Genomic DNA, 72,089 nt, shown 5'->3' on the forward strand with positions numbered 1-72,089 from the left:
CAAAATGTCCGTTCTGTATAATATCATTTATGTACTGTATATGCAGAATACCAGGTATCGACTTGCTATCGACATAAACAACACACCGTCGTTTCTTCCTAACCTCTTAGCTCTATTAATGGAATAAACCTTCCAAATTATATTTGTGTTGAATTGAATGCTCGTAATTCATAACATAAGATGATAAATTGCGTAGATTCTGAAAGAATTGCTCGATTTTTACGCCCGGAATGTTTCCAGTCTGCGTTTTACTAATTTAGTCCAGTCCGTGTTTTACTAATTTAGTCCAGTCCGCGCGTTTTACTAATTTAGTCCAGTCCGCGTTTTACTAATTTAGTCCAGTCCGTGTTTTACTAATTTAGTCCAGTCCGTGTTTTACTAATTTAGTCCAGTCCGTGTTTTACAAGTCCAGTCCAGTCCGCGTTTTACCATATGCCCACGTGTGTGCATAAAATGCGTTAGTATGTTACGTCACTATGGTTGTGTGTGGACATCGAGGTTTGTTCGTATGGTGTACTTCATGTAGTATGGTCATAGGCAGCCCAGACTTTGACTTGCGCGTGTGATACTCGCGCGCGTGTCGCGCTTACGTTGTTTACTTCGTCTATATATTATGACAAGGTAGGAAAGAGTTTATCAAAATATGACAGATATACCTTCGTAACTTCGACGGAGTTGAAAATTCGCCCCGGTTTTGTTTTTTTTTTTTTTTTATTTTTCGTCGTCGCAAGTCTGAAATGGCTGGAAACATTCTAGTAATTAAAGTGTGTATGTGACTGTATTTATCTACGTCCCAGTCTTATCTCTCAAGAGTTGTGGTGCACAGCTTTGGCTAATTCAGTCCAATGCGCGATTCGATTTCGCTCGCATGATACGGCAATTCCTCCAAGAGGAACAAATAAACCGTCCTTTTCATGCTGTTCGATTAAGTTTAGATTGAATTGGGGTAAGAATATATTCAATACATGTAGAGCCGGTGTCACAGGAAATTTGGCCCCCCCGGGCCAAATATCCTAGGAAATTTGGCCCCCCATTCGGAAATTTGGCCCCCCTCTAAAAAACATAGTTTACTTTACCATTTTAGAGCTAGAGAACCGTTAAGTGTATAAAAGTTTTAAGTGTATAAAAGTCTATCTAGCTGTACTCTTGTTTGAGTTACTACTTACAAACAACACTGACGGATTTTATATGGGTGCATGTAACCTTGTTTTTGTGTTTGCCGATTGTTTTTAAACGTTTTTATGCAAATTTGTATTAATTACTCCCTAAATGTTAGCCGCAGCACATTAACACTTTCGCCAACGCATGTTGTCATCGCTTGCTAAAGTGTGGTTGTTATTCTGACGAATTTCATATTAGGTTCAGAAACTTGTTGAATATTGAGTCAAAAGTTCGCGATTTTCAAAACTATATATATTTTATATATATATATATATATATATATATATATATATATATATATATATATATATTACATATATATTATATATATATATATTGAGAGTATAAAGTATGTTATCGAGGGGGACCAAATTTCCGAACTGTGAAATACGTGATTTGTCCTCCCCAGAAATTCTTAATTTGGCGACCTTATAAAGGCTATAAATTATAGACTTAGCGGTTATACATAGATAGGAAAGGTTGTTTTAGGAAATTACCACTTATTTATTTATTTCTCGATTAAAGCCCCAAGTAATGTTATGATAATCCTAGAAGTTAGCCACGTGCACATTAACAATATTCGTCTTAGCTCTTCGCCGAGATGAAAAGCTTTTACACAACAAATAAATGAAGCAAACTAAGTATGAATACAAACAAACATTTACGATCTTGCTTTTAGAAGCTTCTCGATTCTCGAACTCATGGTAATAAAGTATATGTTTTCGAGGGGGCCAAATTTCCGAAAGGGGGGCCATATTTCCTAGGAAATATGACCCCCAGAGGGGCCAAATTTCCTAGGAAATATGGCCCGGGGGGGCCAAATTTCCTGGGACACCGGTCCTATTTTAATAATATCGCTGCTATTTCGCCGTTTAACAAGATGATGTGGTCGTGCATCGGCGCGTTGACACGTCGCGTAGTTTGCACAGGATCGAAGATTTAATACAACTATATAAGCGCAAATTCCAAAGGCAAAGTGTAAGACGAAGCGAATGTATCATGCGGTTTATTTACATTTTTGAACAATTGAACTTCTATACTGCGATGTGCTTCTGAATTTTGCGATCGAACATTTAGGTTCGTAAGGCATCTAAATGCGAATATGTATGCGAAACAATTACGCGAACTGTATTGTTTATGTTCAGAAGCTCTATATTGAAGACTGGCACGTGCGCCGGAGTTAACGCCAGAACGGCGTCTTGTTATCTAAAAAATTACTTGAAGAAACGCCACAAAAACTACAACCTAATAATTAACGATGATTAAACTACATTATCCTGCAGTTTCCATGTTTTTAAACAACATCTAAAGCCTTCAAATTAGCGAAATAAAACAGGAATTCATACGGAATTTTGAGAAAACTATCCGAGGGTCACTCCGCCTAAGGAATCGTCATCTTTTTTGAGATATTAACTAAACGCTCATTGGTTCTCATTGGTGGTTCTGCAGGTAAGCCAATGAGCGTTTAGTTAATATCTCAAAAAAGATGACGTTTCTTTAGGCGGAGTGACCCTCGGATAGTTTTCTCAAAATTCCGTATGAATTCCTGTTTTATTTCGCTAATTTGAAGGCTTTAGATGTTGTTTAAAAACATGGAAACTGCAGGATAATGTAGTTTAATCATCGTTAATTATTAGGTTGTAGTTTTTGTGGCGTTTCTTCAAGTAATTTTTTAGATAATTATACATTTACGAAGGTATATCTGTCATATTTTGATAAACTCTTTCCTACCTTGTCATAATATATAGACGAAGTAAACAACGTAAGCGCGACACGCGCGCGAGTATCACACGCGCAAGTCAAAGTCTGGGCTGCCTATGGTAATGCCTATGGTATGGTTCGTTATTATTGTTCAAGTTACATTTTATTATATACCCGTATGCCGTAGTCATGAGTTAATACAAGTATGGTCGAGTTGTTTTGGACTTTGGTGAGGAATTACAATGCAATATCGTCATCTGTGGGTAGTAAAATATCCTGGGTCCTAAAAACTTACGTGGGTCGATGTTCGGCGATGTGTCGACCGTGGGGGTGGGGGTTTCGGTCGTTACTAGGGTGATCAATTTAAGCTAGTCAAGGTTTTTAATTATAAAGGTTCGTATGTATTTAGAAGTTTTATAATCAGTTTGTAAACCGTGCATATAATTGTGAGTGTAAGGTTGTAGGTATATAGATATCAATGGTTACTGTATATATACAACATATGAACTGTACATTATATTACATAAGGATTGTTGGACCTGACCATGTTTCCCGTGACCATGTTCATGTGGTATGATTTGAAGTGTATTTAATCCGTATGGTTGAACATTTAGGTTCTGTTTGGGCATCTGGTCACATTTATGGCTTGATTCTGCTAAGGACAAGTATTTTTGTAAAAAAAATTATTCTATACTTATGTCAGCAGGATGCCCAGGATGCCAGATTTGATATGTGACTGGTTAAGGTCATGTAGTTTTCACAGGAGAGTGCCACAGGGTTTGCTTGTCATGTGTTGGTTCTTGCATGTTCTCACTTATAACCCAGTGTGTCCCAGTAAGTTCTTTGGTTTGTTATATCCACTCTTGTGTTTTCAAGGTGGTATTCAGACACAATGTTAATTGGGAGTGGTTAAAAATTTTTTTGTATCTCTGTGTTCAGGGTGGTGTGGAGGTTTCTGGCTGATTTAGGTTAGGTTTGGGGTTGATGGGAGGCTTGGGGGATTTGGGTTATGGGATGTTATTATGTTTGGTTAGTGTTGTGTCTGGTATTAAGTTTTGCTGGGATAAGTGTGTCTCTCAGGTTAGTATTACGTTGGTAGGCTACAATTGGAGGTTCTTGCCATAGACTCCTCAGTGTGGGGTCATTCTCCAATATGTTCCAGTGTTTACGTAGGATATTTGCAATGTATTTTGTGTTTGTGTTGTATGGAATGGAGAAAATTGGGTGGCTTGTGTTTTTTTGGTTTTGTTTCCTATTGAGTAGGTCTGTTTGAGTGTATTGTAGGGCTTTGTTGAAGTTAGTGGTGATGGTGTCATGGTCATATCCGCGATGGATCAGTGCAATAAGGAGGTGGTTTAGTCGTTGTTGTAATTTGTTGTTGTCTGTAATAATGCGTCTGTATCGTAGTGCCTGACTGTAGATGACTGCATTCTTGCATGTGGTGGGGTGAAATGAGCTTTTGTGTTGTAGAAGGGTTTTGTCAGTTTGTTTAATGTACAGGTCTGATTCCAGTTTGTTGTTTTTGTTTTTGTAGATAGTTGTGTCAAGGAAGTTGACACATTCCTCAGAAAAGGAGAAGTCAAATTTAATGGTAGGATGGAAATTGTTGATGTATTTAAGGAATTTTTCCAGTTTGTCAGTGCTATGTGTACAGATTGCAAATATGTCATCTATAAATCTTATCCATTCAATAGGTATAAGATTTTCAGGAGCTTGTTGGAGGAGCTCCTGTTCAAGTGCTGCCATGAATATGTTTGCATAGGTAGGTGCCATTGGTGATCCCATAGCAGTGCCGTGAATTTGTAGGAAGTGTTCGTTGTTAAAAGCAAAGGCGTTCTTCTTAAGTACAAGGGATAGGATGTCATGAACTAGTTTCTCCATTTCAGGGGTAATTTTGTTGATTTCTTTCAACATGTCTACACAGGCTTGGATGCCTTGATCATTAGGTATGTTGGTATAGAGACTTCTTACGTCAATAGTAATAAGTATGAACTTGTCTGGTAGTGTGTTATTCTGAGCAAATATCCGGCATAGAAAGTCTGTAGTGTCCTGGACATATGATGGTATGTGTTGTAGGAGTGGTTTGAGTAGATGGTCAGCATATTGAGAAAGCTTGACTGTTGGTCCACCACAACCGGAGATGATAGGTCGACCTGGAATGTTAGTTTTGTGTATTTTGGGTAAAAGGTAAAGTTGTGGTGTCCTGGCTTGATTGTCAGTTGTGAGATATTTAAATGTTGTGTTGTCAATGGCCTTAGATTTGTGGAGTTTGTGTGCTAGGGTTTTGGTTTCAGTTAAAATTTCAGGGGTCGGGTCATGTGTTAGTTTCTAGTAGTGTTTCTCATTATAAAGTTGTCTATATCCAGTAAGATAATCTTCCATTGGCCATATCACAATGGCTCCTCCTTTGTCTGCTGGTTTGATTATTATATCATCATCCTTTTTCAGATCATGGATGGTTTTGAGGCTTTGTGAGGATATGTTGGTTTTTGTAGTTTGTTTTTGTGTTCCAAATTCAGTTTTGAGATCGTAGAGTACATTTGATATGTATTCTATCAGGTTGCTGTTGTCGGGGTTGGTGCTGTGAAGTTACTGGGTAGTTTAAATGGATGTTTTTTAGTGTCCTTTCTGTTTCTGAAGAAATATTTATTGTACATGCTTTTTTTATATTTCAGAAAAGAGTCATATATGGTCTTGTATGGTGTGTGTTTGGGTGTCGGGACAAAGGTAAGACCTTTCGACAGGGTTTTTTGTGCTTCATGTGAGATGGGTTTGTTAGTGATGTTGACAATAGTATTGTGTTGGGAGTTGTATTTGAGTTTTTTATGTAGTTTATTTTTGCTTTTGTGTCTGTTGTTATTTGTGTTCCATTGTGTTTTTAAATATTTTAGGATGTTTCGTTTGTTGTAATTGTTTGTATCTGTGCTGAGTTTTAGTTGGTTTTTTGTTATTTGTGGTGTGTGGGTTTGTTGCGTCTTAGAAAATCCAGGATTTGTTGTTGCGTGTTGTAGTTCAAGTGAGATGGAATGTTTATGTGAGGTGCTGGTTGTTGCTCATTGTTGTTTGGTTGATGGGTTTGGTGTCTGTTGTTATTAGGTTGTCGATAGTGGGTTGGTATTCGAAGTTGTGGTGTTCTTGTTACTGTTGTTGTGCTAGTTGTTCTGGGTTTGTGGTGGTGTGGGGTGTGGGTTTGCATGAGGGGTTTTGGTTTGTGTCTGTTGGTCGGTGTGTGTGTGGGTTTGTTGGTTGGTTGGCTGGTTGTTCTGTATGGTGTCCTATGGGGTGAGGAGAAATATAAAATAAACATTTCGTTCCCCGTTCCGTTCCCCGATTCCCCGTTCCTGGTTTTAGAAATAGCCAAATGTTAATAGCGTCATCATAACCGTGGTCCGGATATACTCTTCTCAAAAACCGTTTTTGTACCCTCTCAATCTCGTTGCTTAGGTACACGGGCAACGAGTTGTGAAAAACAGGTGACGCGTATTCCAAAATCGACCGTATACATGCACAATATATCATTATTATGTCTTCGATAGGGACATTTGCTCGTTTAAGTTGTGTTATCAGATATAATCTCTTGGTAGCTTTCGACACAATTTGCTCCACATGTGCTCTCCACTTTAGATCACTGCTGACTGTAAGTCCAAGGATCTTAGCATGGTTCACTATTTCGAGTTCTTTTCCATTCTTGGTCCAGTGACAGAATATAGTGGAATTATATTTACCAAAGATAGTCCGGGATGTTTTTCTCTCGTCTTATTTTTACCCATATCATTTCATTCTGTTATTATTTTTAAAATCAATAGATATAATTTGACATATTGTTTCAAAGTATAATTGTCATGATTTGGTTTATAAATTTCTTTTATCCGAACTATGAAAGTTTCCTTATCTCATCAGACCAAATAGCTAACTCTCAAAATTGTGCTATCTTCACAGTGGAAATTTTGCATTTTACTCCTGCAAAGTAATCTACTACAACATTTGTCACTGTATGTGCACATTCTATTTAAATATATATGTTTGAGTTAGTTGTAATTTAATACTAGAAATTATGAATGTATAGTCAGAACTCAGACTTAAGAAGTCAAATGGTTAACCTGTGTGACTAGCTCCCACAAATGCTATTAAATCATGCAGGTTAGTTATTTAATTCTCTCTTAAGATGTTAGAACTTTTACCTATTAAGATGCATTCATCTGAAGAGCTTTATTTTGTGTTTGTTTTCTAATTTTCATATGAATTGCATTTCATTCATCCAAATTCTCCTAAATTAAAAATAAACTAGGTACATTTCATCTATTGAATTTTTTACATGCACATACAATAACCTGAAATTAATTTATTAGTTAATCAATCGAAGCATGTTAGTCGATCCATATCAAGACTTAGCAAGCACTAAAATAAAGGTAATTACTCCGGCGTCAGCGACGGAGTTGAAAATTCGCCCCGGTTTTGTTGTGTTGTTTTTTTGTTTTTTTTTTTATTTTTCGTCGTCGCAAGTCTGAAATGGCGGGAAACATTCTAGTAATTAAAGTGTGTATGTGACTGTATTTATCTACGTCCCAGTCTTATCTCCTAAGAGTTGTGGTGCACAGCTTTGGCTAATTTTCCGATGCGCGATTCGATTTCGCTCGCATGATACGGCAATTCCTTCAAGAGGAACAAATAAACCGTTGTTTTCATGCTCTTCGATTAAGTTTAGATTGAATTGGACTAAGAATATATTTAATACATGTAGATTCTGGTCCTATTTTAATAATATCGCTGCTATTTCGCCATTTAACAAGATGATGTGGTCGTGTATGGGCGCGTTGACACGTCGTAGTTTGCACAGGATTGAAGATATAATATATAAGCGCGAATTCCAAAGGCTAAGTGTGAGACAAAGCGAATGTATCATGCGGTTTGTTTACATTTTCGAACAATTGAACTTCTATACTTTTTAAAGTACGATGTGCTGCTGAATTTCGCGATCGAACATTTAGCTTCGTAAGGCATCTAAATGCGAATATGAACTGTATTGTTTATAATTTTCTTGTATGATTGCATGGCGACTTTAGTAATTATAATAACTTGTAGGTACACCACGTAAGTATTAAATACTGCAAAGCTTTCGGTCCGTTAACCCGGACCTTCATCAGTGCAATTACTTGAATACACGTTTGCGCGTCACTTAAATATCATGTTAGTCGTGATTAGTTTGCTCGCGCTAATAATTAAACCGTTTCATTTAATTAAGTTCTAATCAATGCGCGCGCCCTAGACAAGTATTTGACTAAGAGACACCAAAAATGTCTTGTATTGTATTGTTTATGTTCAGAAGCTCTATATTAAAGACTGGCACGTGCGCCGGAGTTAACGCCAGAACAGGCGTCTTGTTGTTTTAGTCTTCTATTCATATTTAAGTATCCGGTTGTGGGCCAGGCTGGCAATCAGTTGGCTATGTATTTGTTGTAAAATATGTAAAAATATTATATGATAACATATATGTTCAATTTGATAGAGCATTTAATTTTTTTCATATAACTTTTTGAAGATGACTAGTTTTGAGCAAATTGACATACAATGAAGCTCAATAAACTATAATCAACTCTGAATTTGTTATAATTATACATATGTGTCACATATAAAACCCAAAGTATATAAAACCTCATTAGTATGAACATATCAATTTGATCAGTTCAATTGTGGTTTAACCAGGTTGCTCCGGATACAAACCAATTGTATTCATTATAGAGGCAGAATCGATGCGTCAATTTAATCTAATATTAAATCATTCAATCTAATATTATTAACTGCCCACCTTTTATAAACCTCAGATAATACTAATACTTCTATATTGAGAATTAGATGATATGAATAAGGAATGAATTGCAACTTTATTACAGTTTCTGTGCACTTCAGTATTTTATCAAATTCAACAAGAAAAGGGTCCAGGGCCAGCTTTTGCTGACTGGTTTTGCCTAAAGCAATGAGTGTAGGCTACTTAATTAATTTGTAATTGCCCATACATCCCATCTTTACTATTTTTCTGAACAAAGATCTAGAAGCATTCATTTAGAACTGTTATTACAGTATATAAGAACTAAAATTGCTGCGGATGAACCTCTGAACATGAACCTGAACATTAAACTCTTGACAATTCTACCAAAGGTTGTCTTTAATTGTCCTGAAAGTTACATACATGCTAATCCACATGTGACTGATTTCTTAGATAGCGGTTCTAAATAATTTCAAACAAAAATTCTACCTTTCTCAAAATCGCGATGATTCTCTTTGGTTCTCCATTCTCATGTTGTGTTTCTGTTCTTAGAAAGTTGAGTGAATTACGGGAAAAGACGCAAGAAGAAATCAACTACCTCGCTTCTCAGCTGCAGGTTCGTTTTTAAATACCATCAATTTATTCTTGCTTTCGTAGTTACGATTTTATTGGACTTTCGTTTTAGGGTATGCGAAATGAAAATAAGAATCTGTCGGAGCAGGTGACATTGCAGCTATGTCTATAACCTCTGCAAGTTGTTTTATAGCACTTGCGATTCATTAGAGGTTAATTTTAAACAGATCTTACAACAATTGGCATGTTTCGAACAGTGACTTAAAGATGCGTCCGGTACGTAACTACGTACTTGAATATGACATTTTAGTCTCACCCACTCGTCGTCTTCGACTTTTGAACTTCAGTACCTTTGCATAGTTCAGAAATTAGGTAATATCCCAAAAATTGGTTCAACGCTAGTTGATGCTGTCCTTGTGTCTCTCAGTTGGGAAACACCAGGCAATGCTGTTTTCATTATTATATGATTTACTATCTCATTGCAGATTGTAAGTTGGTTAATGCGCAGTTAGAAAGAGAGATTCACAGTTTCACAGAAGTTCAAAGGTATCGTCAAACATCACATGTAACACGTGCCCGGTTGTACGAAAGCTCGAAATCGTTTTGCATGCATTCATAAGGACTTGTCATCTGTCTTGAGTATGTTCCAGAATTATAAAGTCATCGCATTTTGAGATTTGAGTATCGCCTGTACTTGCAAAGCGTTTTCTCTTGCTTGTTTCTCGCTATATATCCAAGAGATGCTTTTTCCTACCTATTTTAGAAAAAATAGGTACGCAATGCGTACATGTGGGTAGCCTCGAAAACATTTGCAAATCATTGCCTGCGATAAAGCTATGGTTTGGCAAAAAAATTCAAGTTTGATTCAATGTCAAACTCCAGGCTGCTATAGTGGCGAGTCAATATAGACTAATGCTTATAATTTTACTTTCTAATGCCATATGTTAGCCAGTCGAATTCACGAAATCGATTTTTTTGCACAATATATTTAATTTTTTTATTGTATAATTTAAATACATTTTTAACGACAGAATAATAACATATTTAAAACATATTTACAAAAGATAGGAAATGCATGATTTTTAAAAAACAGAATAGGTGGACAGAACAAAAAAGAGAGTAAGGTTCCAGAGTGGTGGTACAAATCATCTGATAACATAAAGCTTAGTTTGGAAGGAGAGAAAGATTTTTTAACGTTTTCCAAGTACTTTTTTTTATGCTCCTTGATTATTTATTAGCTAGTATATCGGATGTTATTGTTCCTGTACGAATTCAATTTGACAGCCTTCAACAGCATTGTGCATCAGCTCATAGCTAGATGTTCCACAGATGACTCGCTAGATCAAATGACACCAGAAAAGCTTATCAATCAATTGATAGCAGACATTGATGAACTGGACATTGTTTATGACACTATCCAGAAGAAAATCATTGAACTATTCTAAAAGTTATGTTTATAGGAACTGCACAGTTACATAAAATAAAGTAAAACAAAAAAAATATAAAGTTCTGTTAAATTATGTTAAAGCTTTCTAGTGACAATTGACACTTGTTATTTGACAAAATGGTATATATTTCATATCATTTAATTAAAGAATCTTATATGACTTTGAACTTATATATTTATAAGTTAGGTCTTGATTTGAATATATTATCAGTAGTTTACATACACATATGTTTCTACAATATACACATTGTCTGTGAGTTTAAACTAACTTGAGTAAAATTTTTATATTAATTATATGTCTAAACATGGAATTTTGGGAATGGGACATTTGCAATGACTATATTGGTCTTCGATTACTGTTTTTTTATACAACCTGATCTATCAAGTCCCCTGCATTTTAGATATCTCAGCCATTTTCTTCCATCACCATCATTGTGAATTTAAGCATAATTCCTATGCTCAATTTTAGTGTTTACAGGAAGCATAATTTAGCATTTAATATCTTGATCTTTTTTAAGCAAATGGAATATAAATATTTCATATTCAAAAAATACAAATGTGTGCATATTAACATTTCCATGTATGTACAAGTCATTAAATATATACAAGGTATTAAATATGCAGGGTGTATCAATATCCGCTCTGTTTTACAATACAAAAGCCATTTTAAATATCCATAGGCCTAAAATCTATTATGGTTTAGCCCAAACGTTTTTAAATTTAACTATTTGAAATTAATCAACAAATGAAATGGGCGATATAAGCAAGTTTTAATACTTATGCTGTGTTACCTTTGGAAATCATATACAATTATATATGGATAATAAATAGCATGCCAAAAGTACTTACGAATCAATAAATATGTTCCCCCATGCCAAAAGTACTTTGAAATAAATAAATATGTTCCCGAATTCCAGAAATCGTGCAATTGCAACAATAGTGGTGTGCATCCATGTTAGTTCGTTTCGGTCATCCGACAATCACCGAAGATGTCAACAAACACTAATAGTTCATAATCGTGTTCTGTTCACTTATCCGACGATTTCCGAAGATGTGGACATTTAGACGGACGCGGACACTTTTCAGCTATAACATAGTGGTTAGCCGCGCATGCGCAGCGGCTACCCACAAAAATGAGCGTAAGACTGTACTTCTTAAAGGGCAATTTTCCCATCTTCAGCAAAGGGAGGCTGCCGGGCAAAACACCCTAAGTGAAGTACTAAAAGTGGTAAGTGGAACTAATCCGTATTAGTGTGTATGAGATATAATGAACCAATTGAGGTTCAACTTTGTACAACCGTTCTCTGAACGTCTTCTTTGTGCGTGTGTAGGCTAAAAAGACAACCAGTTTAGAAAGGGATGCTTTTAATGAAATGGTAAGAACTGTGGACTTCGTTATCTATATATGTCGCTAAATGTGTTTTGAATGTGGAATTTTGAACGCGCGTGTAGGTATAACGGCATTGCAAATCAGTTTTCTTTTGTTTAAGTTGTACGAAATTCCCGATTTGACGTCACGTGCGGTAACTTTAAAGGCTAATAGACCTTTGCAGTAACAAAATATATTGCATAGTTTTTTTAAAACACCTTTTGATATATTCAAAATGCGCAACCGTGTGAAATTGGCATACACTTTAAAAATTTTACAAATGTGTGAATAAAAAATTATTTTATTTACTTATGTAGTTTTTAATTTTAAAAGAAATAATAAAAAATGTTTGAAATTTTCTGTGCGCATAAAAGAGAACTCTCTGCAGAACAGTTTTTAGATCCCCCCGAAAAGTGAAGAAACAATTGCAACCTGCAGTTTTATTGTCTTCCTAGTGAGAGATCAAAATAACCAGCATATTTAGTACAAACTATGTCTTTATTCCTTTCCTGACTCTATTGTGTAAGGTTGAGAGGCTTTTATTTGTTCCGGCCATGACGTGAGAATGAATTGCACAAAACTGAAAAATTAGGGGCTGTTTACATTCAACGAAGCATGAGATGATTTTGAGATATTGAAATGAGCCCCTTAGTTCATTATTGCCCGTATAAAAAATCTTTATACTTTCTGAATATGGTTTAAAAAAGTCGTGGAGGTGTTCTTTACCAAAGAGCTACTTTCCAATTGGGAAATACTTTTGAAAAAATCACTATAAATTTTATAATTTATTCAGACAGTGGACATTTTGTGTTTTTAATAACGAACGAGAAAATCTGGAGTTCTTATAATCCAAAATGGGAAAAGAAAAGAATGTTTCATCAAAACCGAGGTTATTTGTGAAACAATTTTGGCCTGTTTGTTTATATAAGATATGGTTTACCGTTTTAATAAAGTAAAGACTAAATACACGTGTAACGGGAGTAAAACAAATTTTCTTTTCTCCTGTAAAAATTTGAAAATACGCAAATATAGCTTTCTTCCTGAAATTTTTTGCCGAAGAAAATCTGCAATATTAGCCACGTTTTGACTTCCTCGCAACAAGCCACTTGCTTTTTTTTCGGAAGGGTTTTATTTTCTCACGAAATTTTCTTATCTACTAGGCAACAATTGGAGAAGCAATGCAATTTGGTTTTGAGTGAAAATGAAGTGTTAATGGAACGTCAGGAGTTGCAAAATCAAAAGTTAGAGGAGCTCACAGAATTCTACTGTCAATGATAGCCGGAGGTGTGGAAATATTTTGTCGTTTTTTTCTCACCTTTAGAATAATTTACTAGATATGTATTTCTTTGTTAATTAATTACTCAACATATTTTTAATTTTCCAATACACCCACGTTAATTGTTTACTGCGACAATTTTACTATGATTTGCCAACATTTGGTTTACTGTTGAGTCATTCCATGGTTACGTATACACGCGGTAATTAGCCACTCGCGGTTCTAAATAATATCACACAAAAATTCCACCTTTCTCATAATCGCGATGATTCTCTTTGGTTCTCCACTCTCACGTGGTGTTTCTGTTCTTAGAAAGTTGAGTGAATTACGGGAAAAGACGCAAAAAGAAATGAACTCCCTGGCTTCTCAGCCGCAGGTTCGTTTTTAAATACCATTAATTATATCTTGCTTTCGTAATTACGATTTTATTCCACTTTCGTTTTAGAGTCTGCGAAATGAGAATAACAATCTGTCGATGCAATTAGCAGGTAACATTGCAGCTATGTCTATAACCTCTTCAAGTTGTTTTACAGCACTTGCGATTCATTAGAGGTTAATTTTAAACAGATTGTACAGCAATTGGCATGTTTGATATATTCAAAATGCGCAACGTGTGATATTGGCATGCACTTACTAAAGAATTTTATTTACTAGAGAACATACTATAAAGACGATTAGTGAAACCTTGATTTAACATGGAATATCCCTTTCAGCTTTTTAAAATATGCGGTAATGCATGACCCTTACTAGGAACCGGTTGTATCAAAACGTAATTAATTTTTAACTTTTAATGTAGTTAGTGACAGAATTGACCAATAAGAGTCATGTATTTCTGAGTTAACTGCGATTTAGCTACTGAAAATGTAGTTTTATATAATCGGCCCCAGAGTTTAAACTATTTTAACTTTGTATAAATTATATGAATATTTCATCCAACCAATGAACCAATTGATGCCAGTTTTCCATAAATGTATTATATTTTGATGCCAGTTTTCCATTAATTTATTATATTTTGTACCAGTTTTCAATAAATGTATTATATTTTGTGCCAGTTTACCATAAATGTATTATATTTTGTGCCAGTTTTCCATAAATGTATTATATCTCGATGCCAGTTTTCCATAAATGTAATATATTTTTATGCCAGTTTTCCATAAATGTTTTATATTTTGATGCCAGTTTTCCATAAATGTATTACATATATATTATACCATTGACATTTGAACTAATCCATTCAGCTGGCCAGTAAACAACTAGAAAACAAGAAAATTCACTCACTTGCTAAAATAGAAGAGGATAAGCTCAAGGTATAGGTCGATATGTTATTTTTGTTCAGCTATTTATGTGACACTATACAGTAGATCTATCTGGTTTTACATTGCATTTCAAGTGTTGATATGGATAGCATGGATAAGAAGAGCGAATTACAAAGCGAAATAATTTACCAATAGACCATTTCAGCTTGCATGCCAATCAAACCATTTCCCATGTTTTGATCATGGCATAGACAATAAAGCTTAACCATTTCAGACCATGTTAATTTGCATACAAGCTGAAAAGGTCTATTGGCTTTCTTCGAACAGAATTGGTTGCTTTCGAAGTGAAAATTTGGTGTGTCATTATGTGCTGGGTTACCACACAGTTAATAGAATCTACATAGTTTAGAGACCACATAAAACTACAATACAACTCACTGACTATGTTGAGGTATATTTACGAAAAAAATTGTTCCTTTCTAATCACATGTCTATTGTATTTTGCACAGATCAACCAATAGCAATCGTTTAATTAAAATGTTTTTCAAGTCAAGATTGAGGAATTGAACCAGTGAACTGTTGTTTCTAGACGTTTTGATTGTGTATTGTATTTATGTTTGTTCTTAATCTTTTGGGTCCACAGTAATTGGCTTCTCAGGCTGTTGTGGTTACCCAGCCATCACTTTAGTGTTTGTGTGTTTGTGTGTTTGTGTGGGTGTTTGTGTATGGGTGTGTGGGTGCGTGCAAGCGATTGTGTCTATTATCACACAATGATGTACATATAGTGAAAAAGTAAATAGTAAAAATTCGTGCTCCAGGCCACCTTCTTTTGTTGGCCTGGATATTTGTGGCTTAGACCAGGTCCAGGCCTGGGGGAGTAGCTAAAACTATTCATGGAAAAAGTACCCCCCCCCAATTAAATTTTGTAACTCGGTAAATTTTGAACCGAATGATGTTAGACAAAATTCATAAACTTCCACGTTAATGTAATGATTCTTTGTTTAGTCTTACCTCTCATTTTCCCCCACTTACGCGTGATATCAGCTCCTCGAGAACGATCTGCGTCCCATTTATTTGACATTTCAAGTGGAAAAAGTCCTAGAAGGTTTTACACTTAAATCCTTGTTGTCGCAAGTTGCTAACAAAGTGGACCCTAAACAATTTTCCTTTCCGGGAAAATCCACAACCCATGCCTTAAGGCTAATTTCCACTCCGGAAAACGAGGGTCGGATCGGATCGGAACGAGAGATAATCCGGGCGTGCGCCGTCTGTTGAAATTTTTGGCTTATATTGATCCGAAAGCGTCCGAGACCGGATAAAAAAAGTTCAAATAGTTTTAACTTTTTTTGATCCGATCCGAAATCACTTCATGGATCGGACCAGATCCTATCCGCTGCTCGTTTTCCGGAGTGGAAATTAGCCTTTAGTCTACCTATTACATACTTTGCGGATTTTAGAAAAGGTTTCGACCTGGTCGACGATAACATAATTGAAGAATTAAAACGTCTCGATTTCCATCCTTCTATTGTTCGGTGGATCCATGACTTCCTTACTGACCGCAAACAATTTTGTCAAAATTGACAATTGCTATTTCTCATGGAAGAAAACTAATAGTGGCTTAGCATAAGGTACCAAACTTGGCCCTATCTTGTTTGCAATCCTCGTCTGGTACCAGCTTCTAAATAATTGGCAGGGCCGTATCAAATTTGTGGACGATTCGACAGCTTTTGAGATCATTCCGCGGGATTCTCCGAGTTTATTTCTCTGAGTCGTAAATGAGATTTCCCAGTTTGCCATAAAAAGAGGAATAATAAGCTTTTTAAACATTACTATACTTATTTTTTTTCTTGCTGCTAGCTTTTCCTGCAATCTGATTGGCTACGCGAGCGGTCGTGCTCTTAAAATTATTTGCCCGACGTTGTCAAATGCTGACGCGCTGGTTGATACAGAACTTGATACCTTGATAAATTGTTGAGACGTGGCTTGCAAGCTGTTTGCTCATAGGTTAAGGGAATCCAAGACAAACTTTTGTAACCCAGTAGAATATATTGTTAAAAAAAATCTCACGAATCCGCTTATGACTATTGTCTATACGAAACCAAAACAATAGCCGGTCTACGGCCTATTTAAATAGACTAGTGATTATTTTTTTAAACCTATTCAGTATTTATAATATTTAATACTGTATGTTATGATAATCGTGTAATTCAGTTATACTGCGATACGATTTTAATGAACTAATAACAATAATAATAATAATAATAATAATGTCTCAAACTCATGGAGGTACATTTTTCAAGTTTCAAGCAATTCAATTAAGGAAGTCGTAAGAATTCCTCACTTTCAAGCAATAACGAAAATCTTTTAACATCCATTAAACTTTTGACTTCAAACAAAACACTCTAAATGCTCTGTTAATGGACCTGAACCCCTTTTTTGATAGTTTACCAACAACGCTTCAATATTCTGTAATTTATTTTCAATCTTCGCTTCTACCTTTTTGATCTTTTCCTTCAGCTCATTCAACTGTTTTCCAAAATCGTCTCTCTTCTTCTCAGCCATCTCTTTTAATTGTTAATTAGAAATTTTTATTATAGACCCTATGAATAATCCTCTGAGAAAGAATATCTACGTAGACCTACGTAGATTCATATTTACGGGGACAACCTGGAACGCGCCATGTTCGGCAAACGCTCGCTTGTTCCAAAGTACACAATCGTGTAGGGAAATTCAAGAAAATGCCGTCCTATTTTGCCTACATATAATTATGCTGTTTGTTATTCATTATACACTGACTCTACCGATACAATTTATGCAAATTAATAACCGGTTTCTAATAGACAATGATTCATATCTAAGATAATTCATTCAGGAAACAAGATAATAAAAATCATATAATGAAAATTTCATTGAACTCCGGGACGTAAATGTTCGTTGAAGCAAGCCCGCAAGAGTTTATATTGACCAATGTCCAGTATTTGGTGCGCTATATATTTAGTGCAAATTATACCTGTTGATGACTTCCAACTTTGATCAGTAAAACTATCAAAGATGTTTGTCCCACATTTCACCAAGATTAATGTTGATTCGACATCGTCACACTTTCTATGAAAATCTCTTTCTTCCCAACCGTCACGTGAAGCTCGATAACAAATTTGCCAACCAAACGTCTTGTCTCTCATCCACTCAACAAGTTGCCTAGCATGGTCAATGTTACCTTCCAAGATGGTCGATCTTTAAGACAAGGACTGTACCACAACAGCGTTAACTAAAATGATATTTATATGTAAAGAACAAGGCCTAGGGCCTGTTTATATGATCCCGTTTAGCCGGGACGGGATGTTTTCATCCCGCTTAGCCGGGAAACTCGCCTAGGCGGGATGGCGTGTTTATATGGAGTTCATTTTGTAGTGCAGGTTCCTTCGACGGCATGTTTTATTGTAGAAACGAATATGCCAATATATACACATGCTCCTAATGTATGTTAATCGCGAATCATCTCGGTTAAGCGGGATGGAGTGTTTATATGGCAATTTCTCGTCCCGCCTTTAAGCGGGATCCCGGCAAGAAGTGCAAGAAGATGGAAAAGTGGTCATGTAAACACTAATTAGTGTTTGTATTACAAGCGGGATCTCGGAAACTGTCCCGTTCCGGCTAGGCGGGATCATATAAACAGGCCCTTAGTTATATTTTACTGTGTTACCATTACCAGTTTATAGTTGTTTTCATATGATTAGATTCAGTTATTTTAACTGATCTGTCAAGCGGTAATAGAGTACAAGGTCCCATTGTATGTTAGCTTGTATTTTGAACAAAGAATCAAAAGATAAGCCAAATTATTTCTATTAGTTAGATATTGCGAGATCACAGACGTGAAGTATAGGGGGTCCAGGTCTTAGAAATCCATGCATAAATAGAATATAGACTATATAGTGTAATATTTGTATGAGGTTAGGTCAATGCATTTCAATGGGAGATTAACCTTTTCCTCTCGTTTTTGTAATTTAAAGCAACAAAAATATATGGGAAGAAAGCGAAACTCACAATAACGCAGTTATTACAATAATAATAAGAAATTCTTGTAATAAGTAATATTATACACAATTACAATAGTAACTCCAAATAAAGTAAGGATTTTCAAGTAATATCATGTTGTTTAATTTCGAATCCTCCACAATATTTTTGGTTGGTTTTGGAAGATATTCAAGAGGACCATCGTGGACTGGCTTCATCAAGTCAATGCTGCCAGCTTTTTCCCCAATCTCGTGTTTGAGAGAAAGGAGTTCCTCGTCATGTTGTTTTAGCAGAAGCTCTTTAGCTTCTCTCTATTTTATCTTCACATTGTCCCACAGATGTTCAATACTAGGCCTTTTGACTGTGCAGTTCAATCCATTTCTGTCACTCCCTCTTCCTGACACCATTGTTTGACGATATCTTGGAAGTGTGGCAGGTTGCATTACATTATTGAAATATTGCTTGGAATAAGAGAATTATCCAAAATGCCTATGAAACTCTCTCCTATATTCGCTTCTTTTTTATGAAAAAAGAATGTCCCGTCATGTTTTTAAGTACTTTCTGTCACCTAGTTCCAGCTCTGTGTCTATTGGTTACTCTTTGCCAGAGTAGATTCAATGATGTACAAAGCTGGGACTATGTGTCTATGTCAGCCTCACCCCGGCGCATGTTTTTTTAAATTTATTGCAATTATATTAAAACGAAAACACGCGCCGGGGACTACGGCGGAACTACGTGGTGTATAGAAAATACGGCGTTTTAATACATATACAATATAAATTATATTAAATACGGCGTTTTTATGTACCTGAATTTTATAGTGCGCGTGGGCGAAAAGTTATCAACCGCGCATGCTTGGCAAGTGCCTGAGATGTTTAAATATGGAGATTTAGATTTCATGGTAATCGTCTGATCAATCATTTTTGATTAATTAACTGAACCTTTACAATAAATAAAGTAGAGCAAATGGAAAGAAAATGGGACGTATGAACCGCTAGGCTTCAGCAAAAGGGGAAACATTACATTCGGAGGTTCAGAGGTTCGCATTAATTTTTTACAGCAACACGTTAGAGTACAAAGCCAAATAAGAGCAGGATTTACAAAAATTAATTTCAGTCCCCCGTTTCTATATCCACACAAAGTCTTGTTCTTCTTGTGCTCTCGGTTTGACTTTATCATGTTAAAAACGGCAGAAGGAACCACTGGCCGGTTATGTTTCAGAATATCCATCCCATGTTGAACTCTCGCTTCAATCTTGGCCAGGTTTTCCGGTGGAGTGGCACAAACGTTAGACTTTATTTAGATAACTTCAAAGAAAAAAATACGAACAAATGAGTTATTGCAAGCATGCAATCATTCTTACTTACATAATTATTCGAGCATTAACGTCACGCAAGCTATGAGTCGAGCCGCCAAAAAATATTCCTGAATTTCCCATATTTTGGAAACCAAAACCTAAACCTTCATTCGATATAATCAAAATTCATTTTTAACACATCATTGCTTGCACAAACCATTCAAACTGATGTTTTCACAAACCCCTCTCCCGTTTTTCGAGGTTAAATTTCCTGTTTGTTTTTAGTGTTTCATTGAGCTGACGATGCTAACGTGTCCATATTTGCACGATTCTATGCGATGTTTTGCTACTGCCAGGGATATGTCATTTACTCATTTCAATACCGCAAAGTCGTTTTACGCTTCGTTAAGAAACAGTTGAAGACGTGTCATTAAAATCAAATTTGATCAATTACATCGCGAATTGCATCATATCTGTTGTTACTGTTATAGCAAGACGTATTTTGAAAGTAAATTGTCAAACACCAAGCCCAAGGCGTTTCTCAGAAATCTGAAGTCTTCATGGTCCATGTCTTTGTCTGGGCGTCATTTTAGGACTTCGTAAGAGGCATACATGAAGTACCTCATCGTCTTAAATTCAACATGGCGTTTTTTTAAGTTCTCTTCGCTGGTAAATGTAAAGGATTTCAAAAAGGAAATGACCTCAACACTTGATGTTGAGGATATTAGTCTTGAAGAAAATATTAGAGATCGATCAAAACTTTTGGAGAATATAACCCAGGACACCTTAAAAGAAGTTGAAGATGTTTGTAGGTAAATTGAAGTATTTATAACTTTTCGTTTTTTTTTACTTTGCCTTTATACTTGACCAAAAACTGCAGAGACAGGTTGTACGAAAGCTGGATAGCGTCATAGCGCTATCTATCGAATGAAGTTTCCAACCTTTAGATATTTTAAGAAAAACGTGGAACAATAATTGTATGCGTAATTAAATAATCCATTTTTATAAGCATAATATGTGAGATAATACAATGAATCAATGATTACAATCAACAACCCGGAAAGATTTTGAGGTTTTATAAGATAAATGTAACAGAATAAGTACGTATATATTATGAATTAAGTACGTATATAAAAAGCATAGGTATAGTTGGGCTACAGTGCCTATAGCTTTCAAGCTTTTGTACAGAAATGATTATCCTGTGGACATACTGCATGTACTCTCCAGCCTTTGTACAATCTCTAATATAATAATATTGGTACAAATCTGATAAAATACCAGAATGTCATAATAAGTTATGTAGTGAAAAAATGTACTTAACCTTTCCTTAACAACAGGACCCTTGCTACCACCTTCCTATATTGTGCAAGCTAATTGACAAGTCAATTGATGATAATTACAAGAACACCATGCAGTATAATCATGCCAAGATTGCTCTAAACTTTTTGGGTTGTTTAAAATTTCCAGTGGGCTTATACACACTAACTCACCCATACTGAAAAGCATGCCTTGCAATGACCAGCCAGGTTCTGTTTCACTAGTACTGCACAATAGACCATGAGCTTACTAAATTAAATCAATGGATTTAATTCTTAATATTTCAATTGTCTTTTAAGGTAATTATACATTATAAATAGATTCAACTGATTCAAATCCAATTCTTTGTGTCACTTAATATTTCACATGCATGCATGTGAAACATGGTTGTCAATGTGAGCAGTTACATCATAATAAGATCATTCTAATTGTTAGATAAAGTGTTCTATCAGCCTTACACATTATAGAGTGTAACAAGAGGTTGAAGCCCTGCTAAAATTCAGGCAAAATTCACAGGATGAAAACAATGGAAAAAGAATATAAGAATATAATATGTTTAATAAGGAAATACAGTAAGTCTTATGGTAAATTTTAATGGTAAAGTATCTGCCCTAAGGAATCATATAATTGCTCAAATCCTTGCTTCTCCCATGTCCTGTATAATAGTTGTTTATATAAGAATGTTGAGTCGAATTTAAGCAATTTCATTGGTTGAGAGCCATGATCTATAAGAGGACACATGCACAGAGTGACTAATCAGAAAGTTTTAATGAATTTGATCAGTGATCGCTTACAAGTTTATTTTGTTAGGCAATCACATTTTAGCGCTTATCTTAACACTTTAAAAATTTTCTAGGTATTGGGGAAAACAAAAATGAACTGTTTACCTGTTAATTAGGGAACTTTTTCGGCTTGCCCCGGCAGCTACTATTTTGTGGCAACTATTTTGTTCTTATCACAAATGATATGCCATACTATGTATCTATAACTGAAGCAACAATGGTTCAACATTATTTATTCGTTAAATAATATATACATAGTCACAGTATGATCTAATACAGCATTTGTTTATAAAACCCTGACTAAATTTGCATAAGAAATTCGCAAAAGAAATTCTTCCGGAAGAACCAAATATATGAATAAACATACTCCTCCCCCCCCCCCAATTCTCATTCCTAATTTAGTCATCCCTGCTAAAGGCCTATCAAGACTTGATCAAGAGTATCTCTTTTAGCGTAATTGTGTTAATAATGTATTTGAGAACGTAATTTAAGCGTAATTGTGCATGTTTAATAATGTATTTGAAAACCTGATCTCATTTAGCACTTTTCCTGTATTTCACAGCGTGTTACCTGAATCCAGAAATTCTCGCTGAGCATCATTCAAACAAAAGAATTATATCATCCTTTCAGAACAGCTGGTAGGTATATAAACATTCTTAGATTTGGGTTTAAACTTACTAATCTTAAAGCTAACGTCTATCAATCTTAAAACTTCTTCAGCGAATAGCGACTTTCAATAATTTCAATTTCATAAACAGTCTAGAAATTCGGGACGAGTAGGTATTCCATTCAAAACCTAGAACAACTTATTTAGCTTGCTCTGTTTGTTCTAGCAAAAGGCGAAAGCAGCTGTCACCGGTCATAAAATAGATAGACAAGAAGTTGTCCTTTCTGCAGCACTATATCATCCCATGAAGGTAATTAATCAATACTATTTCAAGAATTATAAAGTATTTCATATTTATATGTATGCATAATTTTTTCTCTGTCTTAATATTGTTACGAAAAATTCAAGAATTTTTGGTACTTGGAAGAGAGGTAGGACATAGCTATTGCTAAAACGTAATTAGCATTGTTTTCATGCATATTGTACAGTACATGTGGAAAGTTACACGATATATTTGCAGTTTTGGCATGCAGTTTTGTTCCTCACTCAAGGTAACTAAAATCTTTTGATTTAAGGTCCGTTCACACTATCCATTATGTCGGATCCAATTCACTTCTTACGTATGGAATGTGGTTTGTTATCGATAAAACAGTACTGCGTGCATTGGTTTTAGTTGATTTGCTGCCTTTATATATATATATATATATATATATATATATATATATATATATATACATTGCAAGTCAACTGACTATAAAACATCCATCAGCAGTGAATCGGATCCGACAAAATTTGAATTGTGTGAACAGATCTTCAAGGACAAAGTTGAGTTGAAAATTCTTGATACTCCTTGCATTGTAGCTACCTACATACGTGGTAGCAACCACATAGCAAATCATCAAATTCTTTTCAGAGATTCATGATTTTCTCTGTCATTGATCACGAAAATATCTTTAGCTACATAGCAGAAATAAAATGCTAAAACGATTTAAGAACCTTTTTACCATCTTCTTGCTTCCAAACTTGCAACAATTTGCATAGTCGACAAGATTGGCTTGCCAATTGCAAGCAATAAAGCAGTAGTTTTCCTCAGATGTATTTCCATCCGTGACTTAGGGACCGGACAAATTCGCAAACGTGTTCTAATTCGTTCGGTTCAGGTGTTCACACGGTGGAAACGAATGAATATTTTACCGGTTTTACGTGTTCACGCGAGGTAACCAGACGAATTTGAGCACGGTCCTAAATTCGCCCCGTCCTGTGCGAACGTAGCCTTAGCCCCAGTTTTGAGTACTGCTTCATGCAATAGTACCTCAGTCAAATAGTAGAGAGATATGAAAGAAGGCGAAACGTTTATCAATGCGTCATAAAATCTGTTCATAATCAAGAATTTTAATTAATATAAGTAACATGCACACAGCTCGCTTGGTCGTACGTGTGCCTAATTCTTATTTAATTGAACAAAAACAGCAGTGACGTTTGCATAGAACCCATGTACTCTATATTAGTTGATGTGCGCTGTTTTTGCACGTTAAGATACATATAGTGCCAGGCTAATGCGGGACATGTTTTTCCGTTTTAGACATGAACTGATTTACGTGACAAAATATCTTGTCCCGCGGATTCTATTGTCGTCGGGGAGCACAGCGAGAATCCCGATTTTCCAAGAATCGCTACAGGCAAGGTATAGTGTTCACTCTCCTGCAAGAAGAAAAATACTGTTATGTTAGGCGACTGGTTTGTTAAATTGCGAAAACGAAGACTGGTTCCTAAATGTTGGGTTGCCATAAAATTATTTACCTTTCATTAGGTACTTTAATTTGGCATATGGTAAAACATGGACTGGACTGGACTAGTAAAAGGTGGACTGGACTCATTAGTAAAAGGTGGACTGGACCGATAAAGCCCCGATTAGTAAAAGGTGGACTGGACTCGTTAGTAAAAGGTGGACTGGACTCGTTAGTAAAAGGTGGACTGGACTCGTTAGTAAAAGGTGGACTCTAACCGGAAGCACCGAAACACCATTCCGGAAATGAATACGTAAACAATATTCAGGGGGGAGATAAACACTAAAAAGTACCAAAAAACACTATTAGGCATTCAATATTTTATGATTTCGTGTACCAATGTACACAAAACAAAGACTTTATTTTGGTTATTTACCGTCAATCCATATAATGATTATTCTTAACTTAACGGTAAGCAACTCTTCTAGCATCAATTTATATCAAAACTTTCTACTCAAGACTTTCGTATAAGGAGCTATAAACATAGCGGTGATATATATCGACCGTCGGCTATACGATTTCATACGAAGAGTAGATATAAAAGAGGGTTCACTCTTCGAAATTCCAATAATTTAGCATCAATGATTAGATACATATCTACTCTTTGGTTATATCCATCCTGGGATAACAACAATGAGAACTAAGAAATTGCAAAGTGCAAGTATTTTTCATGGGCTGTGCTGCTACAAAATTTTAAATAAATATATGGGTTTGACTTTTGGCATACTGTTCCAGTACGATTAGCCATTTCGTAATTTTTTTACTTTTACAATTTCATTTCTTATTTTTTGTAGATTTTCTGCAGGTTTGCATTAATGCATAGTATAAAATATATTTTAGTTTATGTGAACACACAACATGAATATTTATTGCCAAATATTAATACAAGTTATTAATATAAAACTATAATTTACCTCCATACGACTGCACAAAATGTGTCTATTTATTTATTTATTGACATCAATTATTAACCCAGTGAGACTTTTGCCAGAACTAGCTAGTGCAGATGTCTATTATAAACACAATAAACAAGTTGGATTACAGATTTCCTTTACCTGTTTTTTTTAAAAAGAAGAGATTAAATAAAATGCTACCATTAGTTTTCATGTTTTATTTTTGTCTTCTCACAACCATATTTTAGAAAGTACTTAGTATCATTTTGAAAGTAATATGCCGAAAATACATTGACATACTTTCAAATATCATCTATACTTGTCTTCACATTGTACTATTAATACCTGTGGAGTTTGTTTTAATAAATACAGGGTTGGTAAGAGATCGGGAAATTAATTCCTTTTTTTGTCTTTTCCACCCACCGCCCTCTAATATTAGAGAGCAAAATCTGTAATCCAACAAAAAATATTGGTCGGTTGGCCTTTTATGTTATTTATTTATTGTGTCTATAATAGACATCTGCACTAGCTAGTTCTGGCAAAAGTCTCACTGAGTTAATAATTGATGTCAATAAATAAATAAATAGACACATTTTGTGCAGTCGTATGGAGGTAAATTATAGTTTTATATTAATAACTTGTATTAATATTTGGCAATAAATATTCATGTTGTGTGTTCACATTAACTAAAATATATTTTATACTATGCATTAATGCAAACCTGCAGAAAATCTACAAAAAATAAGAAATCAAATTGTAAAAGTAAAAAAATTACGAAATGGCTAATCGTACTGGAACAGTATGCCAAAAGTCAAACCCATATATTTATTTAAAATTTTGTAGCAGCACAGCCCATGAAAAATACTTGCACTTTGCAATTTCTTAGTTCTCATTGTTGTAATCCCAGGATGGATATAACCAAAGAGTAGATATGTATCTAATCATTGATGCTAAATTATTGGAATTTCGAAGAGTGAACCCTCTTTTATATCTACTCTTCGTATGAAATCGTATAGCCGACGGTCGATATATATCACCGCTATGTTTATAGCTCCTTATACGAAAGTCTTGAGTAGAAAGTTTTGATATAAATTGATGCTAGAAGAGTTGCTTACCGTTAAGTTAAGAATAATCATTATATGGATTGACGGTAAATAACCAAAATAAAGTCTTTGTTTTGTGTACATTGGTACACGAAATCATAAAATATTGAATGCCTAATAGTGTTTTTTGGTACTTTTTAGTGTTTATCTCCCCCCTGAATATTGTTTACGTATTCATTTCCGGAATGGTGTTTCGGTGCTTCCGGTTAGAGTCCACCTTTTACTAACGAGTCCAGTCCACCTTTTACTAACGAGTCCAGTCCACCTTTTACTAACGAGTCCAGTCCACCTTTTACTAATCGGGGCTTTATCGGTCCAGTCCACCTTTTACTAATGAGTCCAGTCCACCTTTTACTAACGAGTCCAGTCCACCTTTTACTAATCGGGGCTTTATCGGTCCAGTCCACCTTTTACTAACGAGTCCAGTCCACCTTTTACTAACGAGTCCAGTCCACCTTTTACTAATCGGGGCTTTATCGGTCCAGTCCACCTTTTACTAATGAGTCCAGTCCACCTTTTACTAGTCCAGTCCAGTCCATGTTTTACCATATGCCCTTTAATTTAATCCGTTGGAAGGCCTAATGCAATGCCCAATAAGAATTGCTCAATAATATATAAAGGCAAACTTGATGTGTCTGTGAAATTACCGTTCCAGAAAGTAAGTTTTTCAATAATTTTCAATAATGCACTATCATTTGTAGGATATTTGCCCGTCTGCTTTTATATTCATTGAGAGTGTTTTCTACAATGACACCAGAAGCGATTTATGTCGAAATTATAGCAAGTAAGTTTTTTAATTTTGTATCAAAGTCCACTGTTATAGGCTATACATGGTGTATAAAAAAAAAGTAGACAATTGTTAAAATGTCCATAAACTGAAAATTTCGCAAAAAGTCTGAAGAACGTGTGTTGATATAGGTATTTTAGGGTCTCTTGACCACTTTAACACTCAAATAAATAAAAAAAAATTATATCGACGTGTAGGAATGATTATTTTCAAACACCATGCGTTTCACGCGGTAATAATTCATGCATTATTGATATTTTACATTAATCATGCGTGAAATCATTTGTGAGCTGCAAAAAGTATGTGAGAAAGGCCAAAAATAGCAAAAAAGTCCAAGTTCGAGAGGCCGCCCGGTGGATTTAATGTACACCAAATTGTCTGGAACTTTGATAGTTTATAAAACATTACCCAAACTTTCAACCTATGATAATGAATTAAGATTTGAACAGTCCGTTTTTGTGCGCGAGGGTTGTTTTAGGTGGTGTTTGAAAATAATCATTCCTACACGTCGATATAATTTTTTTTATTTATTTCAGTGTTAAAGTGGTCAAGAGACCCTAAAATACCTATATCAACACACGTTCTTCAGACATTTTGCGAAATTTTCAGTTTATGGACATTTTAACAATTGTCTACTTTTTTTTCATACACCCTGTAGTATATTTCAACCGACGTCAAAACATGCACTCTATCTCGTCAGAATTATGAACTTGATTTAAATTTGCATTCTTCAAGCATGCATGAAGTATCGTAGAATATCACTCGTTTTATAATTAAGTAAGGTGTAAGAGGAAAGAATGCATGCAAAGAGATGGTTATTGATTTTGGTGATAAAAAGCTGTTACATGTATCTGGGACAAAGTGATTCTTGGGTTTGGATAGACGACGATTTGAAGTGAAAATCTGATATCTGACTATATGCAAGGTTATAAGAAGGCGATGAAACGCCAAAAAAGATACGGATCAACCCATTGGCATTGCATGGTGTTTCATTTTTATGTCGCGTAATATGTGTTCAAAACCTTATATCATCTCCCAACATGCAGTACTCTAACGATTTTAACATTTTAAAATGTTTTGCGAAGCTGGAAAGCTGGGGGTGGTTGTTCGAAAGGCGTTTAGCTTAAACGGTGGATAAGTTAAAAATCGAAAACAAAATTATGTATTTATTGAACAACGTAGCCGAAATATTTCGATGTAAATAGTTTAATTGTCAATGGAAGTACATATTAAATGCATAAGATGCAGGTTCAGTCATTCACAATATCTATGAGAGTATTTTTAAACTTTGGCTTATCCACCGTTTAAGCTAAACGCCTTTCGAACAACCGGCCCCAGAAAATTAGCTATGTTCACAAAGTACTACATAATCTGAAAACAAAAATGTTGAAAGAGATTTCTCGGTGTATACGCAAAGAAAAAAGGTCACTTTTATAGTATTCTTCTTTATTCATAGTATTCATTTCAGTCGCAATGGCGTTGACATTCGTGCCAATAATTCTCCATTATATTTTTAAGAAAAAACTCTTGTTGCTTGGTGTTAATACTAAATACTGTTTAAGATTTACGGCTGTTTTCCACTATCGCGTTTTTTGTGCGTATGTCTATACGAATCTAAAAGCCTAAAATCCTTTAAATGACACTTATGAAAAATTCATCGGGTTGAATTCTGTTGATGATTTGATGCGTGTTTTTTTTCTGGCATGAAATTAATCATACAACAACTTAGAAGGTTTTAAGCGTGCGTGTACGTACGTGCAAAAAACACGACAGTGAAAAACAGCCCTTAGACTATATAATGTAAAGAATGGAGCTGAAGGACTTTGACACAGGGGCGTAACTATAGATCGATATTTGGTGAGGGGTGATTATTCATGTACATTTCGTTCTGCGCGACGGATGTCTTTTCTAAGTGCAATGCACAAAAGAAACCCGGCCGTCGCGAGTAGAACTGAAAAAATTAATAACACCCCCCCAGTTATCGTTCTAGTTACGCCCTTGGTGGTACACCGAAAAGGTTTGATGTTTTGGACGTTTTCCGCTAAAATACGTGAACTTAAATGTTGCTTTTTCACTTCTTTTCAGACTTTATATGGATTGGAATAACAAAAAGCACAATGGCGAGCTACCTCGATACCGTGTTTGTTCAAGCAAGAAAATGGAAGAGACAAAGTTTGAGGATTTAACAATTAAACTTGGCTATCCCTATGTTTTTGTGCACCAGGGTGACTGGGAGCATTTGCTATTGTTTCGTAATTTAAGGTAAATATTCCAGGCAAATATTAGTTGCCAACTATTAATCGTGAGTGTCGTAAACATGTCATGGTGGCTGATATGATAGAATATTTCTATGTGTGTGCAGTCTACAATGACCGATTGAATACAGAAACAAAGAAAAATTTACATCCTGACTATTTCTCATCGGTGAAAATGATTTGTTCACGACTATTACGACTAAATGAATACCAGGATTAAGTTGGCACGCTACTATTAGCAAAATACACCTTACATATATATATATATATATATATACATATATATATATATATATATATATATATATATATATATATATATATATATATATAATATATATATATATATATATAATATACACCCATTTGCAAAAACGTTGGCCGCAGATAGATAGATAGATAGATACTCGAAGTCTAATTAGAATTGCATATGAATACATTTGCATGGGATTTCAATCATATTACACAACATATGCAATTCTAATTAGATTTCGGGTATCTATCTATATATCTATCTGCGGCCAACGTTTTTGCAAACGGGTGTATATATATATATATATATATATATATATATATACAGTAGGAGGCAAAAGTTTGAGTCCAGTGACTGTATTTCATTGTTTTAGCAGCATATATTAATATCCTACAGAAAACCTTACCGATAAGTGAACTAGAAAAAAGTAAATAAGTAAACAGAAAAATACATGCTGTACAACAACTATGAGATGTTATGATATTCATTTTTACGTATTTTAATGTGCAAACATGCATTTACATGTCATTGCTTAGTTCCCTCTTTTTGCTCTTGAAATGACCTTTATTCTTGCTCGCATAGATTCCATAGGTTTTTTAATGTCACACGTTCAATACCTTGCCAGCATTCGTTGACCACTTGCCTCAAGTCAGCCTGGCTGGCGGGTCTGTGCCTCGCCCTCTTCCGGTTAAAACGGTTCTACAAGTGCTCCATAGGTTTTAGATCTGGAATATGAGGTGGAAAGCCATGACAACGAGATCACCAGAATGAATTTGCTTCTAAAAGATTTCTGGCACATAGAAGATGTGCATGTGCTTAGGGTGATTATCATGTAGTTAGACGTGCGATCATCTTTGTACCAGATGAAATTCCATGTCCTTGAAGAATTGGATGATACTTTTCTTTAATTAGGATCCTATTATATCTTTCAATATTGCCAAACCGAGCATGACCAAAGCAGCTAAAAGTTTGCTTGAGTAGGATTTAGTTTCTTCGAACCGTCCAAGGTTAGTTGCATACAACCTTTTTAAATTCTCACTTTTTCTGCGACCTTACGAGGAAAGAATCCTTCAATACTTAATGCTATTTGTCCTTGTGCACCATCACTTTGCCCTTTTTCCCACCCATTTTGGGCAGTGTAAAGGAATGAGAACTTTATTTTGTTATAATTTAGATCATTAGGACCAAAACAGTGTGCAATTAATATAGTTTACAGTACTGAAACACTAGCACGCATGTCTTAACTCGAATACGCTGCCAGGATTTAATACTGGAATTCTACAACGACTGGACTCAAACTTTTGCCTCCTACTGTATATATACACCCATTTGCAAAAACGTTGGCCGCAGATAGATAGATAGATACATACTCGAAGTCTAATTAGAATTGCATATGATTACATTTGCATGCATGGGATTTCAATCATATTACACAACATATGCAATTCTAATTAGATTTCGAGTATCTATCTATCTATCTATATGCGGCCAACGTTTTTGCAAATGGGTGTATATATATATAATAGATATGATAGAATCCTAATCAAGGAAAAGTATCAAGGTCATGGAATTTCATCTGGCAAAAAGATGATTGCGCGTCTAACTACATGGTAATCACCCTGAGCACATGCACATCTTCTATGTGCCAGAAATCTTTTAGAAGCAAACTCGTTCTGGTGATCTCGTTCTCATGGCTTAATTTCCACTTCAAATTTCAGATCTAAAACTTATGGAACATTTTTAGGACCGTTTCAACCGGAAAAGGGCCAGGCAGAGACCCAGCAGCCACGATGACTTGAGACAAGTGGTCAACCAATGCTGGCAAGGTATTGAACGTGAGACACTAAAAAACCTATGAAATCTATTCCAGCCTAAATAAAGGCCGTTTCATGAGCAAAAAAGAGGGATAAAAGGCATTCACATGTAATGCATGTTTGCACATTAACATACGTTACATGAATATCATAACATCTCATAGTTGTTGTGCAGCATGTATTTTTCAGTTTACTCATTTACTTTTTTCTAGTTCACTTATCCGTAAGGTTTTCTGTAGAAAATTAATGTATGCTGCTAAAACAATGAAATACAGTCACGGGACTCAAACTTTTGCCTCCTACTGTATATATAATTATTGTGTTTTTTCACAATTTTCCATTTCATCTCCATGTAGAAAATGCCTTCACCCAAAAGGCACTGGTATATATTAGTTTTGAAATTTACTCGGTTCGAGAGTATTGTGCCTTTTAGTGTTTATGGAAGCATGGATGGTTAAAAGACTAATGGATGCATGGATAGTTTATTATCCATGATGGAAGTATGGGACGCGCAGAGTGGAGTTTTTCTTTGCTTTTCGGAGAGCGCACAGGTAACAAATATTTTCATCCCGTGCACAAAACTCAGTGGCAAAACTCTGCCTATTCACCCTATATTTGAAAACAACCGGCCTAAGTCACAAGGCTGGAAACAAACCTCGTTAAATATGGAATTGACTTGATACGTTACGTCATCGTTTTCATATCGTTTTCAAATTTATCCGGCAAATCCGTGACCACACACATCCACTCAGACCCCGTTTACACTGTCACTAGAACGAAAGTTTCCGGATTTGTAAATTTATCCGGATTCATTGTTACACACATGTATCGGATTCTTCAAGTGTTTACACTACACTTTAGTTGTCTCTGTATGCGGATTTGTCCGTTTAAAACCGAGTTCATTTTCTATCGGATTCGTTGCTGCGTGTGTAAACAGCAACATGAATCCGGTACTAAAACATTCCGCTTTCGTGATAAATGCGGAAACTTTCGCTCTAGTGTAAATGGGGTCTCAGTCGTCGTTTTCAAGTTCTTCCGTTTTCAGTGGACGGAAACGCCGGATACGTTTGTACGAAACCCGTCAGTCAGGCCGTCACCGTAAAAGTATTCCAACATTTTTAAAGTCTTTCGGCGTCGTGTGGGCAGGGCTGAATATTCTATATTGCATGTTTGATGAGGAAGGTATAAAAAGCGTTAGCCTCTTTGCTTTTTAGAAACTATTTATTTAATAACACAAGTCCCAAGCCTACATGATTCTCATGTTGTCCGCTTGGCTGACTTCTCAATAGTGCCCCCAGGTGCGATAGTGCAACCTAATCTGTCCCGTGACTTAATTGATCAACCAATCAAATAAATTTAAATATAAAGGTCTACTGTTTTCTACATCCTCCCCAACCAAAGAAAGTCGTTAACTATAGTGAATGTTCATGAATATTGTTGGCGGAGTCTACGTAATTCTTCTCCCTGAATTGCTGCTTTCCTCGGTGGTCTCCTTCCTGTGGTCTGATCTTCCGTCTCCAACTCCGTTTCCCTGGTTTCGCCCGTTTCTTCATTCGTGTCTTCGTCCCCTTCTTTATCTGTCGTATCATTGCGTTCAACGATCTCGAACGGTATCAACTTTTGTAATGGTCGATAAACCGATGTCTGCGCTCCACCTTTCGCGAGGACCTTGAGTTTGGCCCCTCTAACCACGCCATCACGCCCCTTCACGTGCTGAAGAACTCTTCCCATCCTCCACTGCGCTCCGGTGTAGGTAGGTCATCTTTGATCAACGCGATATCGCCAACTGTGAGATCTCGCGAACCGGTTTTTCTCTTCCGGTAAAGATTCATCTGTCGCAGCTCGTTTATGTATTCCCTCCGAAACCGTGTCCAACAATCTTTGAGGATTTTTCTCAAATGTTTTAATCGTTGCTTGTACTGTCCGAGGCTCGCCGTGAGTGAAACGTCCGTCTCTTTCATCCGCTTGCAAAACCGCGCCCATGCATTAGATGGAATGGGGTCAACGGTTCATCCAGATCGTCATCACTGACGTACGCCAAGGGCCGATTATTTATTGCGATTTCTACCTCGCACAGAACAGTCTGGAGCTCCTCAAACGTTGTATGCGCCCTCCCGAGTGTCTTCTTCAAGCAGGACTTTACTGACCGTACGAGGCGCTCGTAAAATCCACCCCACCATGGGGACGCTGGGAGAATAAACTGTTGTTTTATGCCTTGACATGACATAAACCGCTTGACCTCTGCCGACTTGAAAGTCTTAAAGTTGTCGTTGATGATAAGATCAGGCACACCCCTCCGAGATACGAATCGTCGGAACCCTCGTAGGAATCCGTCACTTGTCATTGAATACACGAGTTCGAGGTGAATAGCTCTGCTCGTCGCACACGTCAGCAAAAGAATGTATACTTTAACCGTGCCCGAGCCTTCCTTCACAAATAAAGGTCCCGCAAAATCCAAGCCCGTTGCTTGGAACGCGAATCCCGAATGATCGATTCTGGTCTGCGGCAGGTCAGGACTTGAAGGAGCACGCATGGGTCTTCCTTGGTACCGTTTGCAAACCACGCACTTTCTGAGGACTTCCTTCACACTCTTTCTTCCTTTCACAATCCAGTAGGTTGCCCGTACTCTTGCCAAGGTCGACTCCACTCCATGATGCATACTGGCTTCATGTGCGTCGTGGATAAGTAAACGTGTGAAGTGACTCTTTATGCTTCGAAGTATCATTGGGTGCTGTTCTTGGTACTCCAAACGTGAATTGGCGAGCCGTCCCTTCAACCGCAGGAGACCGTCATTGTCCTCGTACAAATTCAACGAAGAACGAAAGTTAGCAAAGTTAGATTGTTCTTTTAACACTGATTGTTCCTCTTTGATCCACCTCGCTAACGCGTTGTTGTATTCATCCACCGTTAGAACACCGTCCGTGATTAATCCCTCTTGCTTGTTCACTCGCTTTCGTAGATTGTTTAGGTATCTCATGATATAACCGGTGGTGCGGATCAACCTTTTCAATGAGCTATACCTAGTGCAGTCAATGACGGCAACTAATGAACCCGTTTCATCTCGTGTGTCGTTTCGTATTGCAGTGTTGACACTGGCCTCAGTAGAACAGGTTACCGTAACCTCTTCACCAGCATTCCCGCCCGAAGAAAAATGACTAATGCAAACAGATTGACCCAACAACAGCGTAGCACCTGTGAACCAACACCCGGAGAAACACTCAACCAAATTAGTTGATATCCTGGTGGGGATATCAGCAGGATTGATTTCCCCTTTAATGAAATTCCATTGGTCACGACCAACAACCTTCCTAATTGAAACAACCCGATTCTCTACCCAAGGTTTCCAGCTTCTTTCTTTTCCCTTTATCCAACACAACGCCACCTCTGAATCCGACCAACAAAATATTTCGTCCAACTCTACACGTCCCCGTATACCACTCACAACCTCATTAATTAACTTGCTCAACAACAAACACCCTAACAACTCTAACCTGGGAATGGTAAGGGTTTTTAAAGGAGCAACCTTCGTCTTAGCCGCTAGAAAAGACACCTTAACGTTTTGTTTGTAAACAGACCTAAGATAAACAACCGCACAGTATACTTGCTTTGAACTATCACAAAAACCGTGAAGTTCAACTCGGTCCGCCGGAGGAAAATTTAAATGAAAGACAAATCGACTTTGTCTTACTTCCCGGAAAAGTTTTAGTTCCTCTAAAAATTTGTTCCATAATGCCGCGAGGTTCGATGGAATGAGATCATCCCAATCTAATTTGTCCTTGCACAATAATTGAAAAATTGTTTTTATTCTGGCAGTAACCGGAGCAATCAAACCCAATGGATCTTAAATCGAAGCCGATGCACTTAATAAATTGCGCTTTGTTTGCTTCATAAGAGCACATTTGCTCACAAAGGAATCAAACTGGAAGACACGTCGGTACGTGTGTCCCACGAAATGCCCAATACACTTTGATTTGGAGTAACTAAATTGGGCGACACTGCTTCGAAATAGGTCATATCTTCCCCTGATGACTGGGAATCTGGTGTCTCACCCATTGCCGAAGAAATATATTTACGAAGTTCTGGATCGTTAGTTACCCACTTACGTAAATCAAACCCTGCCTCTTGTAGTATAGCTTTGCTGGTGTCACATAATTCCTTAGCCGCGCTTACACTATTGCTCCCACTAACTAGATCGTCTACGTATAAATCTTCGCCAATACGCTCTACAACTGCATTTGTCGATACATACTTACTGAGGTGGTGTCTTAAAGTCGCATTTAATAGGAATGGGCTACTCGTTAGTCCAAAAACTACCCTTAGAAACCGATAAATTACTATTTTCTCATCTTCCGAATCGAGATCATACCACAAGAACCGCACAAAATCTCTATGTTCACTAGATATAGCGATATTAAGAAATGCCTGCTTTATGTCTGCTAATATACCGATTTTATGAAGCCTAAATCTTAACAGGATGTCAAAAATCTTCGCAATAAGATTGGGTCCCGAGTACAAGCATTCGTTTAGTGAGGGGCCATTAACCTTGCATGATGCATCGAAAACTGCACGTATTTTCGTAGTCTGTTTGTCCTCACGCACAACGGGTCTGTGAGGAAGATAATGGGCCCACCCATCTCCTTAGCAATCTCATGTGAGGGAACGCGTTCAATTATGCCGTTTTTTTCATACTCGCTAAAGATCTCATTATACGCCGTGAGAATCCCTTTAGAGGTTAACCTGGGCTTCAGAGCTTTTAAGCGTCCTTTACAAACATTAAAGTTATCGGATAATGGTTCATGATCTGGCTTGAAAGGCAACTTAGTTACGTATCTGGTCCCGTCATGCCCTATGTCTTGTTTAAACCGGCTGACTACACAGTCTTCTAAAGCACCGACAGCTTCCACCGACCAGAATTTTTCTAGATCCTGTCTTAGTATATCGGTTATCTCTTCACTCTCAGCCGAAGCTCGTAGAATATGGGTCTCAAAACAATACAGGTCAGAAGGACCTGAACTGATTCTACCATTTAATACCCATCCCACTCTTGTGCCGCATGCTACCGGACCGTGCTTGCTTCTTACAACTTTGCCTGTCATGAAAGTATGGTAGTAATCAACCCCGACTAAAATTCCCACTGGGAGGGTGGCTGAATCACCCTCATTGTCCGCAAATTCTAGATTCTTAAATTCTTCTAAATGATGTGTTCTCGAAATAAACTGATTAGTCAGTGGGCTACAAATTGTTGGTACACATAAGGCTTCCACCATAGTGGATCTTGAGTCCGATTTATTCTTAACCTTAAACTGCACAACGTCCAGCTTTTTAATTTCACTATCATTATCCTGGCCAAATGTCTTAATAAGAACCTTCTCTGATCTGACTGTCTTTAACCGTAGTCTGGCTCTAACCTTAGCTGAGATGTAAGAGCGCTGGCTGCCACTATCGAATAAAATCCTAGTGCTAATCTCAAAATCAGTATCCTCTACCGCGCATACATGTACCCTAGCCGTTTGTAACAATATACCCTGTTGGTCACAGCCAGTATGACCTACAAATTCACTTCCTCCCTGACCTTTGCTATCCTCATCATCCTTACTTGGATCCCGTTCCGGCAAGGTTGTTCCGCAGATGGAAATGTGGTGTTTACCTTGATTACATCGTCTACAAACATAGGTTGACTTACAATTTTTTGCAATGTGTCTCGAATCCAAACAAATGAAACACCTTCCCTTTTGTCGCAAAATGTCTTTCCGAGACTGGTGATTAGAAACTTTAGTACATTTTGATGGGGAATGTCCCCCCTCATTACAGTATAAACACGGGGCTTTACCGGTTTGACTCAACAACCCACTTGCGGTATAGGGCTCTCTATTCCTAAAATGTTCCGATTTATTTCTCAGCGAAGAACTACAATCTTCCTTAGCCCTAAGCTCATTGTTGAAAAACTCCATAACCTTATCTAGGTTCCACACCTTCCCACAAAACTGCCTTGAAATAATCATGTTAATTTCATCAGGCAAGCGATGTTTTAAAATTGGTATAAGTAGGGGACCATACCCACTGGTGTCAAGCTTTAGAGATTTCAAATTCCGTACACAATTTTCAACGTGGTTGTACAAGGTCCTAAGTCCTTTCACGTTGTCCGCCGAATTAATTTTATTAAGTTTAAGTAAAGATTCCATATGCGCGGAAATGAGCATCTGTTCATTCCCAAATCTGTCCTTTAATACCTGGATAGCCTCTTCGTAATTCTCTGATGTCAAAGTTAACCCCGATATAGCGGAAAGGGCCTCCCCGTTCAAACATCCTTTCAAATAGTTAAATTTATCTATATCACTAATAGTCAGATTATTATGAATCGAAACTTGGTATTGATCCCAGAATCCCTGCCAATCTAAAAGTTTCCCCGTAAACTCACGTAATGCTAATTTTGGCAATTTACAATGCGCGCCCCTTCCGCTTGCGCTTGTATCTAAGCCAGCTGTGGGTAAAGAGTAATTTGCGCTACTATCACTAAGACTTTGCGTGCGTTTAATTTTTTCGAGTTTTAGATCCGCCTTTGCCAAAACTTGATAACTAGGTTCTACCTCTTTCATGTGATTAAGAATTTCCGGCCCGATGTCCTCAGGATCAACTAAGGATAAAATTTCAATATGGACAGTTGCCAACTGCTCGACAAGGCTTGTCACACTGTTTCTTAAGGGTGTAGATAAAAGGTTGAAATGATATGTATCGAAATTAACAAACCTCACAATAAGTCACTCTTAATAAGCACCTGGTATAGACCTCCTAACTCGCACTCTCCTCTTTTTGACGATTTTGAAGCTTTTTTAAGAAATTGCGATATAGAAAATAGAGAGGTAATAATCATGGGAGATTTGAACTGTGATATCTTAAAATCTCCTCCTGAGTCTCATACTCGTAAATTACAATTTCTCTCTTCACTCTACCAGTTTGATCAGCTAATTGACGAACCCACTAGGATAACTGGAACATCAGCAACTCTAATTGACGTAATTCTAACAAATAAGAAAGAAAATATTTCAAAGTCTGGTGTGATACACCTTGGACTTTCTGATCATAGTCTGATTTACGCCATTAGAAAACACTGCGTTCCTAAATTTCGAGAAAATGTTAAATACATTCGCAATTTTAAAAATTTCAATGTCAATGATTTTCTTACGGATCTTTCACAGACGCCCTGGGAGAACATCGGCGAATATGACAATCCTAATGTTTCCTGGCAAGTATGGAAATCTCTATACCTCCAGGTTCTTGACCGACATGCTCCCCTTAGACGTATGAGAATTCGCAGTAACTCTCTTCCTTGGATTTCTTCAAGGATTAAGAGTTTAATGAGATCAAGAGACTTCCATAAAATAAAAGCGATCAGGTATAATTCTCAAAGTCATTGGGTAAAATATAAGGGATTACGAAATAAAGTAAATGTTGAATTAACTAAAACAAAAAGAGACTATTTCTGCAGCAAAATCGAAGAGTGCGCTCAGTCTAAAAACACTAAGCAAAGTTGGAATTTAATCAACCACCTGATCGGTAAAAATATCAAATCAAACACTATATCCCAACTTAAAATAGACAATTCTGTCATCTCAGACGACAAATTGAAATCTGAGGCGTTTAATGATTTTTTTGTCAATATCGGGGTAAAACGTGCAGATAAACCCGAAGACAATTCCCCAAACACAAATTCTCACGGTCGTGAAGACCTTAGGCCTAACCCTACTTTTGACTCACATCTTCCTTTCAATTTTTCTGAAATTAATGAGGAGGAAGTAATACATCAATTGCGAAGTCTCAAAATCTCAAAATCCACAGGATTAGACAACATCCCTGCCAAAGCTTTAAAAATTTCTGCGGATATTGTTGGCCCGTCATTAACCAGGATATTTAATCTTTCTATTGAAAAAGGTCAATATGTTGATGAGTGGAAAAAAGCCTGGGTTACTCCTATTTACAAATCTGATGATAGGTTAAAGCGCGAAAACTATCGCCCTATATCAATCCTACCTATCGTCAGTAAAATACTTGAGAGATGTGTTTTTAATCAAATCTACAAATTTCTTAATGACAATTCGCTCCTCTCAACCATATCAACATGGTTTCCGGCCTAAACACTCAACTCTTACTGCCCTGACTCAGATGTGCGATGCTCTCTACGAAAATATGGACAATGGTCTACTGAGTGGCATCGTTTTTCTAGATATTCGTAAAGCCTTTGATTCACTTGATCATAATATTTTACTTCATAAATTAAAAGACCAATTTGGAATATCGGGCACTGAGTTGAGATGGTTTGATTCTTACTTAACTGCTAGGGAACAAGTCTGCATTGTCAATAATATAATGTCATCGTCAAAAAGGACTGTTTCTGGGGTGCCGCAGGGATCTATCTTAGGTCCCCTGTTATTTTTACTTTACATTAATGATTTACCCGATTGCCTTCAAAAAACTCCTCCTCATCTATATGCCGATGATACCCAAATTTGTTGCAGTTCTAACAGTTGGTCTGAATTAACCGAAAACCTTAATCATGATTTGAATAGAATTGGCGAATGGCTTTCTAGAAATAAACTACAACACCATCCAACTAAGACTAAAATAATGTTTGTCGGCTCCAAACATCGTATTAGGTCAATTACCTCTGATATTTCACTGACATTGAATAACCAACGGATCTCCAAAGTTCACTCATTTACATGTTTGGGGCTCGAACTAGACGAAAATCTTACCTGGAGTCCACATATTCAGGCGATTTGCAAAAAAGTTGGTGCAGGTTTGGGCACATTGAGACGTATTAAACCAATCGCACCAAAAACCTCTCTCCAAACAATTTATCGGGCTCTGATTCAGCCGTACTTTGATTATTGTTCTCCTATTTGGGGTGTCTGTGATCAAAACTTAAGAGATAAACTCCAAAAATTTCAAAACCGTGCAGCCCGAATCATAACCGGTGCGAGTTACGACACTAGATCTGCTGATGTTCTTCGATCTCTTGATTGGGACAACTTAGAGACAAGACGACGTACTAGTAAATCAATACTAATGTACAAAGTCTTGAACAACTACGTAGGCCCCACGTTGAAAGAAACCTTGATTAGACGCAATCAAATGCAAACTAACTATGAACTTAGAAATAGTCATACAGATCTGGCTCTTCCTAAGCCAAAAAGAGAATTTTTAAAAAAGAGCTTTAAATATAGTGGAGCTAAGTTATGGAATAGTCTCCCTATCAACACCAGACTGACTGAGTCCATTCATGCATTCAAAAGCCAGCTGAAACGTAACTCCAACGTAACCAATATATCCTAACTATAATATCCGGGGTCACACTAACTTGTACATAGTCATTATATATTTTCCTACATTTTTGTAATTTTTAATCTTGTAGACACCCCCCGTGGAAATCAACTTATTGTTGTCGGGGCTAGTGTCTTTAAATAAAGTTTTACATACATTACATACATACAAGGCGGGCGCGGACTGGCGGACGCGGACCGGCGGACGCGGACTGGCGGACGCAGACCGGCGGACGCGGACCAGCGGGCGCGGACTGGCGGACGCTGACTGGCGGACCGAAAAAGATTATATTATTAATTATTGTGTTATTAATTAATGATTACATTATCACTTATGAGTATTATTATACTTTTTGCTAATTATTCAATCCACTATTTTCTTAATATTTTACGTGCTCTGGTAACAGGCAAGCTCTAATTTCTTGTGGTACTTGTACAAGAGAGGGTGCAAAATATGGTTGTCTTTTCTTTAAGCATTCCCGGGAGTTTCATTTAACTCTCAGGTTCCATCATAATAGGGTCTATTCGCATAAGGCATAATCACTAAATCCCAAGGTCCCAATTTGATCGAGAAATCACCCACGGGGTCTTTGAGTGCGCGCGCCAAAAGTTTACGCTAATATTACGATAACATGTAAAGTCATGTAAAACAAATTAATAAAGGGATGTTTTAAAGTTACAATTACGAAAATTGACTATACCGGTTTACAGTATCTTTTGATGTGGCGCTGTACGCATCAAGGAAATTAAATTCACATTTACAACAACAACAAAAACAACAACAAAAACAACAGTTTCAACAACAGCGACATCAAGAACAACAGCAGCAGCAGCAACTGGCACCAATGGCACTTGGTTTTCCCAACCCATTCTTTGGGACATACGTATTGTATCTTTTGCAATTTTGTCCACTTCAAGTGAAGAAATGCTTTGGATGTGGGCAATCGCTAAAACCCGGAGGGAACATTAGGGCTTCCCCTTGGGATTTAGTAATTGTGTCATATGCGAATAGAGCTTATTACGATGGAACCGGGGAGTTAAAGGAAACTCCCGGGAATGTTTACTACCACGTAAACAGTGGGTGCTTAAAGAAAAGACAATCATATTTTGCACCCTCTCTTGTACAAATACCACAAGAAATTAGAGCTTGCCTGTTACTAGAGCACGTAAAATATTTAGAAGTAGAGTAGAATTCACTCATATAATATTCTAAAGTGATAATGTAATCATTAATTAATAACACAATAATTAATAATATAATCTTTTTCGGTCCGCCAGTCCGCGTCCGCCAGTCCGCGTCCGCCGGTCCGCGTCCGCCGGTCCGCGTCCGCCAGTCCGCGCCCGCCTTTTATCTACACCCGTTTCTTAATCCGAGGAGTTTAGATTGCTCACAGTCACCGTCTTCCGAAGTTACATAACCGTTTAATTCACTTAAAAGAGTTTTTAAATACGTGCTAAGACCAATGTGTCTGCCTTTAGCCCTTGCTAGCTTTTCCGTCATCTTAACATATAAAATATCCAGACACCGACTTCACAGATCACAACACTATACACTCAGACAAGACGCACCGTCACACACACACATTACACAAGAAAAAAATCATATATATTACACATTAAAAGAAAAGAACGTTGCGCAACGACCGTTTACCCCCTTTTCAATAGAACGCAACACCAAAAAAGTTTACAACGGGAAAGAATTTACCTCCACAATGCCACATATGCTCTCACCGCTCACGAAGGACACACTGTTGCCGACTTTAACACACTATTGGTATCTTTTTCTCTTTTCTCCCGCGTGTTCGTTATGATCTTTGGACGCGTCCCATATCGGGCTCCATATAAAAAGCGTTAGCCTCTTTGCTTTTTAGAAACTATTTATTTAATAACACAAGTCCCAAGCCTACATAATTCTGATGTTGTCCGCTTGGCTGACTTCTCAATAGTGCCCCCACGTGCGATAGTGCAACCTAATCTGTCCCGTGACTTAATTGATCAACCAATCAAATAAATTTAAATATAAAGGTCTACTGTTTTCTACAGAAGAGTTTTGTGTACTGGTGATTCTCGATTCCTAGTCGTACGACAGTAAAGCTGACAGCTACCCAGTTTGGGGTATTTTTCGGTCATTTTGGTAATTTTTTGTCATAAACATTTTGAGTGGATCATGCTTGATTACCTTCAATCAGTGACTATGAATTGATTAAAAGGAGATTTTTTATTATGTCGCGTATTTTGGCGGGAAAACGCTCAAAACCTAAAATCTTTTCGGCGTACCACTCAAAATCAATTTATTTTACCATTATTCTTTAGATTATGCTGTGAACTAAGTTTTGAACTGTATTTGGTGAATGGAAAACACGAAACAAAGGAGTTATTACAAAATAATTATAATGCGGCGGCCATCAACAATGTTATAATGTCCAGGCCATTATAACCATGGATAATAAAGACAATAAAGTCTTTTAACTATCCATGTTATAACTGAAATGAATACAAAAGAAGCTTCGATTCAAGTGTCATTTTCTTCTCGGCGTATGATGTATCCCGAGAAATCTTTTCATTTTCACAATATTTTGAGATTATACAGTAAACATACTTTGTGGATGCTTTTTAGGTTTGCTAAACATTTTTATTACTGAAAATTGTAGTGTTGCATGAAGATATAACTGAGCTTTTGAGCATATATTACGCGACATAGAAAAATATCTCCTCTTAATAATAACTTCGGTTATATAACATGTCAGTGCCTTTTTTAAGAAATTTTCACTGGGGGGGCAATGCAGGAAAAAGGCGAAACGAAAAATGAGCCGACGAGGTTTGGCGAACGCGTGAGACAGAAGGAAACCTATGTTTAAATGCAAACAATAATTTTAACTCTTTGCAGTTATAGTTGTACAGCATTTAGGAAAAAAATTTGGCCACAAAATCTCTTTGTTTATATGTTTCAAGACATGGCCTTGCACTGCGTCGGTCTTTTTTGCTGCATGAAAAAGGATACAACGGCTGGCCTTGGGTCATATAAAGCAGTAGGGACACCGTTCCAGGCTATAATCATTGTATCATTTAATGTTTTCTTTGTGACGAGGTTTAGAAAGCTAGCATTCTATTCAATTAATTCTATGAAATCTATCGCTACTGTGAAATATTTGTCGAAGAACATATTATGCATTACATGCAAAATGGCTGTGGAGAAAGCCGTATGGAAGGCCATAATCTCTTTATCATGCAAGTAAATCAACAGCAATTCTCAGAGCAATCATGAGCAATACGGTGTCGTAAACGGGGGCAGAAATGTAGTTACTGGGGGGGCAAATGCATTCTCTGGGGGGGCAATTGCCCCCCAGATATATAGTTACGTAAAAAAGGCACTGTAACATGTCAAACATTTGTCAAACATGGACGATAGTGGAAGGAGATCGAGAGATGATCCAACTTTTAAAGCTGGGCAAAAACACTATTGCTCAAAGATTCACATGAGAAAGCTGTTCGGAGATGATTCGAAACGTTTTGACAAATTTAGGTTTGTATGAACGAAACAGACTGGGGCCGGTTGTATGAAAGCCGGATAGCGCAATGGATAGCTCTATCTACCGGATAGTGTTTTTTTCAATCGCTTTAAAATCGCCCGTTTTTTGGCATAACTTTGATTAAATCTTAGTATTCCTAAATCGAGGACCTCTTTAATAATTGTTGGGTCCAGTATCATCAGGGCAATACACAGAGAATGGAGTCAGACAGTCAGTGCATGGACAACAATTAAGTAACCATTTGAAAATTATCACAATATGGCAGAACAAACCAAATAAATTAATTGTGGACGTCCATCTTTATAAACTGTGCCATAAATTTGAAAATATATAGTGTGTTTGTCTTAATGATCCACATATACCCATAGATCTTTTATCTGACTATCAATAATATTCTGTAAACCTAATTAATCCATTAGCAAAATTCCTTATAGTTTTTTATGGTGTGTATATGCTATTTAATTACAATAGGTCTTACTCATAATGATGACAAACATATCACATGTTTGATTAGTTCCACAAAGCTAACAACCCAATCAAACGTTTGACTGTGACCCCCAAACCCATCTTGCCACCTGTGAGTTTTGCAAAATATCAAACTGGATTCATAATTGATTAAATGGGTTAATTGCAAAAATAGAATTGCAAAACATAGAATATGGTTATTCGGGTATAATGGTTATTCCAAAAGCTGTTTACTCATGTCTAATTATCATCCCAGTTCACATAGAGTTCACTGCAGACAAAACATTAGTCATGTGTCACCTGTAGTGAACTCTATGTGAACTGGGATGATAATTTGCCACCAGTTTGAAGCTGATTTGAATAACCAGTGCCCAGCCTAACTTGTTAACTCGATTCACAAACATGCCGAGAAACAAAAAAAGCAGTGGCAGATATAGGGTTGTGCAGAATAAATTACACAGCTCAATTTTAAATTCAAAACACCTTAATAACAACGCTATTGGTTGTAGGTTTGAAAAGAATATTTTTCCCAAATATTGTTAGCAGAGTGTAAAAACAATCAATTTCAAAAGAAATGAATATCCCCCCTCCCATGAAATGACTGCAGGCCGGCCCTGCTGATCACTCTGATGTATGTTACACCATAGGTTAGACATTTATATAGTTAAGAGCCTGCTTACATAATCCCTTAAATCAGTTTAGATTTTGTAGTAAACCCCTCTCAATATTCAAATTCAAGCTGAAAAGACATTTTTGGTTTCATTATATTGCATTTCATCACAAGATAATTTTGCAGTGTTTATAAAATTTCTTTTTTAGTTTGTCAGTGGCTATACCTCTGATGGGGAAATACTCTTGGATTACTCAAAAAATATAATTACAGAGGAAACAATGAAACTTTTGTTTGAGCTGGTAAGATTTTTGAATATTCATGTTAGGATTTGTTTAGTTATTGCCTGGTCTGTATATTCAAATTTCATATAAAAGTGAGTTCTTTATTAGTTTTGTGGGGCCAAAATCAAAATCAGCGTAACATCAGGCTTCTGCATCTGCATGACGTCATGAGGAAGGTCTATTAAGCCAATGCCAATTTATATACTCCGTAAACAATATTAGGAAGCAATTTTGTTCAAAGATTTGTGTTAGAGTATTCTTTGTAGGTATTTTTTGTGAGCAGGTGGTCAAAGCTATTTCAGATACTGCACCATGCAGTTGTCATCTTTTTAAAGCTAGTTTATTGCACCCATTACCATGTGTGCATAGAAACCTGTAAAACTCTAAACAAACAGGTTTATATGTCATCCTACGTTTTCAGCAGATTTTTTAAGAGGATATACCCCCCAGCTTTTCCTCACTCCATTTCCCTTTTTATATATTACTGTAATTTCACTATAAATTTGAAATTTCAGGCTGAAAGTAGAAATGTTCTGGCGGCTCGGGAAAGGTTATTTTCTTGTGAAAAGATAAATTTTACTGAGGTAACGATATATAACCATACCATATAGCTACATCGTGTTTCAAAAACGTAAACCCTTTATCATCCTGTATCAAGCCTCTTTATAAATACCTATAATTTTATGCACTATGACAGGTTGAAGATTATAATGTTACAAACATTATATAATCTTCAACGTGAGAAAACATCGCCTTTTTTAAATGGATCAAAACCTCTATAATGGCTAATTAATATCCCGTAACACAAAACACTTCAAAGTATTTTTTTGTATATCAATAGATTTAATCTATTTTCTATGTTCTAATGTGTAGAAAAGAGCAGTTCTTCAGGTTGCTCTTCGTAATCGTTCCAACACACCCATTTTTGTTGATAGTAAAAATGTATGTATAGAACTTTGAATATACATTCACCCATATCACCTCGAAACGAAATTTGAATATACGTACCGCTTTTATAGATTATCGGCGGGTGCCTTTAAGTATTAAATTAATATATAATCATAAATTAATATTGTGTTTCTGTGTTTTCTAGCCCGGTTTATATGTTATTTTTAGGAAAGGTGTGCAACTTTTTCCCTAAACGATTTGTGTGTTCTCCAGCACAGCTTTAGCTGTGTAATGAAACACACCATGGTGTGTACGAAAACACACCTTCTTTGAAAACACACCTTAGAATGTGTTAAAATTTGGACAAGCAGAAAACACATCTTTTGGTGTGTTTTTTTGACACACCTTGCTATGTGTTAACACACCTTTGGAGATGCTATTTGCACACATTATGATGTGTTAAACACACCTTTAGGTGTGTTTGAAAACCTATTTTTAGGTGTGTTAAAATTTGGACAAAAAAGGTGTGCAAATTTAACACACCTTTTTTAGTGTGCGCCAGAAAAGGCGTCTTTTATTAACGTTTTTAGATCATTTAACACGTCGATATTACTATCAGTATATGTTAAAAATAAAGCAGTCCACAATGTAGATTGTAGAGTAACATTGCCTAAAGAAAAATTTAAAAGTACGAAGTGCCTCTGCCAAAAAGTTTCGAATTTTAAAACAAAACATATTTTACGATCATTTATCTGCGCATTAGCCAAGCGCATTTGTCTTCACTGCATGTAGTCGCGATTTGCTATGAATACCGATTAAGAAGCCCTCTCTCAAAGTAAACAGAATCGGCAATTAAGAAGCTAACACACTCGAAAAGCAAATACCGTCGTTTTCATTTCACGTGTACACGTGCTCATAAAACATGTTTTAATTAGAGTCAAAGTTGTAACGTTTGGGTAAAGAAAACTTTTTTCCATTATCGCTAAAAACAGGCACAGGCAGCTAGGATACTTGTTCAGAAATAGGTTTTTACTGAAAAGGATTGCTTATAGCATTTAAGAAAGAAACTAAATAAACTCACCTTTCTTCTATTTTGCCAAGAACTGACGACGCACACGAACACACCCCAAACTCAACCCAATTCTTGCCATCGTACATATACGTCCGCCCTTCTCTTGTTTAGAAAACGTCTGGTTGCTACAAGGCATGATAAGGATTCGAAACATTTATCACCTAATTCACCTTACATCTCTCTGCTATAAACTTGTAAAGCAAACTGGGTTGAAAGTAAGCACGTACCATCTCAAGTTCCGTTTCCATTTTGTCTCTGTTTATTTTCGAGATTATAATCACCAAATACTTCCTTACCAACTACGTTCAGCCTTGGCCGATTAACAAATTTGCTAATGGAGCACTGCATGTAACCCCCCAAAAAAATGATTACGTGGGCATTTTTATTTTTGGATATTATCAGTTCAATAGAGTACTGTAGCCCAAAAAAGAAACATGAATACATAGGCATTCTTTTTTCGTTATTATCTGTTCAATGGAACATGTAACCCAAATAATTTTTGCAAATATTTGTCGGGCTTCTATAGAGCATTGAGCTCAACGTTAATTGAATTAACTATATAAAAATGAGTGGAAAACGTGGATGTGGTAGTTGTCCGAAGTGTAAAACTAACTATTTCAACCGTTATAAGCCGGCATTAGGCCCAAATTGCAATTATGCAGTAGAAGGTTCGTACGTGCCAAAGGAGAAAAAAGCAAAGTTAAATATTTTACCAGCTGCCTTTGTGTGTGAAAACGTAGCATCAATATCGACCACAAATTGCAACGATCGGTGTTTTGTTTCTCGTAGCAAAGAGGGATTATGGATATGCCTACAGGAGTCTTGCAAGCAGAGAAGGGCCGTTGTGTTAAATAGTGACTGTACTCAGTTTAGATGCGAGCACATAGACAAAGCTGTTTATCAGCTTTCTCAACCAAAAACGCAACACATGATAAGCGCTGAACAGCTAGTATCGTATCCATGTTCCAATGCTTTGCGGGACACAATTCGTGGAAACCTTGAGGATTTATCGCTTAGATATGATTGCACACCAGAAGTAGAACTAAGTGATACGGTATTTGCAGTATATGCAACAGCGGCGCGAGCAATCCGTTGGGATTCTGCCACGTCAAGCGAAATGCTGACCATCCCTCTATAACCTGTTGTGGTAAAAATTGCCGTAGAATAATGTCTGAGGCGAAGCAGGAATGAGTGCAAGCATTATGTATTCATATCCACAAATGCTGTGTGCTCTAGCTTTGACCTCACCTATATCGAAGGCGGTGACCAATGAACCAGCAGATATAACCTTAGAGGAAACGATCACGGAACTGCCGGAACGCGTCACGACGGAAGCTAGCAGTATTCAAAGGGAATCTACTTTGAAGGTATGATATTTCGTTTCCTACGGCAGCTAGTGTGAATAATGTGGATATTTTTGGGTGTTCTTCTAGCCTCAAATTATAACTTTTTTGTGAATGCTTCGTGCAGTTGAAAAATCATCAATAATTATTATATTAGTTGTTGTTCCAAAAAAGACTGCGACGTTTATTAAATTTTAGCACTTACGATGCGGCGATTATTGAAGAGCGGGGTTAATTAATAACATTCTTGATTATTTTACTTGATTTATTCGAGCTGGACTTTTAAATAGTCACGATAAACCTACATTTCCAGACTGAAGAAATAACTGAAAAGTTATGATTTCGGAGAGAGATTATGTTTAGATTACGCGCGAACCATGACCATTGCTCACGACAACCACGCCCATTTTCATAATTGTCCCATGTTAATTTCCCACAGTAAATTAATTAAAAGGCACCATTTTAGCTCCCAAGACCCCTTTTAAACGGGCTATATTGACATTATTAAATCAGGATCATTTTTGGCCCAATTCAAAGTTCTGTTTGGGCCCTATATTTTGGAGAGCTGATCAGGCCTTTCCCCTCTTTTTATAGAGCAATTATGACTATTGTACAACAGAGGAAAATAGCCATTTTAGGCCTATTAATAAATGAGAAGCATTATTGGCCCCAGTAACAGCCCCAGTTTTTAAAAGAGCCAAAAGAGCCCGTTGGAGCCATTTTGGCTTCTACGGTTCATTCACGTTCTGGTCATTCACGTTCTGGCATCAGGATAAATTAGCTCTTAGAAGCATTATTGGCACCACACTAGAGACATTTTAAAAGCCAAAACAGCTCTTGGAGCCTTTTTAGCCCCTCTCTGTTTTTACGAATATGACCATGAAGAGAGTTGTATAAAAAAATTGTAAATATGGATGTAAACATCGATATTTATAATCCTTGGCGTTTTTAGATGGCATTTACACGGTCACTTCCATATGGTACCGACATGAAGTCCAACATATTAATTTCCACCGAGAAGGATGCGGGTAGTGTTATGGGTCTGGATTGAGGATGGCCACATCAGTTTGTTCCAGTAGAAGAGATATGCAAACTCTGTTCGTCTTTTTTGTCCGAGCCAATGTTTCATCCAGGTCAAAGAGGAAAATCACACCTGCATGTTAACAGAAATGAATCCATTAAAAGAGATCGAAATTAAAGTGAAGTTTTGCAAAGAAATAACAAGTGCAGAGCCATGCATCAATCAATCCCCACAGAAATTGGTAAGCAGAAAAAGTTTAAGGTTTGACTCCCTATATAGTTTATGAACTGGTAATTTTATGAGTTTTAACTTCGGTTTGATTATGATTATAGAAAACACTGTAATGGTGTAACAATAACGTTACAATTGCAGTTATAGCGAATGTTTTGTCCGTATAACATTTTAAAAATTGCCATATTCCATAAAGATATTATATTCTATAAAACCGCATTCAAATTTAAGTGCATTCAAATAGACATATAAACTTCTCAAATTTATAGATAACATATACCAAAGAAAACGAGCAACATGGCAGCATGATTTCGTTAGAGGAAAAGGCGGTTTACACCAGAAATGGAAATGCATTCAAGATCAAGATTGAAGAATTGCCGCCAATAATGCCTGATGCCATGCGAAATGAGAGCGCTATGAACTCCGAACACGAGAAACAGAGTGCCATTTTAAAATCTTTGGAGTATGACGGTTCGTTTCATTATAATTATGTAATAATATTATATGTAGATCAGATTGACCAGTCCAACTCATGGTTCTGTAGGAAGGCGGGGTTTTAAGTATAGAGCCAGAGGTATATAAATTACCTTTTCTTCCGATGTGACAAGATGTATATTATCTTCGACTAGCTACTAGGATTAACTTGACATATTGTAATTGTGTTGTGGCGCATTTATAATTTTTTTACTAATAATTTTGTTAAGGTGATCCAGCAAATTACACCAACTCATAAAGGAAAAACAACTGGATATAGAGAATCTTAAAGAAATGTCTTTTGAAGCGATAAAAGATATATGCGAACAATGTTCCATTTCCACTCAGAGAAAATCAAAGGTAAATGCAACATTAATATCAATTTTATTAACATAAACGTATATATAAATTTAGTGTGGCGTATTTGCGAATACCGAGATTATACGTTTCGATATCTCCAAGCTATAGTGGAACACGAGATTACTGGCCACTGGCCAAAAATATTTTTGAAATTTAAAGGGAAATTTATCAGATTCTGTAGCTGTCCAGTGCAAAGTAGCCTTGCGTAAAAAAGTAAAAGCGTGAAATAGCGAAAAAACATTCACGTGTACTATACAAACGATGCATGCATGTGTGTACAAATAAAATAAATTTTTATCGTTTTATACAATATACTAAAATAAATTTTTATCGTTTTATACAATATACCAAAATAAATTTTATGCTCTGTTGCAGTGTACTGTCGCATCAATGTTTCTTTGCTTGACTGAGTCAGTACGAGATGCTGTAGACTTGTATTTGTCAATGAAATACCACCCGATACTCTTTATCAACGACACACCATGTGGGTTAGCACGCGGCATATAGAATGTAGATTTCCAGATATCTGCACAGACTTATGAGGAAACATAGGTGGTTGTTTTGAAACACCAACAACTGAAAGGGATCCGATTCAGGTATCTAGAAATAAGACAAACATCGTATAATTATCTCATGTACATTATGTATAGGTGGCATTTGCATTTGCAGGACCAAAAATGCTGTTTTGGAATATATGAGAATATAAAGGCATATATATAATTAAAATATTAACTTTTTACATGACTGGAAAATGAAATATCAACTTCGTCACATTTATTGTCCCCCTAAACAAGGGATTCGCTCGACTGTCAAACATGACTTTGGAAAACGGCTAAGTACATTTAGTTCTTTGAATGTTTGCTTGATGCAATCAATATTATATAACTTGTTTGTGCAAAAACCACGAAAATTTGGTATTGCGGAGCTTTCGTTCGTATGCCCGGAAATTATAGTCAGTGAAATTTCCACTAAATATAATTACCTTTAGGCCTCGGCTATAAAGAATTAAAAAGAAAATTCAAAATCTTACAGAAAATACCATCTAAAGAAAGCCATGAATGCATGCATGTTTATAAGCAACAACCTGGCAACATTATAGCTACATTTAGTAAAGATATAAGCGAGAATAGTCAAATATAAAATATGAACGCAAGAGCAAGATGATCTGATAATAGGAATAAATTTGATTCGATTTTTAACAATTCATTATGCAGATTATAAATATAATCCCGCCTCTTTAATTTTGGAGACGCACTTCACTACTGCTGGAGAGCAGTTCGCGATATATAGCCGGTTATTTTTCGAAATATATTAGGCCTAATAGTTACCTGGGCGTACTTTATGTTACAGAACCACAACATTCCAGCAATCGTGCCGCCTGAATACAAAATGGACGGTACTGTATACATCGAGGCCGAAGATAGTGCATATGTCGACCCTGCTACTGGTTCAACTGACCGCTATATCTTGGAGATAAATTCCATTCGACCACGAATCCTCACAAATCACCTTTATGCGCGTATCATGACATCAACCTTTGTGATCAGGCAAACTGCGTGGTAACCAGTACGCAAGAATCGCAAAACAACCGAAAGAACATCAGGCGGTTGCATAGTTCATGTCATCAAAATTTCGAAACACACATTTTATTTAATTACTTGCTGGATTTCTATCGAAATGAACAAGTCGTGAAAGATCAGGAGCGAAATCTCTCAAAACTGCTTAAGCGAAACCAGAAACTAGTGAGAGATAATTTGCTACGCTTCGTGGTGCGCTAGTTGCCTATTTGCAGTGACGTATATTCATGTTAACAGACTGTGAAGAGAGAGGTGTTGGGGGCTATTGGAATCCGAAAAACCGCACAAAAAAACAAAAACCAGAACCCCGTAGTAATTAAATTACGACCGAAGCCGAAAACCGCATATAGACCCGTATACTGCATAACCATCAAATAATTATAATCCTTAAAATCCTTAAACGTTTTATATCCCATTGTTTTACGTAACTAATTTTAGTTCTTTAAACAAAAAATCTTGCAAAACTCGCGAAAAGACTGGGAATGGAATGCGTAAATTACGTAACCTTTTGCCACCAATGAATCATGGGATATTGGCATATCGCGCCAAATAATTTTCTTTTATTGAAACACGCTTAGCTTGTGTACCTTTCTGCCTTTTTGTGCCTCAAAATGTCCTTTCTTCACTTAAACCAATGCTCAACTCCGGACTAAGTTATCGATTTTTCACCTGTTTTTTTTTGACTTTGTAAACGAAGGAATGTATATAAATACAAGCATTTCATATTCTGCTTCTTCAGTGATATTCCTTCATTATCATATTGAAGTAAAGGTACTTATCTCTACTATTTTTTACGTTTTTGAAAATCAGATTGACGGTGGTGACTTTTCGACTTTTATCCCAGTAATTAAACAGCGAAAACGGTTTTTAAAGCTGTGGACGTCTGTCACGGGAAAAGTAGAATTTCAAAATAGCCCACATTTCGTTGAGAATGGTTGGTTTCACAATATTTGAAATAGCTATTAAAAGTTAAAAGGTGGTTTTTTGACGTACGAAGCGGGGGGCTGCAGCCCCCCCCCAGTTTAGTCAGAAATATTAATTAGTTGGGCAATTTGTATTTAAGAGTCGGGCAATTTGTAGTACTACATAAAAATACCACTACATAAAAATATTTAAGAATGCTCAAATATGATAGAATATATATGCTTGCAGCTTGCGCAAAGCATAAAGGAAACGAAAATAAATTAAATAAACATGCTTTTCCGTCTGTGCCACTGGCTACCCTATGTGCCACAACTGATTGGCACGGACCGCACGGTAACAGCCTTACACGACTGATTGGCGCGGCAACAGAGAAACAAACATCATACATTTCCTGATTTCCAAATCGCAACACATCACGAACTGAGTCATTTTAAAAGATATCATATATTTCAGCTGCTAATTTTAACAACTCACCATGTAGTTACGAAACACTGCTATCGTTTTGGTAAGTTTGTAACTTTACTAACTTTTATAGCAAGCAACTGTACTGTACATAATTTATTTATTCATAAAAGTTTTATGGTGAAACATATTGACCTAAGTTATAATTGCACGCGACCGAACGCGTATCATTGTAATTTGTAATTCTGTATATCAAGCTATTTATAATTTATACCACCGGCATTTGCGTTGTTTAAGGTATGCATTGACAGTACTGTTACGAAAATTGGAGAACGTATGTCGCAATATATAAGCATTAATGAAAGCCGAACATTTTCCTAATTTTAAACATAAACTCATTAAACTGTATAGAGCCTAAAGTCGGCAAAACGCTAAACGCTTTCCCCTTTTCGATTAAGCGCTTCGCTATGAGCTAATGGAAATCAATTTATCAAAGTGCCTAAATAGTGTGAAAGATGATAAAGTACCGTATGCAGTTACGCCAGCGTATGAAAAATATCACTCGTAATACATACGCTGACATACGCTGATATGCTAGGTAATGGCGCATAAGGCGGCATGCGCTTCACATACAGCGTTAACGGTGAGGGCGTGAGGCAACAGCTTTTTTTAATTAAGCATACTTAAAAATTTCCTGTACTGACGTTTGGTTTGTGCGATAAGTGGCAGGCGCAAAATACATGGGATATGCCAGATTTACGGTACTCGTGCATACATTTTTGTACGTATGAAAATGTTTTCATTAATTCTCATACGTTTTAATTCAGCTGACTGAAGGGAAAGGTTCAATCGATGAAATTTATTTTTTTCAGTTTCCTTTTTCTACTTATATCCAAGAATAATAAGAATAATCATGTCCTGCAAATCTGGGCCTCGTAAACGGGCCTATCGTTCGCATCGAGTCAAGTGTGATGAATGCCAAGCAGAAATGAATGTAGACCATGCTAAAACCCACATGAAAAATGTCCATAGTGGAAAGAAAATGCGGTTCACTCCCTTGGTAGATGCTTCGCAATCACAGTTAAATAGATTTCTGCTTAGTACCACTGCAACAGCGGAAAAACCATCATTGTCCGAGACCGGCTGCAGCAGTAAAGCTACTGACGACAGTACGTTCATAGACATAGGAACAACTGAGGAAAACCAACCCGGATTGAGCTATTTCAACACTGAACCAGACATGATTGTTGAACTAGGGGCGACAAAGTCACCGAACCTGGAAAATATATCCCCTGATAAAGAAATACCGGAGCCAGCATGCTCTGGTGATTCAATTGGTATAATTGAAGGAAGTACACAATGCGCAGAGCCTTTGTTGTTAACGTCTGAAGCTGATGCCAATGGCCCAAACCAGCCAATTTTACATGAGTACCCAGCGAAAAGGTTTGGAAATGAAACATTTTCCCGTAAGTTCAATCCTCTATGGTATAAACATCATCCCTGGCTCAGTTATGAACCAAATAATGACCAGTGCATATGCTTTCCCTGCAGAAAGTTTGGTTACGACAATTCCTTTGTGTATAGCAATTGGAAAAAAAACAGAAAGGCTTCGTAAACACGGTAACTCTGATAAACACATCACATCAATGACAAAATGGGCATTGTTTAAAGCCAATAAATCACGAAGTACATCGGTGCTCGAACAACTTAATAGAGCCCACAAGGAAAACGTTGACTGCAACCGGCGTTATCTGCGAGTTATCATAGAATGTCTCATGCACAATGTTCAACAGAACTCACCATTGAGAGGACATGAAGAAAGCAGACGCCATATTGGGAAGTTTCTGATACTAATAGAGGCAATTTTATCGAATCTCTTCACTTTCGCTGTAAGGATTTACCATGGTTGAAGAGCATGCTTCAAAGCCAGCTTAAGGCACATGCGCAGTGGACGTCTCCCAGCATCCAGAACGAGCTGATTGAAATTGCATCGGACATGGTTCGACAGAGGATTGCGAGCGACGTCAGGAACAGTGAGCAATTTAGTATTATAGTAGACGAGACGCCTGATATCAGCAAGTCAGAACAAGTGTCTCTATGTCTGAGGTACGTCTGTGCTGGTCAAACATTGGAAACGTTTGTTGGATTTTCCACAACCGCATCAACTGAAGGAGAGGTTCTCTTTGAACTTGTGAAGAAAGCAATTGTCAACCTAGAGCTAAAGCTTGAAAATATTGTTGGAGAATGCTTCGATGGCGCTGCTAATATGAGTGGAGTTCACAAGGGACTGGCGACGCGTATGAAAGAGTGTTCTCCTTTGGTAGTTTACGTCCATTGTTACGGTCATCTGTTAAACCTTGCCCTTCAAGATACGATGAAATCTGTCGAGTCAGCCCGCAATGCCCTTGGAACAGTACAGAAACTGTATACGTTTCTTGAAGCAAGTCCTAAACGTCATCGAATTTTTCAAGACTTGGAGATTGAGGAAGATCACATCAATCTAACCCTTAAATCCTTAAGTGTTACAAGGTGGTCGTGCCGTTCGGAGGCTGTGAGAGCAGTGGTCGAACAGATGACAAGAATTATTCAAGCACTTATCTTATGTAGTGATGATCACGATCCCACAACCTATACTGACAGCAATAACTTGCTAATCTCAATTTGCGATTTTAATTTTGTGTTTGGTTTGTTATTGCTAAGAGTTGTCCTGTCAAATACAGACAGTCTCTCCAAGTACCTACAAAGCAAGAACATGGATGTTATCACAGCAAAAAAAAACGCGGGACTCAACTATCAAAGCTCTTGAAGGCTGCCGAAGTGAAGAAGGATTCCACATGCTTTGGCTAAGAGCACATGTTATGGCAAATAACATTAAGAAAGAAATTCAGGGCACCAGATTTTCATTCAAAGATGCTACACCCCAAGAAACAGAGTTCCGTCGCGTCGATTGCAGGCCCTAATCGGCGAGTCATCCACTACAACTCTGCACCAACAACCAACTCCAGAGAGCCATTACAGGATTACAACCTACTACCCGACGTTGGACAAAGTTATTCTGGAGATGCAAACGCGCTTTCAAAGCAACGATCAAGACATCTTGTGTGCTCTGGCAGACGTGGTTTTCGGTCAGAAACCGTCAGAAGAAAGCATTGCCTTGGTCTCCTCGTTCTATTCATTAGATAGTGCAATCCTAGAAGCTGAGTTGAGATTCTCCGTAACTTCTTGTCTGATAACCCTGTCTCGCACCAAATCAAGAAAGCAGCAACGTTGGTGAAGACCCTTTACGAAAATGAGCTCCATACAGTTCTGCCAGTCTTCTACAAAGCAAGTTCAATCTTGGCAACAATCCCAGCAACATCATGTTCTGCTGAAAGATCTTTCAGTGGATTACGGAGGATAAAAACGTACCTTCGTTCTACAATGGGTCAAGAGCGCCTGAGTAGCATTTCTCTTTTATGTATGGAGCGAGCGTACACTTATAGAGCTCTCGAAAATGATATGGAAAGAATCATTGACGTTTTTGGCCAACGAAGTCACCGCGCTTCACATTTCTTTTGACATTATACTTACTATACTAATATACAATACACGATAAACACTTGTAGTACAGGAGATTAGGTTAGATTTTCGGAGAAAAGTCACATTTTGTATGATATAATTAAAATAGTTGTCAAACTTGGTCTTTTTCAATTTTCATTAGCTGATATTCGTAATATTTTCTCCTCAATTGCCCCATGCAGAAAAACGTTCCAAAATACCGGGGGAGCATGCCCCTACACCACCCTTTTTTCCCTCGGTATTTAGCGCTCGTCGGGCAAACTATGATCCGCCCCCCAAAATTTATAGGCCCGTACGCCTATGGTTTTTTCGAAGCAACTTGGAGTATAAGATTAAGGAAGTTGTTTGTCGGAACAGCCGTCATTGAAAAAGGCGTTTTAAGATTGATTATTGAGTATAACCATTGGCCAGTGAAATGAAAATAACTGGAACGCTACGGTCGTTATCTTCCGACCAAAAGTTGAAACTAAGTCACCCTCAGTCTTTACACGCAAAAACAAGCGCGGCCGAAACAAATGTATTTTGTTGTGATTTCGTAAATCTGATAAAAACTCCAAAAAAATTTTTTACAGATAAATAACTGCCGGCTTAGTACTTCCAGTCGGCTGAGACATTCTTGATGTTAGTAGAATGCATTTTATGGTCCTAATTTTAGAAATGCGGAGAAGACAGTTCTTCACTATAGGAAAAAGCGTAGAGCCTAGCGTGACAATGCAGGAATATTTGCTTTATCTATATTAATAGAACTTTTTTGTCATCTAGTCACTTGGAATTAAATAAACATAAACTTATAATTTTAAACAATGTCTATCAAGTGTATTTTGCGATGAAATTTTAGCTTTTAGGATATCCGTTTCGTACAAATGTTGTTGTCAAAATTGCATATCGCTGTGAACTTGTTCCGTTTAAGAGAATTTGTTTCCAATCCGATCGGCAACTGCAGACGTAATTCGTGAAACAGTTCACCTGGTTAAATTTAAGATTAATTCCATTATATATGATTCCACAAAAAAGACATTTAAAACCATGAAACAAACAAAAAACCAAATTTCTTTCAAATTCGCTCTGCATCTGCAGTCATCTCGCGAGTCACCCGCAAATGAAGCCAAAAATTTGCCACAGAGTCCCGCGAATTTTGGCCTCGGGCTGCGCTCTCAGGAATTACACAAACCTCCCTTGCCTTCGGGGCATTTAATCACTAATTTCCCTATGTCATGATATTACGTATAAGAATAATATAGTCAAAGATCCGGAGCATAAACTATTCATAATTTGCTCCCACCGTTACATCATGACCTTGAAAATGAACGTAAATTTAACATACCACACTTTCATACTGATCGTGCCAAGAATTATCCCCGAGCCGGTGCGAAGCACCGGGCGAGGGTACTAATTTCGCCCGGAGATTTTAATTACGCCCGGGAATGCAAATGCGAAATGAAAGTTGTCATTATGTCATGGACGTTGGGCGTTTTTGTAAGTTATGCGCATGCGTGAGTATAAGACGAGTTAAAACTGGTAACTAGCAAACGTTTACAAACGTGCGATTGGCTAAATTAAAATTTGGGTCACGTCAGCATAACTGATATTTTGAATTATAACCTTTTTTTAAATAATATTTTTCATTTGGATGGTCTTAATTAAAAATATACGAAAAATTGACTCGTAAAATTGATTAAAATATAATGTAAAAGATACCTTTGGATAGAAAAATTTTCATTCTAATGGATGGTGAAATATCTACGATTTTGAAGCATTTTTAAAGTGTTTTTGAACAGGTAAATGGGTAGATTTCGGTATTTTAAAGTATACTATTGTTTTGTAAGTTTAATATGTGGATTTATCAACAAATGTATGACCCCTCTTTGAATTTATTCGTCAATATATCGTTGAAATGATTTGGATTTGAAAAGTATTTATTTTTATTAAAGGTGAATTTGTTTAAAAAGTAATTGAAATTTCGCTAAGAATTGTAGTATTTAAAACTATTCGTTGCACAATTATGATTTATTATAGTCGAATTTGATAGCTCGAGAGTCGACTTTATAATTCTACCAAGATATAGGATTTTACTTTACGACTTCGATCATTCAGCAGAAACGAGTATCATAGAATTTCAGTGATGGAAATATTGTTTATAGCTTTAAATATTGTTTATTGTTTAAAGTTTATTGCGTCAGGCGAGGGGACTTTGCATGCAATGTATTTCTAGTTTTATATTTAAGATGGCAGCTAAAACGTAATTCTAAACGTAATCCGTTTGAATACTGGAATGGATCGGAATTTGTTTCAAACCTTCTTTACTTGAAAGATTTTCTCGTGAAATAGAGAAAATGGGCTACTCGGAGCTGATGGAGGGGGGTCAGGGTGGCATTAAGCTGCACTGGAAGGGCAAATGCCTCCCCCAGCATATGCGCTGAAAGAGGCCCTCAACACGTAAACTTGCGTGGACTGGCGGTGTGGTTGTCAAACAGAGCAATAACATGAAGTACCCGTAAACCATAAACCGCCGCTACAGATTTTGAACCAGACTGAGGATTCGTATTTACAAAAATTGTTGGTATTTGGATAAAAAAATGCAAAGATAATGCAAAAACATAAAAATAATTCAACTAAAAAGATTCTAAAATATATATTCTATAATAAAAAATACCTTCTTGAGTAAAACTAAAGGTTGCAGAAGAAAGTGGAGATTGGAGTTGGATAATTATGATAACTCTTTATTATTTCTGGTGGATAACGGTTGAAAACCTTGGTAGGTGTTGATTTTAATGTTTTATCACTCCTCAAAAGTTCAAGATTCCATTTTTAACTATGATTTGGAAAGTTAACGATGCCCTTTAGGATGCATGATTAAGAATTTTATTCAACCGGCCCCTGAATTGACTGAATTCGATTCGGATAGAAAAAAAAGCATATGTGTTATTTGGAATATATTTTTCTAAGAATGCAACCTGATATTGTATTAATCTCAATGATGTGGTACGTCTGCTTGAAGTTTTCTGTACTTTCTTACTCAATATTTATTTAATAGTTTAATAGTATGTATGGAAAAAAAGGCATCTTCACCTAAATTGTGTTCATGAATTTATATGTCATTCTTACATAGAAGATTAAAATTTTTTTAGTGCAATAGACTTTGGCAATTTAATATAGAATCTTGAACAGATTATAAATTTAATAAAACCAGCAAATAATTGTTGAAAACGTTTTCATATGACTAAATAGCTATTTAGTCATATTATTGCCATAGTTAAATAAATATATAAATATGAGATAAATAAACCAGGACTACAGGATTTATTCTAATTTTGTACACTCCTTGTGGTAAACACTCAAATATGAATTTGTAATTCAATATTTTTTATTCTACATATGTGGTCATGTGTCTGATATATATGCCTATTGTACTATATTTACATGCACTATATAAATATAAATATAAATATATATATTATATATATATATAAAAAATAATAAATAAACAAAAATGCAATTTTGTTGTTAATATGAAGAGTGCTCGATGATAAAGAAGTAACAGAGCAGAAATATTTATTTATTGCTTAATAATATTTACAAATCGCTACTCAGAGTTTCACGCTAATGCGATTTTCAAGCGATTGAGATACTACTCTCTAAGCTCTAACGGGTTTGTTTGGTTCGCGTTCTGGTTGCTGACGCGGTCTTCTTGCGTTTAAAATTCCACGCGCTGAATTTGTTTCTGTGACAGCATTTCGAGAAAAGCTCATTTCGTTTGTTCAGGAGATTTTCCGACTTTGACTTTATAATTTGAAGCTTTTCCTCTGTGCAGAGCTTGCAACGCTTTCCGCCCGGAGTATAGGCTTGTGCACGCTTAATTATTGACCATTTTATAGCAAATTCTTTGCAGGCATTCTTTAGTTTCCACACATATTTTGATAGTTCAGTTTCCGTTAGAGCTTAGAGAGTAGTATCTCAATCGCTTGAAAATCGCATTAGCGTGAAACTCTGAGTAGCGATTTGTAAATATTATTAAGCAATAAATAAATATATATATATTATATATATATTATATATAATTATATATATATATATATATATATACAATTAAGTAAAGTATCCAAGAAGAAAGAGTGCTCGATATCAAAATTTAATAGAGCGATTAAAATAAAATCAATGAAATATTACAAAATTTTGAATATATTGTTCGCTACACTCTGTGTTTCACGTTTCTTCTGAAACGATCATCAGGCGAATGATGAATTCATTTATTATATATATATATATATATATATATATAATAAATTTTATTATATATATATATCAGCAACCAGAACGCGAACCAAACAAACCCGTTAGAGCTTAGAGAGTAGTATCTCAATCGCTTGAAAATCGCATTAGCGTGAAACTCTGAGTAGCGATTTGTAAATATTATTAAGCAATGAATGAATATTTCTGCTCTGTTACTTTGTTATCATATTAACAACAAAATTGCATTTTTATTTATTTATTTATTTATATATATATATAATTAATTAATATATATATATATTATATTATATATATATTATAATCTATATATATATAACTAATTTTATTGGTTCCGGTTGATTGCTTGTTGCATGAAACTTGAAGTAGCATTAAAAATTGTAATGAAAACATTAAATTAAATGCTATACAAAATTGTCTTGTATTGAGCACTTTCTGTTCTTGAAGATATTATAATTTATACACATATATATTCTGCTATGAATCTGGCTTGAATCTAGAGAGACCTTTGGCTTCCATTCAACAAAGTCTCCACCACAGATACCGAACTTCAAACAATTCGAACTTTTGATGACTTACATGGTGCAAAACATCGTTCAGAAAAGCCCTCCCCGAGTGAATTCCTTTCTACATTGTCCAACACGAAGAGTCTATAAAGCAACCAACGATACCCTTGTGCCGGCTGACAAGACCACTAACTTCTACAAGCTACCACCCACGGAATACAGAGCTCTTCTCAAAAGAACATCGAAAAAGAGTGCAAGAAAGCCCCTACGGACGCGCTTAGCCAGATCAACAAAAAAGCCAGCTCCATCGCACACCAGCTCATCGCACACCAGCTCAACCTAGAGATAGAATTGAATCATTAGCATGCAAAAACTCATTCATCACGCTAAAAGACCATAAAGAGAACTTCGCAACAGCCCTACATGTCGATTAATAAACCCAACGAAATCGGAAATCGGCAAAATCACAAGCGAATCCTTGACGATATAAACAAAGCCATAGTCAGTGCCACTGGTGTCAACCTATGGAAGAACACGAAAGCAACGCTTGACTGGTTTAACAACATTCAGAACAAAGGGAAGCATTCATTTATAACGTTTGACATTGTTAACTTCTATCCATCAATTTCAACAGAATTACTCAATAAAGCTTTGGATTTTGCTGCCACCCACACCCATATAGATCTAAGGGACAGAAACATCATCATGGAGGCCAAACAATCACTGCTCTTCGAGGACAAGTCTGCATGGGCAAAAAAGCAATCATCAAATCTGTTCGATGTGACCATGCATGGGCTCCTTCGATGGCGCAGAGACTTGCGAACTTGTTGGGACATACCTGTTATGCCAGCTCCCTGTCAAAATCAGGCGGAACATAGGTCTATACAGAGACGATGGGCTGGGTGCATTCTACGAGACCCCCGGAAAATAGAAATCATTAAGAAAAAGATCTGCAGCGTTTTCAGTAGCAACAATCTAAAGATAACTATCGAGGCGAATAAGAAAGCCGTTAACTTCCTTGACGTGACACTAGATCTGCGCAACGGCTCCTACAACCCCTACATAAAGCCTAACAACACGCCTCTGTACGTCCACAGCGAGAGTAACCACCCGCCGATAATCATTAAGAACATACCCCTCAGCATTAACAGACGGCTGAACGAAATATCGTCAGACAAAGCGTCGTTCGACCAAGCAGCGCCAACTTATCAAAACGCACTCAATGATAACGGGTACAATTACCAACTACACTTCTACGCAGATAAAGAGAGACGTAACAAGAAAAAAAGAGAGCGATGCAGAAACATTACATGGTTCAACCCACCTTATAGCAAGCATGTAGCCACAGACATAGGAAAAAAGTTCCTAAACATCGTGAACTCAGCTTTTGAAAAGAAACATCCACTAAGAAAAATCTTCAACCGCAACACACTCAAAATCAGCTACTCCTGTATGCCAAGCCTGGAGAAAAAGATCAGCGCCCATAACAAGTTAGTCTTGCGAAAAAACAACCCTACACCAGAAGAGCAAAAAACCTGTAACTGCAGATCCAGAGATAAACGGCGAATGCCTAACAAGGAACATAATCTATCAAGCAACCGTCGAGAGCAACAATGAGAAACAAACCTATATTGGTCTCACTAGTGATGAATTCAAATCTAGATATAGAAATCATACAGCGTCATTTAGGCACAAGAACAAACAGAACGCAACCGAGCTTAGTAAGTTTATCTGGTCCTTGAAGGATGACCGAGTACCATTCAAAGTAAGCTGGAAGATCATCGCACGAGCCGCCCCGTATTCAAACGCCACGAAGCGTTGCAACTTATGCCTCTTAGAGAAATACTACATCATTTGCAAAACAAACTTATGCTCACTTAACAAAAGGAACGAACTTACAAGCACATGCCGTCACGCTAGCAAATATCTTCTAAAGACTCTGATGTATTTAAGGCGTGCCTGTTAATAATAAATTCTTATATACACCTGATGAGAGGGAGCTTGCTCCTTCGAAACAGCGCTGTAGTAATTATGCAACCTTAGTTTTCTGTCTTTACTGCAATCATATTATAGCTCTACTTACAGTATTGAGCATATATATATATATATATATATATATATATATATATATATATATATATATATATATATATATATATATATATATATGTTTATCACATGAGGGGCGAGGTGATACCAGTTTTATCGCTTGAGGGACGATATCATAAAATGTCACGAGTGAGCGCAGCGGACGAGGGACATTTATGATATCGTCCTTAAAGCGATAAAACTGATATAACCTCGTCCCGATTGTGATAACCTGTTTATCACATACTTCTTTTTCTTCCATAAAGCAATCGACATCGACTGAAACAAACCTCGAACTGCTCGAGTCAGCCATATTTGTTTTGACAGCGGCAGATGCAGCGGGACAAAAAGCGATATCAGTGACAAAAAGCGATATCAGTGACGATATCGTTTTAATTTTTAATTTTTTAATTTAATAAAGTTCTTTCATCAGGGAGACCACTCACAATTTGTGATTTTCAGTGAGTCCCTAAAATATGAACATGAAATTACAATATATATAAATGTAAGAGTAAATTTAAACAGATAAAAAGTCAGAGAATTTAAGAATTGCTGATTGCAATCTTAAAACTATTAAAAGGTAATGTTCTAATATGTTTATGTTCTAATATGTTAATGTTCTAATTATTTTTATGTCACCCTGTTATCGCCCTGATAAAGGCACAAGTATGTGATAAAAAAAAAAAATATATATATATATATATATATATATATATATATATATATATATATATATAAATATAATATATATTACAAAATTTTGAATATATTGTTCGCTACACTCTGTGTTTCACGTTTCTTCTGAAACGATCATCAGGCGAATGATTACTCTACAGCAGTTAAAGTTTGTGTGATGACGTTTTTAACGTGCTTGCGCTGATACAATTCAAAAATTGCGCGCGCGTTTAAAATTTTTTGCGCTGAATCTATTTTTATGTCTACATTTTGCGAAAAGTTCACTTCTTTTGTTTAGTGTCGTCTCCTTCGAGGATTTAAGAATTGCCATTTTTTCCTCCAGGCACAGGTTGCATGACCGTCCGCCCGCTGAGTAAGCCGGAACGCATTTGATGATTGTCCACTTGATGTTGAATTGTTTGTTTAGTCTTTTTAGGTTCCATGTGTGTTTTGATAGTTCAGTTTCGGATTCGTAGGCTGGGTTGTTAATGGATTTTTTGTGGTTGTAGTATCTGGTCTTGAACGTACCAGCTGTGACACCGATGTAGTTCTTTGACTCAGGAGGATTTGTAGTTGTAATTTCGGCATTATAGACGAGGCTTTCAGTTAGGCATTTACCAAGGAGTGGGCATTCATTCTTGATGCGGCAGTTGCAATTTGTACGATCTGACGAGGTTTTGTTCGATTTCATGATGTTTCGGTTGTGGCTGGAAATAACACTTTTTACGTTTGGCATGCACGAGTAGCTATAACTTTGACTGAATTGCGGTTAAATATCTTGTGAAGCTTTGAGGATTTTGGAAAGTGTTTATCGATTATTTGAAGGAATTTCTGCGCAACATTAGTTTTAACGTTTTTACTGAAAGGTGGGTTAAACCAGATTATGTTCCGCTTACGTTGTGAATTGTGACGGTATTGGCTTGGGTTGTGTTGGTCGGAGTAGGTGAGCTTGACATTATAATTACAACGTTTGAGTGATTCTTCGTAAACCGGTAGACTCTCTTTAAAAGATTTTTCGTTGGAGGATAGTGAGGATAGACGTTTGTTGATTGACTTCGGTATTTGCTTGATGATGCTAGGTGGATGGTTAGATCTAGCGTCAACATACAGTGGCTCGTTGTTTGGCTTACGGAAAGGTTGGTGATTTCCTTCGATAAGGTTGAGTGTGACGTCAAGAAAGTTTACCAGGTGGTAGTTGATTTCCGCGGTGATTTTAAGGCCATAGTCATCAAAGATTTTGTGGAGATTTTTCCTGCATGATCAGCCTGACGACCTCCCGTTCCTCAAGGATGAGCAATCCGTCATCTCTGTACAACCCAACGTTGTCTATCCCAAAGCTTTCAGCTAGTCTGTTCAGCAAGAACAAACCGACCAGTTCGCAAACCTCGGCACCGTCGTAACTTCCCATCGCGACATCGAAAAGAGACTGGTTTTTCTTTTTTACCCACGTTTTATCGTTGTAGAAGAGAAGAGACTTGCGCGCATGTTTAATGATAGAGATGTGATAATCGGTGATTTCGATCAAAGATTTTGCCCATATGATGACTTTATCCAGCAGGGTTTCGGTAATTGAAGGGTAAAACTCGACGATGTCGAAGGATAAGAATGCGTGATTAGGTTTATTTTGATGGAATTAAACCAGTTGATAACCGAGGTAGTGTTCTTCCACTGGTTCACGTGAAGTATTGATCTTAGTTTGTTGTTAATATCGTCGAGGATGATTTTGCTTACTTTTCCCAGCTCACTCTTCGCTGGGTTAATGAGACGGCATTTCGGATTAGAATCAAAGTTTTCTTTGTGATCTTTTAAGGTGATGAAGGCAGGTGTTTTTAGCCATTACATCAATTCGATCGCCGATACCGAGGTTACTAGAGATTTCCTTAAGCTCGCTATTAATATCGTTCGTGAAATGGTCTTCCCCGAATTTACAAGTCGTTGTTATATTATCAGTTATTAACTTGTTGTAATTCTCTGGTGTTGTTCTGTAGATGTTCCTAGTTTTGTCTGCGAATATCATGAGATCTCCCGATGATTTTATATTATTCAAATCGCTCGCGATAGTGTTTAAAAATTCATCGTTAATTTTCCTAAACTTCACATTCGAGATAAGATTGATAAAATCTTCTTCAAACGCTTTCATTTCCGGAACATTTGGGGCACTATTTCTTGTAGGAAGTCCAAATTTGCTACAGTTGGTGTTCTCCTTGTCGTGGAGAAAGAAATGAGCCTTCCAACGCATTCGTTGTATCACATTTTCTGCTTTATTGATAAGTTCCCTTTGATAATGATGATATGAGGGCAATCCAATGTTTTTCAGCGAGTAGTTGATGTTAATTCGATGCATATTCAAATTTTGAAAATACTAAAATTCCCGATATACTAGAGTGCACAACTGGATCCCAGGTGCGATAGATACAATTAAGTAAAGTATCCAAGAAGAAAGAGTGCTCGATATCAAAATTTAATAGAGCGATTAAAATAAAATCAATGAAATATTACAAAATTTTGAATATATTCTTCGCTACACTCTGTGTTTCACGTTTCTTCTGAAACGATCATCAGGCGAATGATTACTCTACAGCAGTTAAAGTTTGTGTGATGACGTTTTTAACGTGCTTGCGCTGAAAAATAGATTCAGCGCAAAAAATTTTAAACGCGCGCGCAATTTTTGAATTGTATCAGCGCAAGCACGTTAAAAACGTCATCACACAAACTTTAACTGCTGTAGAGTAATCATTCGCCTGATGATCGTTTCAGAAGAAACGTGAAACACAGAGTGTAGCGAACAATATATTCAAAATTTTGTAATATTTCATTGATTTTATTTTAATCGCTCTATTAACATTTGATATCGAGCACTCTTTCTTCTTGGATACTTTACTTAATTGTATATATATATATATATATATATATATATATATATATATATATATATATATATATATATATATATATATATATATATACTACAACCCTGAACACCACAACGTATCGGCAACGCGAAAGCAAAAGAGGCATAGAAATATTATATGGTTTAACCCCCCGTATAGTAAATCGGTTAGGACAAACGTTGGAGGCAGATTTCTTCAACTTATCGACAAACATTTTCCTCCCACAAACCCGCTTCACAAGATATTTAACAGAAGCACGATAAAAGTCAGTTATAGTTGTATGCCAAATGTAAAGAATGTAATTTCGCAGCATAATCGGAAAGTATTAAGGAAAAAGGATCCTCAGACAACCCCAACGTGTAATTGTAGAAATCGGGATAAATGCCCTCTAGACAACAAATGTCAATCGAAAAGTGTCGTTTACAAAGCAATTGTAACTTCTCTGGATGACGGTGTGAAGAAGATATATGTTGGTATGACAGCAAATTCGTTTAAGGAAAGATATAGCAACCATAAGAAGTCGTTTAATTTAATTCAATATAAAAGGGAAACTGAACTGTCTAAATATATATGGCAACTTAAGTTTAAGGAAAAAGATTTTTCCATCCACTGGTTGCAATTCTTAATCAATCAACACCCTATGCTCCCGGTAACTCACGTTGTAATCTTTTGTATTGAAGAGAATCTTTGTATTATCCGCAAAGTGGAAGCACCGCAAAATGGCGGAAGCAAAATCTTGAGCTCCTCAAATTTTTTGAAATTTTTCACTATTTTACCAAGATATTTTTAATTTAATTGCTTAAATTTTTAATACTTGGTTTCTTGAGTTCGTTTTGCCATAATTTCCGAAAAGAACTGTCTTAGACCACACACACAATCGCCATGGCCGACGATCGTTTACAGGACAGCCTTGAGCAGTCTAAGTCAAGTCACAATCGAGCCGATATGAATTGGGATTTTCTTAAAATGCACGAGTATGTGGTGTCCAGAAGCATAGCATATGATGGTTCGCGTCTTAAATGGTGTGAGAACTATGAATCTCTTCAAGATTTCGTTAAAGTGTCATTTGGATACGAGGGTAAATGGCGTTCAGCTGGGGGTAGTTCGAAGAGATTTGAGGCCAAGGATTCTGACTTTGTCGCTACGTGGTATCCTGGGAAGTTAAATACTCTATCATTTAATGGTATGATTGGAAAGGAAGCTAAAGAATGCCTGATCACCCTGTTTACACCCCCCCCTGGAAACCCCTGTCAGAATACCTTGAAAGAAAATCCCAGTCAAACTGTTTTGGAAGAATCTATTGAAAATTTGTTGTTCGAGATAGAAATATTGAAAACTAGGATGGATTCAGTGCAATCGACAATTACTAGTGAGGACCAGCATACGCCAATAGTGGCAAATTTAACAAGTGAAATTACTCGGCTTCAGATCGACCTGGAAGAAGAAAAGTTTAAACGGTCTGTCCTTGAAACACAAGTTCAAAGACTCCAAGATGAGCTTAATACAATGAAATCATATCAAAAAGATGATGAGCTGAGTCAACGCAGCTCAGATGCAAGTGTGGTCGAAGTTGCAGCAGTCTATGCGGATCCTCAAGAGGACAGCATCACGCCGTCGCCAATGATGGAACCTACTACAACCACCAAACAAAACCAACCAACTGGCTTTAAAGACCAAATAGAGGAATATAGACGAAAACAAAACATAAAAGAAGTCTTGGCGGTCATTTTTCATCTGAGTTATCAACTACTCGATATGATGGCCAAGTGCATCCCAAAAAGCTAAGAAAAATGCATTCACGGCAAAAAGCACCTATAGTAAAGCCAGTATCCCATGATAGAAACCAAAGTGTTTCCCTTGTTAAGAATTCTGCAGTCACACAGCAGGTTAATAGTGACACTCAGAAAAATCACCATACTCCTAGAAATAAAGATTCAGGCATACAACAGATTAATAGTAATACTCAGAAAAATCACCATACTATTAGAAATAAAGATCGCAAGAAATCCACCCTGCCCTTTTTTGGCCCGGCGTGGTCGGTGTGCTAAAGGAAATCGGTGCGACTTCTACCATTCCAATTCGCAGTACTGTGACAAATCCCGAGTATTTTGCCCCTTTTTGCAGAGGAAAGGTTATTGTCTGAAGGATGTCAGATGTGATTTTTTCCACCCTGTCCCTAACAACAAGTCCCTCACTACATTGGATGATCCTTTTTTCTATCGACGAACCTATCCACCCTACCAAGCCAAAATATACCCGTTTGGGTTACCCAACGCACAAAATCCACCCCTAAACATATGGAAGCCACTAAACGTCCCAAAAAAACCAACTTGATCAGAATTCCTTGCCTACCAATGAATCCCACTCCCAGACAAGTCGGTAATTCCATCGATTCGACAAACCAAAACAACACCCACTATGTCCCTGCTTTTCTCTTATCTAATGTAATGTCATTAGCCCCAAAAATTGATGAAGTACAAGATGTTGCCCGACACGGAAACTACCAATTCATTAGCATAGTGGAGACTTGGCTACAGAGTCATATACACGACAATGTAGTCAATATCGAAGGATATAACCTCATCCGCAGAGACAGAATTAACGGCCAACACGGAGGCGTTTGTACTTATATTGAAAATACGATCGGTTTTGAGTTAATAGAAAAACTTAACTAATGACTTGTTTTGGTGTTATGGATCAAAATGCTGATGCCTAGACTTGCCGAGAAGATTTAATAGCTTGGTCGTCGGACCTTATACCACCCCCCAAGTGCTGACGACTCAGAATGCTGGATTATTTATCCAACTGTCTCTCTACATTGGAATCATGCTATCCTAATTGTGGTTTTATTATTCTGGGCGACTTTAATCAGTTAAATATCAACCGATTAAAACTAAGCTATAACCTACGTCAACTTGTTAACTTTCCAACACGTGGCAGAAATACTCTTGATCTCGTCTTGACAAATCTTTACGAATACTACGATCAACCGGTAAAGTATGCACCATTCGGTCTCTCTGATCATATGTCTGTAGAATTTAAACCAAAAGAACGATGTCAACCCTAAAGAGCGCAGAAAAGAGTGGTGAAGAAAAGAGATCTACGTCCGAGCTCCCGTCTGCATTCCGTAAATATTTGGAAATGTTGGACTTCCCAGCATGTTGACAAGCCCCTTCTTGGCACAGAAAAAATCTCCCTCTTGGAAACCATTGTAACTACTGGTCTGGATTATATTCTCCCACTGCGCTCAACTACATCTCGGTGTAATGAACCTCCCTGGATGAACTCAAAATTATCATTATTAATTAAGAAACGCCAGAAAGCTCTTAACCAAGGAAATATTACCCAATTCAAGTACTTGAGAAATAAAGTAAACCGCAAAAGGAAAAGTTGTCGTGCGAAGCATTATGAAAACAGCATTCAACATCTTAAAGAATGTAAACCATCCTCTTGGTGGAATGAGGTTAAGAAGCTCAGTGGAGCAAAATCTACTAGCGGAAATAACGAAGAAATCCTTAAAGCCTTAAGACCTGATCAACACCTTACGGAAACAGATAAAGTAGATATTGCAAACGAGATAAATGATTCTTTTCTTTCCCCAATGGCTGAATTTACTCCTCTCACTCCAGAGAATTACCAAGATCTGTTATTTGGCGCAGCTAATGATTCTACTGTCACAATTGCTGCAGGAGACGTATTTAAAAAACTGTCAACGCTTAATCCAAGGAAAGCCCACGGCCCTGATGGAATACCAACATGGGTGTTAAAAGAGAATGCTGATTTATTGGAACTTCCAGTCAAAGAGATCCTAGATAGTTCTTACCGCGAATGCCGTATTCCACAATCTTGGAAAGAGGCCGACATTATTGCTATCCCTAAAAAGAAACCCATAACTGACATTAATAACAACCTACGTCCAATATCATTAACACCTATTTTATCAAAACTGGCCGAAGAATTCGTGGTTGAACAGCACCTAAAACCTGCGGTATTAGCCACAATTGATAAAAGGCAATTCGGATCCATCCCGAATTCAAGCACTACGTATGCCCTTATCAGCATGTTGCATTTTTGGAATAAAAACACGGACGGAAATGGCTCTACAATCAGAATTATGCTTTTTGACTTTCGTAAAGCTTTCGACATGATAGATCATATATCCTCGCACG

At 36.7% G+C, this 72,089-nt stretch overlaps 1 protein-coding gene and 3 long non-coding RNA genes across 7 annotated transcripts; all 4 read left to right on the forward strand.

Annotated features, from left to right (window-relative positions):
• Positions 1-3,229: 3,229 nt before the first annotated feature.
• Positions 3,230-10,090, forward strand: LOC114542595. Its single transcript, XR_003689703.1, has 7 exons — positions 3,230-4,453; positions 4,557-4,624; positions 4,749-4,808; positions 5,538-5,589; positions 9,179-9,242; positions 9,312-9,475; positions 9,685-10,090. It is a non-coding gene; the product is annotated as an uncharacterized LOC114542595 (long non-coding RNA).
• A 10,286-nt stretch (positions 10,091-20,376) lies between these two features.
• Positions 20,377-31,591, forward strand: LOC114542590. 3 transcript variants are annotated; one of them, XR_003689698.1, is made up of 8 exons: positions 20,377-20,670; positions 22,520-22,595; positions 22,791-22,874; positions 22,973-22,995; positions 24,147-24,248; positions 27,049-27,131; positions 29,220-29,396; positions 31,387-31,591. XR_003689698.1 is itself a non-coding variant. In XM_028562105.1 (7 exons), the coding sequence occupies exons 3-7, from the start codon at positions 22,869-22,871 to the stop codon at positions 29,318-29,320; spliced, it is 315 nt and encodes a 104-aa protein (XP_028417906.1). In that variant the 5' UTR covers positions 20,377-20,670; positions 22,520-22,595; positions 22,791-22,868; the 3' UTR covers positions 29,321-29,597. The 3 variants fall into 3 exon arrangements, 1 of the variants encoding a protein (XP_028417906.1); XM_028562105.1 differs by lacking the exon at positions 31,387-31,591 and having other exon boundaries at positions 29,220-29,597; XR_003689699.1 differs by lacking the exons at positions 27,049-27,131; positions 29,220-29,396; positions 31,387-31,591 and adding an exon at positions 24,375-24,465.
• Positions 31,592-44,002: 12,411 nt separating this feature from the next.
• LOC114542594 lies at positions 44,003-47,325 on the forward strand. Its single transcript, XR_003689702.1, has 3 exons — positions 44,003-44,296; positions 45,588-45,680; positions 46,178-47,325. It is a non-coding gene; the product is annotated as an uncharacterized LOC114542594 (long non-coding RNA).
• Positions 47,326-48,858: 1,533 nt separating this feature from the next.
• Positions 48,859-52,511, forward strand: LOC114542593. Of its 2 annotated transcripts, XR_003689701.1 has the most exons (6): positions 48,859-48,989; positions 49,918-50,227; positions 50,487-50,688; positions 50,922-51,051; positions 51,427-51,647; positions 52,402-52,511. It is a non-coding gene; the product is annotated as an uncharacterized LOC114542593 (long non-coding RNA). The 2 variants fall into 2 exon arrangements; XR_003689700.1 differs by lacking the exon at positions 48,859-48,989 and having other exon boundaries at positions 49,504-50,227.
• Positions 52,512-72,089: the final 19,578 nt, after the last annotated feature.

This window comes from Dendronephthya gigantea, unplaced genomic scaffold (genome assembly GCF_004324835.1).
Source record: "Dendronephthya gigantea isolate DGI-Jeju-01 unplaced genomic scaffold, DenGig_1.0 000369F, whole genome shotgun sequence".
Lineage (NCBI taxonomy): Eukaryota > Metazoa > Cnidaria > Anthozoa > Malacalcyonacea > Nephtheidae > Dendronephthya > Dendronephthya gigantea.

Excerpts from the sequence above, each read along its gene's own strand:
- LOC114542590 (XM_028562105.1), top strand. Across the intron at positions 24,249-27,048 it reads CAAGAATCGCTACAGGCAAG|GATATTTGCCCGTCTGCTTT; the intron begins GTATAGTGTTCA and ends TATCATTTGTAG. Across the intron at positions 27,132-29,219 it reads TTATGTCGAAATTATAGCAA|ACTTTATATGGATTGGAATA; the intron begins GTAAGTTTTTTA and ends ACTTCTTTTCAG.